The 72,089-nt window shown below is 37.0% G+C and overlaps 2 protein-coding genes across 2 annotated transcripts; one reads left to right on the top strand and one right to left on the bottom strand.

Moving 5' to 3' along the window:
• Positions 1 to 26,763: 26,763 nt before the first annotated feature.
• Positions 26,764 to 28,545, bottom strand: LOC117326690 (polypeptide N-acetylgalactosaminyltransferase 4-like). The gene has a single exon (XM_033883412.1). The coding sequence runs from the start codon at positions 28,543 to 28,545 to the stop codon at positions 26,764 to 26,766; it is 1,782 nt and encodes a 593-aa protein (XP_033739303.1).
• Positions 28,546 to 33,993: 5,448 nt separating this feature from the next.
• Positions 33,994 to 60,900, top strand: LOC117326774 (proteasomal ATPase-associated factor 1-like). Its single transcript, XM_033883493.1, has 11 exons — positions 33,994 to 34,050; positions 34,138 to 34,178; positions 36,868 to 36,971; positions 37,310 to 37,411; positions 38,186 to 38,281; positions 38,647 to 38,797; positions 43,240 to 43,437; positions 44,238 to 44,329; positions 53,457 to 53,572; positions 56,125 to 56,207; positions 59,151 to 60,900. Exons 1-11 carry the CDS (start codon positions 33,995 to 33,997, stop codon positions 59,321 to 59,323), a joined length of 1,212 nt encoding a protein of 403 aa, XP_033739384.1. The 5' UTR covers position 33,994; the 3' UTR covers positions 59,324 to 60,900.
• The last annotated feature ends 11,189 nt before the right edge of the window (positions 60,901 to 72,089 follow it).

Below are 72,089 nucleotides of genomic sequence, written 5' to 3'. Positions count from 1 at the left end.
TGGTCACACTTGGTCACACTTAAACACACTTGGTCACACATGGTCACACTTGATCACACTTGGTCACACTTAATCACACTTGGTCACATGGTCACACTTGGTCACACTTGGTCATACTTGGTCAGACTTGGTCACAATTGGTCAAACTTGGTCATACTTGGTCACACTTGGTCACACTTGGTCATACTTGGTCATACGTAGAACTTGAATCCTATGGTATAAATACGAAGGGTTCTAATAATATGCCATTGATTCCGAAGGGGACAACACTAAAGTCCATAAAATGACGTGGGCATTAAAGGGATTTGAGTTTCTAGACTTCTTAGCGATACTGAAATCCGTTACTTAATAAATACATGCACGTGCATATCACGTTATGATAGTTTTCTTGGTCGGAAAACGTCAATTCTGGTACATTATATTTTACTTGATGTATATTATTGATGTATTCATTTTATAAAGGCTAAACCTATTGAGAATATCGTACCCAGCTACGCCACCTTGAAACTTTAATGAACAGTCACGGCCTGGTCCACAATCGGTACATAGCTCGGACGTTAATGCCCGAGTCGACCCGGGCGGTCCTCATCAGCTTCCATACACGCGGTCACCGACAGGTAGACAGTGCACATTACAGGTGATATTTTTACAGGTAGACAGGTGAGCGACACTCACATACCACACAGCATTGTTTGTGTATAGCACTCGGCAATACCCCTTTAATATCAGGCGCACATCTCAAAGACATACTTGGTGTGTATCACAGAGTCGTAAGAGATATCAGTAAGTGAACTCTGCAAATCTATAGCTGACGAACTTTATATGCCTCGTGAAGATTTAGATATTTTACCAGATAAAGATAGAGTATTTTTTTTGTAAATTTCGCACTACTACATGTAGTACTAATCATAAATGTATTGTTGAAACTGGCAGATGGCACCAGATTGAGTATAAGGAAAGAAAATGTCCACATTGTAATGGTCAACAAATTGGTGATGAATTTCATTATTTACTTGAAAGTACAGCGTTGTCTGCTCACAGAATTTTATATATAGACAAATACTATTGGTCAAGACCAAATATTATTAAATTTAACAAATTAATGAATATAACTAATGTTAAAAAACTAATGAAAATGTGTATTTTTATCAGATTATTTAATAACATGATTTGTCATCCTTGATAATTAAGAATGAAAATATTTTGTTGTGAAACTGTGTCATGTATCAAATACGATCACAACTTTAATTGTATATATTATATCGTAAATATGTTTTTCTCTATACATCATGTCAATATGTGAAAAGAGAATTAAATGAATTTGAATTTGAAGGGTACGTAAAAACTGATTTGAGACATCTATATAGTAACATGGGGATATCATTATAGGATTTTTATTATGACTTTATAGGGTGGTACCTAGGTTTACCAGAGTCGTTTCCCTTGATTGGAGCCGAAATGTAACACAGAACACGATAGTGACCAAACTTTTAAAACATAGCATTTTTTTCTCAAATTAAGGAGACTGTTTGAGGTCACATACAGCAAGCATGCTACCCCATACATTTGATGGTTAATGATTGATGTTAGTAATTAACATCGCGTAGTATAAATGATACATTATGCTCTAATTAGAGAAAAAAAAATATATCACAATTATATATAGTAATACAATCAAGGGGGTTCAAGGGGGGTTGCAATTTTGCTTAACAATAATTTTGAAATTAAGATTAAAAAAGAAAGAAAGGATCAGTCCTGAAATTTTTTAGCTCTTGACATTGTATTGGATGGCTCTGAAATGACATTAATTACACTGTATGGGCCAAACACCGACACGCCTTCTTTTTATGATATTATAACAAATACTTTAGAAGATTTTGGTAATAATAAGTACATTATATGTGGGGATTTTAATTTGGTCATTAACCCAGATCTAGACTACGATCATAACTATAAAAATGTTAATAACCCAAAGGCAAGAGATAAAGTGTTAGAAATAATTGAAAATTGTTCGCTTATTGATATTTATAGGGAGCTTCACCCAGTTTCCAGACGCTACACTTGGAGAAAGAAAACCCCTTTAATACAGGCTAGACTAGATTTCTATCTGATATCTGATAATCTGTTACCAAGTGTAGTTAATGCAACAATCGAATCAGGATATAGATCTGATCATTCTTTCCCTGTGCTTAATTTAAAGATTAATGATTTCAAACGAGGAAAGGGGCTCTGGAAATTCAATTCTTTACTACTAAATGATGAAGAAGTTAATTAAAAAAGTCATTCTAGATATAAAATGTCAGTATTGTTTACCAATCTACAATAGGGATAATATTAGTAATATTCCAGATACAGATATTGAATTTGTCATTAATGATCAGCTTTTTCTTGAAACTGTGCTCATGGAAATTAGGGGTAAAACTATTTCTTCTTCATCATTAAAAAGAAACAACTAAATATGAATGAGAATTATCTTATGAAGACCATTCAAAATTTGGAAGAACAAGAACAGGTAGACATTGAAAAATTAGAGGGTAAGAAAAAGGAATTAGAAAACATTAGAGTTAATAAAATTAAAGGCAGTGTTATTCGATCAAGGGCAAGATGGCTTGTAGAAGACGAAATATATATATATATACAAACTATTTTTTAGTCTAGAGAATAGGAATTTTACATCTAAGATTATACCTAGGATTGAAAAAGACAATGACGTTACATTAACAGATCAGGGTGCTATTCTCAAGGAGGTTCACTCTTATTACGAAAAAGGAGGAATGAGAACATTAAAGGTATCGAACTTCCTAATCAAACCGAAACAAAAATAAACATGTTTGCTGATGATACTCAGCTCTTCGTTAGGGACGAACCATCTGTAGTGGAAATATTCCACGTATTAGATACCTTTCAACTAGCATCAGGCTCTAAAATCAATTTAGACAAAACTACAGGCATATATTTAGGTAGATGGAAAGATAAAAATCCAATTTATACAAACATTGCATGGTCAAGAACTTCTGCTAAAACACTTGGGGTACATCATGGTTACATTATCGATGACAAAGCAATTTGGGAGGAGAAAATTAAAAAAATCAAAGCATGTGTGCAGGTATGGAAAAGCAGAAACTTAACACTATACGGTAAGAGTCTGGTAATAAAATCCTTAATCATATCGCTTATAGATTACGAAATAGAAGCTCACGGTATTCCAGAGAGATATGCTAAAGAAATAGATGCATTAATATGGGGCTTTGTATGGAATGAAAAGAGAGATTTAGTCAATCGTAGGGTCATATCTAACCAATATAAAGATGGCGGAATGGAAATTATTGATATTACCGATTACATTTATAGTAGACATATAAAAACATTATATAAAATAATAAAATGTGAAAATAGCACATGGAATGCCATTGGTAAATATTGGATTGGGTACAAGGATACAACATACGGAATACAGAATTTTTTATGCAAACTCTCTGACGTTCGAGTTATGGACTTATAAAAAATTCCAAGTTTTTACAGAACACTTATAGAAGTGTGGGCAAAATTTCAAAAATCTAGCATCTCTGATTTTAGTAGAAATAAAATTTTAGAACAGCCTATATTTGGAAATCATTTCATTCAGTATAAAAGGAAGGCTATATTTTTCAATTCCTTTCTAAAGAGTAACATTTTTGCAATCAAAGATTTATGGGACGAGCGTAGAAATAATTTTAAAGGCGATCTTGAAATTTTTAATATGTTAACAGATAAAAGAAACTGTATATCAGAATTGGCAAAATTCAAAATTGCTTTCCCTATAGAATGGTTAAATATATTGAAAAGAAATGATACTAGAGTGATAGAATGTGTATATCCTATAATAGACACTAATCTAGATATAATTGGAAAAGATGGGAAGCCAATAGCATGTAAAAACCTTAAACCAAAAATGATTACAAGTAAAATAAAAGCCGACGAAATTCCAAGATGTAAAGATAAATGGGAATTTGAATTTGAAAAACAATTTAATTGGGAGTTATTATGGCAAAATATCACAAATACTATTATTACGATGCAAATGAAAGAGTTTCAATGGAAATGTGTCCACAATGTACTTTACACTGAATCAAAAATTAGCATGTTTAGTCCTTCAAATGGCAAATGCCATTTCTGTAAAACACATATCGAAGATATTGTACACCTTTTTTATGAATGTAACACTGTAAAAAATATTCTGAACATGTGTTCATCACAAATATTAAAACATATCCCAGAATTTAGAGAAGAAATGTTAACGGTAGAAATTGTAATTTTGGGATACGAAGAGAATAATAATCTGTCTATACTCCTTAATACTGCTTTAATTGCATACAAATGGACTATTTGGAAATGTCGAAACGATATAAAATACAATAGAAATATATTGACTGACGCTTCCATCTTTGAAAAGGTAAAAGCATTATTAGTAAGTAATTTAGAAATGTACATTAAATCGAAGAAAAAGAAAATAGTGACGATAAACTATGTTCAGAATGTTTTAAATGCTTTATTATAGAAACAACAATTGAACTATAGAATGAATGAATGAATGAATGAATGAATGAATGCAAGTAATACAAAAAATAAATGTATAAATTATCATTAAAAAATTAAAGTAATTAAAAAAATAAGATAAAGAAAAAAGTGCTATGATGATAACCCTGGAGGCTCTTGGTGCTACGCACCTATAATAAATAACATTATGGTAAATTACAAAATGCATGTGAACAATATATGTGAATGCAATTGAGTATGTAGCATGTGCTTTTGTGTATTTGTTTGTATGTGTATTGTACGTGTGGTTATTTTTGGAAGCGGGTAAAATATGTAAAGTGCATATTGTGTGAATATGTTTTATATGCGTGCGCGTCCTCTGTGTGTGGCTGAGATTGTTGGTTCGGGTTAGTATGTAAAGTGCATATTGTGTGAATATATTTTGTATGCGTGCACGTTCTCTGTGTGTGACTGAGATTGTTGATTGAGCAGGTGTGGACTGTATAGGTGAATGTGTTGTGCGAGTGCATGATACCGTGTGTATGTGCGTAATCCTATGTGGGCGTATGTGAGTGCGTGTATAATTTGGCATAAGGTGCAGGATGATGCGCATAGTATATATTGGAGTATGGAGTGTGCAATAGTTAGAAATGAGAATGTAAGGGAAAAAATCCAGCAAAATTGAAATGATGAGCCCAACAGTCTGAGCACAAAAAAAAAAAAAAAAAAAAATTTGGAAGAACAAGAACAGGTAGACATTGAAAAATTAGAGGGTAAGAAAAAGGAATTAGAAAACATTAGAGTTAATAAAATTAAAGGTAGTGTTATTCGATCAAGGGCAAGATGGCTTGTAGAAGACGAAATATATATATATACAAAATATTTTTTTAGTCTAGAGAATAGGAATTTTACATCTAAGATTATACCTAGGATTGAAAAAGACAATGACGTTACATTAACAGATCAGGGTGCTATTCTCAAGGAGGTTCACTCTTATTATGAAAAATTATATGATGATAACTATGATACAGAGGATATTGACTTAACATATTATTTAGATATGTATGATGTTCCAAAATTAGATAACAATGAGGCTAGAAGTTTGGAAGGGATGATTTCTGTAGACGAGGCAGCTAAAACTTTGAAAAATATGAAAAATAATAAAAGTCCTGGCACAGATGGTTTCACAGCTGAATTTTTTAAAATGTTTTTGGAAACAGTTAGGGGGTCTATAAATTTTGGATATATCAAGGGGATGTTGTCTGTAACCCAAAAACAAGGTGTAATAACATGTATTCCTAAGGGAGATAAGCCCAGACAATTTTTAAAAAATTGGCGACCCATTACCCTTCTAAATATAGTTTATAAAATAGCCTCAGGATGTATAGCAAGTAGGATTAAAAATGTTTTAGATAAATTAATATGTGAAGATCAGACAGGATTTCTTACTGGTCGCTATATTGGGGAGAATACAAGACTTGTTTATGATATTATGCAGTATGCTGAAGAAAAACATATTCCGGGTATGTTACTCATGTTAGATTTCGAAAAAGCCTTTGATGCTGTGTCGTGGAAATTTGTAAATAAAGTTCTGAAATATTTCAATTTTGGGCCAGGTATACACAAGTGGGTTAAATTGTTTAATAGTAATATTACTGCAACTGTGAACCAGGGGGGAAATTTGTCACCTTTTCTTCATATCAAAAGAGGCTGTCGTCAAGGGGACCCGATTTCCCTATATATTTTTATTTTATGCGTTGAAATTCTAGGAATCAGGTTAAGAAATAACAAAAAGATACCTTCCTACCCGAGTTAGATTTACAATGGGGAAGAACAAAATTCACATTGCTTGGAATTGAATTTGATGTGAACCTGCATGTAATTCCCAAACTAAATTTTGATCAAAAATTAATTAAACTTAAAGCACTGATAAAGACATGGAGTAGAAGAATACTTACACCCATAGGGAGAATAGCCTTAATTAAGTCTCTTTGTTATCTCAATTCAACCATCTATTTATTTCTCTACCTAATCCAAATGAACAATTTCTTCAAGAGCTCAACTCAATCCTTTTTAACTTTTAATGGAATAGTAAGGTAGATAAAGTAAAGAGAGATATTATAACACAAGATTATCATGAAGGGGGTCTAAAAATGGTAAATGTAAAACTATTTATTGATTCATTGAAACTTAGCTGGGTAAGGCGGTTGCTTAAAAAAACATGCAAATGGCAAATTATTTTTGAATCACACACTGATATACAAACATTATCAACATGTGGTAGCGAGTTTATTGATGAATGCCGAACAAAATGTAAGAATACATTCTGGAAAGATGTTTTAAAAGCATGGAAACAATTTATTGATGCTGAGGGGGTGAAAGAAAAAAGAAAAAGGCTGACAGGTACATTGACAATACCTCTTTGGTATAATAAAAGTATAACTATTGGAGGGAAGACAGTCTTTTACAAGTCCTGGCATAACAGAGGTGTAACAATAATTAATGATTTGGTAAAAGATCCTGGTACAAGTTCCTTCTATACATTTCAAGAATTTAAAGAGATATATCAGCTCAATACAAACTTTCTTCAATTTCAAGGTGTAATCTCAGCTGTCAAAGTACTTTTAACGAGGCTGAATGTTGAGAATCACACGAAAATAGTATATCCAGTTATTCCCAATAATATATTATTGTTCATGAAAAGTGTCAAAGGGACAAAGGATCTTTATAATATTATGGTAAAAAATGCTCTTATATCAACTGGTAGAAGAATATGGAAAGAATCATTTGAAGATATTGAATTGAATTGGGTCAATATATATAATAATCCTTTCAAGGTTACGAAAAGCACAAAATTACAATGGTTCCAGTATAGGATAGTTCAAAATATTTTAACGACAAATTCTTTTTTATTCAAAGTGGGATTAGTAAATAATCCAATATGTAATTTATGTAATCGTGAAAGAGAAACTATCGTTCATATTTTATGGGAATGTAGAGAAACTCAGAGATTTTTGGAAAGTATAGAGACACTTTTGGATGCGCTGTATATCCCATTTCAATACAATAAACAAAGTTTTCTTTTTGGTGTGTTTTTAGATAATAGATATTCTCCTTTAAATAGAATAGACAATGAAATTTTGATCATAATTAAGTTTTTTATATACAAAACAAGATGCTTGCATAAAGTCTTAAGTCCTCATGCCTTAATCAATTCAATTAAAGAACATGACAAAAGTATATAGCCAATAGTAAAGGTGAAGGTGCCTGCGGCCTTCGTTATTAATTTAATTGCAAAATATCCTCGTCCTCGTTGTATATCCTGCAATAATACACGAATCATCGTTAATTATTTCTTAAGTATAGGAGTATGTATGTTTTTTTTTTTATGTATTTATCTCCTTGTTTAATTGATGATGATGATGATGATGATGATGATGATGATGATGATTAGTATGATGATGATGAGATTATGGTTATGATGATGAGATGATGATGATGATTAGCATGATGATAAGATTACAATGATGATGATGATGATGATGATGATGATATTATGACGATGATGATGATGATATCATGAGTTTTGGATGATTACTATGATGATGAGATTATGCTGCTGCTGCTGCTGCTGCTGCTGCTGATGATGATGATGATGATGATGATGATGATATTATGACGATGATGATGAGATGATGAGATTTGGATGATTACTATGATGATGATGAGATGATGATGATGATGATGATGATGATGATGATATTTTGATGTTGATTACTATGATGATGATGATTACTATGATGATGAATATGATGATTATGATGATGATGATTAGTATGATACGATTATGATTGTGATGACAGGCAAACCATACCAATTGGAATTAATGCGTGTTTGTGTGTTTGTGGACCTTATATATTTATGTATTAAAAATGTCTTAAAAAATAAAACAAATATATAAAAAAAAATTCAACAAACACGACAGGAAATTCAAATCTTTAATATTCGGATGATTTGATTTGAACATATTTTATTGTTATAAACAAATGGATCGGGCACAAGTTATTACAACTTAGAAAAGCCCTCTCCACAAATATATGTTACAGAAAGTGTGATAACGACACAAAATGGTTACAGTGATTTATATAGAAAGATAGCAAATAGTTGGAAGGAAAAGGGACAGATGTAGAGATATCAGGATGAGAAGATGAAAATTGATATTTTTAATAAATTTACTAAATTAAATGTTCATGAATAATGTACACAAATTATCAATTGTTAAGCCAGAGTAATAATAAATAATACGTGGCACTAGCTAGCTACACATTCAAAACATGTCACCTATCGATTGTTCGTAGTAAACACAATCCATGGAACATTCTCTTATGTCAAGTTTTTCCTTCCTAGGTTTCTTGTCCGTGTGCCACGCATTCGAATTTATACTGGTGAATTAACATATCATCATATGAACATATTACAATATAAACATTATCAAATTACAAATTCTAAGTGAGACAAAGGTTAAAATTAGAATAAACAGAGATATATCTGTTCACACGAATGTATGAATTAAGAAACGGTCACTAAATTGAATAAAATTTTGAACTGTTCGAAAAATAAATTCATTTTCAGCCGTCGTCAAGTCTACATTTCCCTACAACAATAAATGCAAGCGAATAGGCTGATGATGTAAGAGTTGATCAAACATTATACGTCTAATATTCGTGTAATTTGGACACTGAAAAAAAATAATGAAAAGAGTTTTCACAAGGGTAACCACAAGCACATGATGGAGATTCTACAATATTAACACGATACAGGTCATAATTTAACTGGCTGCAATTGTGTCTAAGTTTTGTTAATATGATGTTAAGGCGTCGAGTCCCGTAACTAAAGAAATCTGGGGTATTATTAAGATTATTTTCACGTGGTGTTATAGCACTTTTAAAACTTTTAACTGTTGTCTGATTTCTGGTATTCTCAGGAAGGTTATTCCACATTTGTGTGGTTGCTGGTATAAATGATGATCTAGTGTTGGTAAGATTATAATTTAGCATTGTGTAGTTATTATTGTTTCTTAGAGGACATGGAGTTCTGTCACCTACTAATCTTGGAAGTAATGTATACAAATATGAAGGAGTTTTCTTGTTATGTATTTTATAAAATAATGTTAATTTTCTCCGTTTTCGTCTTTTTTCTAATGTTTCCCATCCTGTTTCAGAATATAGAGAATGTTTACTAGCGTATACTGGTAAACCCGTTATCACCCTGGCAGCTTCTAATTGAAGTTTCTCTAGTGATTCGATGTTTGCTTTGGTTATTCCACTCCAAAGTTCACAAGCATATTCCATTAAAGGCAAGATAAAACATTTATAAATTTTGCCAAGAATGTTCCTATTTACCAAAAATTTTATTTGTCTTAGAGCATTTATTCTTTTTGAAGCACTTTTGCAAATAATTTCAACATGATCACTCCATTTCGCATCAGCACTAAATGTGATCCCAAGGTGCTTATGATTATCTGAAAATTTTAAAACATCATCACCTAACATAAGTTCTAAATTGTGATTTTTCAAAATATTTGAAATAAATAGTACGTCTGTCTTATTTGAATTGAAAGTAACTAACCATTTCTTACACCATTCATTTATACAATTTAGGTCGTGGTTCATGACTTGTTTAATTTCATTACATGAACTAGAGCCAAAAATCAAAGATGTATCGTCAGCAAAAAGCCTTGATACACTGATAAGATTTTCTGATATGTCATTTATAGAAATTAAAAATAAAAACGGGCCTAATACTGAACCCTGTGGTACGCCTGCTTTAAGAACCTGACTATTAGAAAACGATTCCCCTATAAACACTTTTTGTTGCCTGGAATGAAGGTAGTTAATTATCCATTTCAAAAACTGTCTTGTAACACCATAAGATTTTAACTTTTCGATCAAACCTTTATGCCAAACTCTATCAAATGCCTTGGAAATGTCACAAAATATAATCAAGCATGTTTCTTTTCCTCTAGATTTAAACAGATATTATGATAAATTTCAATAAGTTGGTGCACAGTCGAATGGTTTGACATAAAACCTGACTGTCTTGAATAGAACAATAAATTTTCCAAAAAATAATTGTGAATATGCTTAACGATGACTCGTTCAAAAACTGTCCCTACGGCTGAAAGAAGGAAGATAGGTCTGTAGTTCGAAGGTAAGTGTTTGTCTTCTTTTTTATACAAAGGCATAACTATTGCTTGTTTCCATAGGGACGGGTATATACATTTTGACAAAGACATATTAAATAATAGTTCAAGGGTTTGCATATTGTTTTTGCAGTATATCTTAACATATGGTGGCTAATGCCATCATTACCCGGAGCTTTACCTAATTTCAATACTTCCAAAACATCTTTGATTTCCGAGTTTTTAACTTGAATAGATGACAAAGAAGAATTCGTTCTAGAATCTAAAGATGGAACTATAGTATCACTGCCATCAAGATTTGTAATAGATGAGAAATAATTATTTAACACTTCAGCCTTTTTAAAGTCATCATATACAATGTTGCCATGAACTGGATCAATCAGTGAATGAATTTCAGTTGATTTGGCGCTAGTTTTTAATAACCTTCTTAACAATCTCCAATACGATTTTGGGTCCGATATTACAAAACTGTCAATAAGCCCTTCTACATTATTATAAAATGATTCACGTGCATATTTGTTCATATTATTGACTTTATTTCTAGCTCTTTTAAAAGAGTTAATATCTGTATCGCGCTTACTTTTTCTGCATTTTGTATGTAATCTGTCTCGTACTCGAATGCTTTTTCTCAGTTCAGACGTCATCCATGGCTTATCATTAGGCCTAATAGTAATAAACGTTTTTAGAATGCACGTGCTAACCATGGATTTAAATGTATTGGTAAACTTTTCACAAGCTTCATCAATATTTTCAGTCTCATTAAACATTTCATCCCAAGCAAAATTTTCAGTTTGCTTGTTAAGTTCATTAAAATCCGATTGTTTATAGCACCATATTTCACGTTTAAATGCTACATTGATTTTACACGGTATTTCTATATATACAAGACATGCTTCATGATCACTGATAGTTCTATCTATAGGTAAAACGGACGATTCAATAGTTTTAATTTGTTCTGAGAGAATTACTTGATCAAGAAGAGTTTCACTATTGACTGTTATCCGAGTCATTTATAACATTGTTCAAATTAAAATCATTCAAAATATCTGATAAAGGATGTTGCCTTGAACAGTGAGCATATCAACATTCAAATCGCCAAAATAATTATTTTTAACGATAAATCCAGAGCTTTACGAAATAACTCCCAAAAGGCAGTAATGGCATTTGGAGGTCTATACACTGTGCACACCAAGATACTACTATGCGGAAAATCTAGTTGTATCCATATTAACTCACTATTAGGAATTTCTAAGTCCAAGCGTCTATTAGCTTTTATTTGAGATGAAACATATACTAGGATTCCACTTCCAGCAAAATTTCTATCAGCCCTGAACGGTTCACTAAAACCTTGTAATTCTATATCACGAGTAAGTATGTTATTATCAAGGTGAGTTTCTGTCAGTGATATTATATTGTAATCACTTGCTATGTTTGCGATATAGTCTATTTTGTTTCTAAAACTTCTAATATTTAAGTGGCAGATTGAGAGCTCATTAGTTATTGGACCTGGATTTCGTTCAACATCCATACATATCAGCAACAACAAAATGATAAAAACTGTGTATAAGTTATTGCTTAGATAACTTTGAAATAGTCTTTGCATAATTAAAATACTTTTACATTTAGGAAGGTACATATAGATATTTTTCTTGCATCCTTTTAGAAGCGATGTTAATATTTGTCTAACAGTAATAAAAGTCTTTTTACAGACTAGACCGTATGCGTTTATATAAAAAAGTCCAATCGCGGCCCTATAGCTTTCTAGGCTGCTACCCATTGTCAAAAACACACACAATACAAGGCATAGGGACACGACCGGACGCGCACGTACGAGGTAGTCTTGCACGGGATGTGAACAAGTATATCTTGGATATAACAGTATAGATATATCAGATGATAGAAAAGTCGAAGAACGAACAAACAGAGGAAAGAGAGGAAGGAGAAACAAAATAATAAAGGCAATTAATGATAAATCATTTAAGTTGGTATTGTGAAAAATAATGCATATCTAGGAAAACCAAAACATTGAAAACGTCATATATACAATTTATATACAACGACAGGTACATAAAATAGTACGTGTATATATATAGTACTTAATAACATGTTGTATAGGTAATGTATCACACAGCACAGCTGTACTAATTGTTATAGATTGCTTCCATCTGGTGAAAATTACCTGTTTGTTTGACATTCAAACTTAAAATTATGACTTTTATTTACACTTGTACTGGTATATACGATATATCAAATACTTAGATGTACACAATGCACGTGCACGTACTGCCTTTAATTGTACTTTTATATGCCATACATCGACAACTATATATGTTTATAGACATATAAACATTACTTGTTTATTATAGCTAATATAGAACTCATACATGTAAATATAAAAGTGTAAACTTATTTGATCATTATTCAATTTACATACTGTATTAATTCCCATCAATAACATGTCCACACTATTTCTAAATTTGATACTAAGATATACCTACTTAAATCACCACGATAATATACATGTATATATATTTATTTTATTCCTTTTTTACATCAGCATGACATTTGTAATTTTTTTTTCAAGTTCAAGTTCATTTATTACTTTGAGCTATACCGCTCATCAGTTGTCATATATACAGTGCAATATAACATTTAACATATAAACAACAACACACACGCACCACTATCGTACCTACAGTACGCCTAGAAGTGTAGAGGGATATCTAGCACTGCATATAATAACTGTTTTGTGTTTAATAAACTCTCAAGACGTTAGCTTAATTTAATGCAATATCACGTCTTCTATTAGCAATTTTTATATATTTGGGCAAATTATATAGATCTTTTTGATTTTCTGTGCATAATAATTGGATAAATTTGTACATACTTGTGTTTCTGATATAGTACGATTTGATAAGTGACCTACGTAAATCGACAAAAAAAGGACATTTAATAATAAAGTGAAATTCATCCTCTATATCATTTCCATCACACAGTGAACATAATCTATTTCTGTTCACAATACCTTGGTATCTACCAGTTTCAATATTTGATTTGTGAGAAGATATTCTAATCCTTACTATCTCTTTAAGGTATTGATTGTCAATAGACTTTTTCAAATAATTTTGTAAACCGAACTCATCACACAGATATTTATATAAATTACATTTTGATGAAGTATTAAATTTATCTTCCTAATTCAGAGTATACCATGCAATTTGGGGTAGTTTTACGAACTCCGAGCAAATTTCTACAGAAACTTTAGTGTAACTTTTCAATACCACTGCCTTGTGATTACCCCATATTTCAGACCCATAGTTTAGAATACTTGCTACATATGTATCGAATTCTGACAAAATTGTTTCAAAATTAAAATAATGTTTCTGGCACACTTTAGAAATAGCAAATAATGCTTTACGACCCTGTTCTGCTACTCTTTGTTGTGTCTAACGGAAATTTCCATTATAATTCAATAAAACACCGAGATAGTTAAACTCATCTACTATATCTAATTTCACCCCATTATAAGTCTAATGTTCGTTGTCTCTCACAATTCCACCATTACGAAAAACAATTACTGTAGTCTTATCTGTATTCACAGTTAAATCCATCTTATTAGTATAATTTAAAAGGGAGTCTAACATCTTTTGGAGATCTTCTGGAGTTTCTGCTAACATTACCATGTCATCAGCATACATAAGTAAGAATAGATTTAGTAACCGAATTTCAATACATGGACAATTTTCTTCTATAAAGTGCATTTCACAATCATTTACATATAAGGAGAATAAAATTGGTGACAGAATTTCTCCCTGAAACAATCCGTTATCACATGTAAAATAGTTTGACAATTTTCCATTATGTTTTACAAACACTTAACATTTTCATATACTGACCTAATAATGGACAGCATTTTCCCATCAATTCCTTCTCTTAATAATTTATACCATATATTCTGACGATTTACGAAATCAAACGCCTTTCTGTAATCAACGAACCAGCAATAAAGTCTTTTCTTCAGTGTTCTACTTATTTAAGATTGTAATACAAAGATGGCGTCAACGGTAGACATATTTTTTTAAAAACCAAATTGGGCATCGGAAATTTTACAATATTGCTTGTCAAACTCAACAAGTCTTTGATTAAGAACAGAAGTAAAAATCTTACCAAGGCAACTGACAAGTGATATCCCTCGATAATTATTTACATCATTTACATCACCTTTTTTAAAAACTGGTACAATATTGCCCTTGCTCCACATAAAGTATTCGTTTAGAATATTGTCGCTTCCAGTTGATTTGTTCATGCTTAAATTTCTAACTACTGCAATGATTTCTTCTTCTTTAATTTCCTGATCTAATTCAGTAAAAGAAACAGGGTAATCGGGACTATGATTATCCGTTAACAAGTCTGAGACTTCCTCATTTACGCTAGGTACTCACGTAGCAAGCTGTGAAAAATGATTGAAAAAATCTTCTCCAGTTAAAGTAGTTTTCTTTAATTTCTTGCGTTTCCCAAAATGTTTATAAAATGACTTTGGGTTGTGCTTTCTTAGAAAATTCCTCCGATTTCCAGTATGCCCCTTATATTCTCTCTTAAGTCTAATCTCATAAATCTTATACACACGTTTCTTATTGACCAATAAATTACCATTTTCTACTGTTTTAGACAATTTGAAAGTTTTCAGTGCCTCTTTGTAATCTCCATAACGTATTTTACAAGTATTATTAAACCAGGGCTTATCTTCACACTGTTGTTTACAAGTATTATTAAACCAGGGCTTATCTTCACACTGTTGTTTACAAGTATTATTAAACCAGGGCTTATCTTCACACTGTTGCGGTTTTTCTTTACAAGGGGTATTTCTAATACCATTTTTTGAACAAAAAGGTTGGACAATCTCATTCAACTTGGCTGTAAAATGTTCAATACAGGCATCAATACATTCCTGACTAAAATCAACAGGATCACACAAAACATATAATTCATCACTGTGGTCAGCTATTGCTTTTTTTACCAAATCGACATTTTCTTCTTTCCATTTATAATTGACATAAGGTTCGGTATTTTCAACATCTTGATTATATGTTGTCTGAGACAGTTTTTCACGTTATTTTTAAAGCAAATGTAACTGGTGAATGGTCTGAAAATACGGAAAAAATTCCCGATTGGAAGTCGGTAATACTAGATAATGTCGTTTCTTCTACTAACAGATAGTCTAACAGGCTAGAACCTCTGTGATTATAAAATGTAACAGTACCATTAGCATCATTACTGTGTCTACCATTTACTATTCTTAAAGATGTGGTTTTACATAAGGTTATCAACTGTCGACCAAACTGGTTGACAGTCTTATCTTCATTACAACGTACATGAAAATTAGTATCTGGAACATATCTAACAGACTCAGGCATAGAGTTAATAATATGACCAGTTAGCCTGTCATTTCTTATAAAATCACATATATCACTAGTCCGGCTATTGAAATCTCCCATAGCTATAATACGATTATATTCGCTGTACTGACTAATTAAATCCAGACTTAAAAATAGATCAGTATCTTCAACATGATAATATGTGCTATTAGCCGGTGGAAAATAGCAAATGAAACTATACACGTCTTTGCCATCTACAAATAGACGTCCCGATATTTTCAGTAATACAATACTGTCTTTAATAAGAGTTATAAATTCACAAAAGTCCTTAAGCTTATTTCTTATAAAAACAACTATGCCTCCGCCTTTACTTCTATTTCTTGGAAACATTTTTTTGGAAATAACCGTCTAACATGAGCTCACTATCACTTTCAATCCAACATTCATACAGACATATAATATCATATTTACAAATTATATTTAGAAATTCTGCAATGTTCAATTTCTCATCTAGTTTCCTACAAACGTTCCAGGATATGAAAGATATACTCCCCACAGTGTCCTAGTAGGATGGATCACGTGGTTGTACAAACTGATTTTTCTCTGCACTCCTAGGGATGTGTTCCTCTCGTCCGCGCGTAGCATGCGGGGAGGGCACGTGTCCACCGGCGGACCTCACAGCTGATGATGGAGTATGTCCTTGTCCGTAAGGTAGTGCCCCACGTCCCCGACCAGCACTAGTAGGTGTAGATATCCGGCGTCGCTTCTTAGCATTACGGTCCTGTATAGGCGTACTAAACTCTGCAGTGCGGGGATTTGACGCGAGCACTGTACTGTACGAACGATTGTCCTTCATACGACCCTCGCCCGAATCAGCGTCCCCCCCGGAAACCTTGGTCTCTCCTGTTATCTGTGTATAGTTTCTCGTTAATGTAAAGCTGATCCCGGACAAGACTGACGTTACGTCCATATATTGTCCTATAATGCCTCATAATTGGGTAGAGTTTCTTGCGTCTTTCCTCCACGGCAGCCGGAAACTGTTCACTAATTCCGAAATGTTTACCTTTCAGCTTATAGCCACGACCCTTGACGGCTTGGCGGTCATTGTTGAACAGGAATCGTGCCACTATCGGTCCTGTTTTCCCTTCAACAAATTTCTTGAATCTGTGCACGTTCCCTTATTCCACATGCCAGTCTATGCCTAGTTCCTGAAATATGAATTCTCTCAGTTTGGCCTCAGTATCCACTCCTCGCTGTTCCTTTAAACCATAAAATATTAAATTGTTCTTCATGAATCTACACTGGAGATATTTAACTGTGTTTTTCATTTCCTCATAACCTCTACGAAGATCTAAACTTTCGTTTTGTAGCATATATTTACTCTGTGTGAGTTCTGCTACTGTCCCCTTAATCTTTGCTACTGCTTTCGTCGATTGTCCTTGTTGTGTCTTAACCGCGTCATAAAGATCACTTATTGTCTCTGCACTTTGCTCTATCCTGTCCGTTCTTCTCCTCACATCGCCAATCTCCTTCTCTATTTCGTTGACCCATTTTAGTATATATAGGTCTCTGGTTGACCTTGCTCCCTAGTGATTTAATAGAGGATTCAATTTGATCGATTTTCTTAACAACCGTGTCAATTTTGTCTATTTTTTTCATTTGGGTTTCTATAGCAGAGAGTCTCGTACCCATAGCACATTCCAAACGAGTGACCATTTCCGCTATTTCTGATAATGTCACACTTTCCATTGTAATGCGGGCACCAGCTAACGCGTCCGAGACGGGCTCCGTCATAATGCACTATATATATATATATCTATAGCCGAAGTCCGAGAGGAGGTGGGGCGTGACGAAACGTCGATCGTGCGCTGAGTTCACATGAGACAATGGACTCGCACATATATATACTATATAGTTTATATAGTCGATATACAATCACACATCAACAGTTCAACATAATTCAGAATCGACAAATTCCAATATGTACCTGGTGCATACATCTAAGCATGAGCGTGTAGTGTCACTTTCGGCCCTTCAAACGTCCAATCACACGCAGTATTTATGAACCATTACGGGACGTGAAAATTGTCAACAATCCAGGTAAGCGCCATCTTGTTCTATCGGTATACATATTTATTTTAATTCAAATTGGCAGATATACATGTAATTTTACCCTGGTACATACATGCACATACAGTAAAACACGGTTATAACGAATTCTAGGGGACCAACTGAATCAGTTCGTTATATAGATAGTTCGTATAACGTGTATTACGAATTTTATTGCTTTTTCCTAAAAACTTCGCTGTATGAAAATATGAAAACAAAATTACAAGCATGTACAAATTAAAAGCGATTCATTATTTTAAGTCAGTTATAATTTTCTGCCGAAACTTTTCGTGTGAGGCAAGTGTGTACAAAGTACTAATAACATCTGACATATCATTTTGGGACTCCAAAAAATGGCTTATCTCGTGTAAATAATCACTCGCCGTAGCACCACTGTTTACGGAATGTTCCTCCTCTGTCTCTATTTTCTCCTCGTCTTCACTTTCCAAAACGTTCATAACGTCTTTTACAACATCTGCATCAATACTGACGAAATCGGTCGCGGTGACCTTTACCCCGGAAGTCCCGTTTTCACTAGCTCTCAATCGATGATAAAGCCATTGCTAAACATACATGTACTGTGTACACACTAATAAGACATCTAAGAATGGATTAACAATTTGACATAAACATCGACAAAACAACTCACTTTATTCAGAGGTCATCGAAAACATAACTCACCGATTCAATAGCCGAACAAATATATACCCTGAAACGTGCCCTCGGGTGCCTATTGAAAACACCGTCGTGATCACCAGGGCATGACTCCGACTTTGGAGATGGGTTCGTACTATAGTGTTACAGTGGCGTAGGAAGTCGTCAAAAAGTGGGGGGGCAAAATTTTTTTTAACCTTAAATTTTACACACTAAACAAATCGTATGTCATCTCCGCAAAATTAGCCAATAATTATCATTTCAACATCCCATGATAGTTTTGATAATTTATGTAGTACAAAATAAGTTATTTACGCAAATCAGAATATATATATTAAATATAGCAAAACATGAATCACCAGGCCCGCCCAGGGCGGGGGGGGGTCCAGTAATTTAGTAATAATGCGAGCGCCGTAGGCGCGAGACGATTTTTTTTTTTGCGGGGTCCGAGGGGCCGCCCAGCGGGTCCAGGGCAGCGCCCTGATATGGGGTCAAGGGGGTCTAAGCCCTCCGCGGAAAATGAATATAGTACATTTCCAATAATTCGGGATCAGGCGCGGATCCAGGAGTTTTCGAAAGGGGGGTCCAGTAATTAAGTGATCATGCGAGCGCCGTAGGCGCGAGTCGATTTTTTTTCTTTTTTGCGAGAGGTCTGGGGGCCGCCCAGCGGGTCCCAGGGTGGCGAAGCCCCCCTGTAGATCTGCAATCGAAAGGGGGGCCAGTAATTTAGTGATAAACCGAGCGCCGTAGGCGCGAGCCGATTTTTTTTTTTTTGTATTTCCTCGTTGTGTTTCTGTCTTTTTTCTCATTATGAACTCAATTAACTTCACAAATTATCATCAACTTATTGAATCTATGTGATGAAGTTGAGCAAAATTTCTTATAAAGATATAAATATTGACTTACCAGGCTGTTGCACAGGTCTGAGGATTGATATACTAGTATAAAAGTCGGAATGTTCCGGATGTACAAGATAAAGTTTTTATCGTTGCCTTCAAGAAAACATTATCGGTTCGGAAATATACAGATATTTATCGAAATGAATATATAAATTCGCGTTTTATCCCCTTTTTTTAGATTTTGGATGTCAAAAAGTGGGGGGGGGGGGCAAAAAGATATGTTTGCCCCCCCACTGAAAAAAGTGGGGGGGCAATTGCCCCCCCATGCCCCCCCGCTTCCTACGCCACTGTGTTAAAATAACATGGAATTTCAGTCGACGGGACCGCTAAATTGGTTCGTTATAGACAATATTTCGCTATGTGAAATTCGCAATATAATTACAGAATTACATAGAAGTAAGAGGGAGAATAGCTGGGGAATCGGGATCAGTTCGCAATATCCATAAAATCGCTATAAGCGTGTTCGTACTAAACGTGTTTTACTGTACTCATTTTTACACTTGGTCTGTTACATTTTACTTTGCTACAATATATGCATTGTATAATATGCAGTATTAAATGTATTTAGTAATTAACCCCGGTTTTTGTTTCGTGGTTATTTACGCTGGAATATTTAAATACTTAAAGTATACTAGTTATATATATTTCAGCTTTATGCTACTAGATCATATACATTTGTACATATTATTATTCCTGTATAGAATAGTTCTTAATTTATCGTAAGAGAATACAGTTTAACGTTACTCGCTAATTTAGCTATTTAGATGGTGTTTTTTTGGTTTTGTTTTTTTTATCTTTCCGCCTACTGTTATGAAAATAATTTCAATATTTCAATACACTGTACATAAATTAACATTAATTAACAAAGCAAAAAAAAAATTTTTTTTTTTTAAAGTTGATTAACACTGCCTTCTAAACTTGTTACAAATATTAACATGTTATATATGGTACAACTAGGTCATTAGCTTGATACTAATTGTGCAATATCCCCATATGTTATTTTACTATGATCTTTTCTGTTTCGAAGGACACTCTGTAAAAAATACAGCCATCGTTTGTCCAAAATGAATGAATTTTTCTGTCCTTCTTTGCTTTTGCCAAACCGCGGATAATTTCCTGTCGGGTAGTTGACAGGTCCTCGGTGATAAATACGCGGAATGCGTCAGTTTGGATGTTTTTCAACTTGGTTCTTGCCTGGTAAATTTTATCTTTAATTTTCCAGTTACTTAAGCGGCATATAATTTGAGCCTTCCCAGCACGAATGTCACCTATTACATGTGATCTGTGTATGTCTTCAGTTGTAATCTTTACATCTAACTTTGCGCATACAAAAATGTAGTTCAACATTTTTTTCGTCCGTTAGCTGTTTCTCATTTTCTTTTAGAGGTACCCCATGAAATCTCAAAGGGCCTGTTTCCAAAATGGCCCCTTCTTTGATTAAAATTTCCTGTTGGTACATGTATATGTATATGTATATGTGTATGTATGTATGTATGTATGTATGTATGTATGTATGTATGTATGTATGTATGTATGTATGTATGTATGTATGTATGTGTATGTTGGTACGTCTACCATATTGGTTTAATTCTTCATTGGAACTTTCAACAATGTTAATTTTTTCTTCTAGTTTTTCAACTTTGTCAATGAGAACAGAGTTTTCTTGTTTGAGCACTGTGATTTGGTCTGTAAGCCGTTGTATCTTAGTCGTAAATGGGGACACAACCGCAGTAATCTGTTGACTTATAGCTGGCGCTAAAGCTGTTGCTAAACTTGGTACCAGTCCAGAAATAATAGCCCGCTAGGAATACCCGCATCTTATACCACTGCGCCACCTTGTCAGCCAGCTAGGAATACCCGCATCTTATACCACTGAGTCACGTAGTCAGCCAGCTAGGAATACCCGCATCTTATACCACTGAGCCATCTAGTCAGCCCGCTAGGAATACCCGCATCTGATACCACAGCGCCAACTAGTCAGCCAGCTAGGAATACCCGCATCTTATACCACTGAGCCACTTAGTCAGCCAGCTAGGAATACCCGCATCTTATACCACTGAGCCACCTAGTCAACCTGCTAGGAATACCCGCATCTGATACCACTGCGCCAACTAGTCAGCCCGCCAGGAATACCCGCATCTTATACCACTGAGCCAACTAGTCAGCCAGCTAGGAATACCCGCATCTTATACCACTGAGCCACCTAGTCAACCCGCTAGGAATACCCGCATCTTATACCACTTAGCCAACTAGTCAGCCCACTAGGAATACCCGCATCTTATACCACTGAGCCAACTAGTCAGCCAGCTAGGAATACCCGCGTGTTATACCACTGGGCCACCTAGTCAGCTAGCTAGGAATACCCGCATCTTATACCACTGAACCACCTAATCAGCCAGCTATGAATACCCGCATCTTATACCACTGAGCCACCTAGTCAGCTAGCTAGGAATACCCGCATCTTATACCACTGAGCCACCTAGTCAGCCCACTAGGAATACCCGCATCTTATACATATGTACCACTGAGCCACTAAGTCAGCCCGCTAGGAATACCAGCATCTTATACCACTGCGCCACCTAGGAGGCCCGCTAGGAATACCCGCATCTTATACCACTGAGCCACCTAGTCAGCCAGCTAGGAATACCCGCGTCTTATACCACTGGGCCACCTAGTCAACTAGCTAGGAATACCCGCATCATATACCACTGACCCACCTAGTCAGCTAGCTAGGAATACCCGCATCTGATACCACAGCGCCAACTAGTCAGCCAGCTAGGAATACCCGCATCTTATACCACTGAGCCACTTAGTCAGCTAGCTAGGAATACCCGCATCTTATACCACTGAGCCAACTTCTATAGACTTGATGTGGTTCATAAACGACAAAATCATACAGTCAAATGACGCCATACACGTATCGTATACATTTCATTATTTATCCTGCAATTGGATGGTATTGTCAGAATACACCCACCATAGACATGCTGTATACGGCATTGACGGAAAACAGCTGTATTTAAGAACCTTAGCACGTTCGTCAAGTCGACTGAACTACTTCCAAGTGAAACAACATTTAAAAGGCGAACATATTTGGATCATTGTTGATACCGTTTCACTTCAGTATGAATATTATTGATAATTGTTTCAGGATAAATAGAATACATGACCAGTGTCTTGAAATACACGTGTATATGCTGTATTTGACGAGGGTAAAGAAAGACTAAATACAGCTTATGTTTTAAGACACTGACCATGTATTCTATATATCATCAGGGCACGAACCGTGAAACTGTTTTCCTTCGTCATTTGTGTTACTATGTTGTATATATATTTATTAACACGATGTATCATATACGCCGTGCGGGTTTCAGTCTTTCCTGTTGTAGTTGTACTGTCATACCCCGGTATAAATGTCAGGGTATCGGGCCGATCATCGCTGCGCCATTGAAACTTTCGTGGATGTGGCTCAGTGGTATACGATGCGGGTATTCCTAGCGAGCTGACTAGGTGGTTCAGTGGTATAAGATGCGGGTATTCCTAGCGGGCTGACTACGTGGCTCAGTGGTATAAGATGCGGGTTTTCCTAGCGGGCTGACTAGTTGGCTCAGTGGTATAAGATGCGGGTATTCCTAGCGGGCTGACTAGGTGGCGTAGTGGTATAAGATGCGGGTATTCCTCGCTAGCTGACTACCCTAATCAATGTTATCTGCAGCTTGACATGACATCTATTTTAAGTTTGGTAAAAAGAAATAATTTACACAAAATAAACAACAGTATGGATGTTATATATGTCACAGAAGAAATTTTATTAAGAATGAAAAGTTTCCTTTTCGTAAAAACATCAGTACAAGGTAGGAAATCTTAATATTTGGATACACATACAGTACCGTGGGTAGGGATTTACCTCAGAGTCTGGCTGGTCAGAACGAGGGTGAGGAAAACACAGCTGGCACGCGCTTCATGACGCCACTCACAAATAGCGTAACGTCATCATTTTATGGAGCATAACAACGTCGCTTTGTAACGTCATCAGTTTGGACGCACATTTTCATGATGGCGATATGAAAAAGAATCATAGCACCTTACATTTTATTACTTTTTAAATTACAGTATGTGAGAAAAATAATCGAACATGTGGACTAGCTCAACCCCCGTGTAAGAGTTTGGCTGACCAACACATGTCAAGCCAAATACATACACGAGGTCCGATATATCACTGTTCACCGAACAGACTCGTGTCAGATTATGTAAATCTACAACAAATTGATTTCGCCGTGTCAGAGGTGGGAAATTATGTTAATATTGTTCCCAGGTATCATTCGTAACAAATACTTATACCACGTGACCCAGTGACGTCAAAGGTATTGCTAGACGTCATCAGGTTAAATGTACGTTGTGCCGTTTTCTCGGGACTTCAACGCCATTTGCTAAATCAGCAAAATGACCAAACGAGCATTTCAAATAGGCAAAATGCTAGAAAAGTGTTTGGGAATGGTCACAAATTCATTTTAAAGATGTTAAAACCCCCATTTTTTTTACGAGAAACCTTTCAATTACTCATTTACCACTAATTTTTTTTGTTTGTTTTTTGTTTGTTTTTGTTTTTATTTTTTTTTGTGTGTTGCCCGTGGGATCACGACAGTCTGCAATAAATAAACATCGATTTTGTAATATTTGCTTTACAGATGGATTCATCAAATCACCTTCGTGAAGAAGAAACAACAGAGAACCCAGGGTATATTATACCACATCTGTACGAAAACGTCTACATAGGAATCGTCGCTGGCACGGCACGTCAGGAAACATGATGGAATCCAACACCAATGTTGTCACTGCGAGAAATCCTTCACACTAAAGATTATCTCCAACAAATATCAAACGTAACCATGTAACAAATCATAAAGAAACATATAAACAAGGTAAGACAAAACTCCTCGTCGACCTTAAATTTAAATAAGGTGACAAAGGTGATTCATTTTGACCAATGTGATAACTTATTCAAGGATACATATAAACTTGTAAGACATGTGAACAAGTCACACATCGAATAATGAAAAAAAACATAGTGTGGCTTGTACAACTAACTTTTTTTTATTGGATTTGGTTTGTTTGTTTGTTTGTTTTGTTTAACGTCCTATTAACAGCCAGGGTCATTTAAGGACGTGCCAGGTTTTGAAGGTGGAGGAAAGCCGGAGTACCCGGAGAAAAACCACCGGCCTACGGTCAGTACCTGGCAATTGCCCCACGTAGGTTTCGAACTCGCAACCCAGAGGTGGAGGGCTAGTGATAAAGTGTCGGGACACCTTAACCGCTCGGCCACCGAAAGCGTACCTATTTAAACATATAAAATGTAAACATATCAATCCGGATAAATACCAATGTTATTGTATTATAATCAACTATGCATGTCCCGGCAAAGGATGAAGATATTATAAATATTGCCTATCTAAAAAGTTCAGATCAAATATCAAATATCACGACGAATGTTTTTGTTTTTTGTTTTTTTCTCTCTCTAGCATTTAAAACATATTTTCTTTTGTTGATTTAGTCTCGATGAATACGAATACATCCGAATTGATATGTTTACATTTCATATTATTATTAAGTTATCACATTGTGAACATGAATAATATTTGTCGCCATGTTTGAATTTAACGTCGACGAGAAGTTGAAAGGTTTCCCTGACATATTTCTTTCGGGTGTTTCATGTTTACGCTTGATATGTTGTAGGAGGTAAACTTCTATTTGCTACGAATGATAACTTATGTTATAAACAACATCAACATGATTTCTCATCTTTTTACATCCGTGCTGCTGAGGAGTCGTGCCTTCCTACGACACGTACATGAAGCCGTGTCCTCTTACGACACATTGCCGTGCCCTCCTACGACACATAGCCGTGCCCTGTTACGACACATAACCGTACCCTCCTACGACACATATCCGTGCCTTTTGACGACACATAGCCGTGCTCTCATACGGCACATAGCCGTGCCCTCATACGACACATAGCCATGCCCTACAACGACACATAGTCGTGCCCTCTTACGATACATAGCCGTGCCCTCCTGCGACACATAGTCGTGCCCTCTTAAGACACACATAGCCGTGCCCTCCTACGACACATAGCCATGCCCTACAACGACACATAGTCGTACCCTCTTACGATACATAGCCGTGCCCTCCTGCGACACATAGTCGTGCCCTCTTAAGACACACATAGCCGTGCCCTCCTACGACACATAGCTGTGTCCACGAAAGTGGCGGTGTACAAGGTAGATTTCCTTTACCTGGAATTACATTAAAGAATGAATGCCTACTACTTGACCTTTATTATGGGAAACACATAGAACGTATTAGGAATCTTACATGTGTACACAATGTATGGACACATACCAATGAAGTATATATCATGTGTATAATGTTCACATGTATTTAAAAGAATGAACAATATTCCAAGGTTGTATATAATCAAAAACATAATACTGACATCTCGAATTGTTATTCCATCCACTCACCAAGGGTTATCGTTCCTTACACTCGCCCACAGCTGTTGTTCCATACACTCACTCGGTGATGATCCTATCACTCACTCAGAGTTATCGTTCCTTACACTCACTCGGTGATGATCCTATCACTCACTCAGAGTTATCGTTCCTTACACTAACAAGAGTTATCGTTCCTTACACTAACCAGAGTTATCGTTCCTTACACTAACCAGAGTTATCGTTCCTTACACTAACCAGAGTTATCGTTCCTTACACTCACTCGGTGATGATCCTATCACTCACTCAGAGTTATCGTTCCTTACACTAAACAGAGTTATCGTTCCTTACACTTATCAGAGTTGTCGTTCCTTACACTAACCCAGAGTCATCCTTACTTACAGTTCGTTAAATATCGGCTTTCGATAAACATATATTATAGACATGTAACAACAGTATATATAAGTATACTAAAGTCAATGATATTGATCAATGGTTTTTTTTAAACATTTTGTGTTTTTCTAACCTTTGAATATTTTATTAGCAAACTCCCACTCCGATGTCTTAGTAGTATCTATACACGGCATTAATTTGATGACCTGTAGTTTTTCGGAGTTAATGACCTTGGTCACCTGTGTTGCACATTTTGAAATTGAACCGTCGATGTACATAAGTAGCTTTTCTTTCAAACTCCACTTACCAATCCCGTTTGTACATGGACCAACGACTAACAAGTCTTGTCTAACCTTGATACATTTGCCATCAATCATTAAACGGCCATTTTCAAGGAGAGCAAAGTTTCTGGCTTTGTAGTAAAGATAACAGTAGGCAGAAACCAGTAAAGGGTAGGATTGTAGTTTGACAGAGTCAGACGGACCGACACAGTCTGACGCACTATTACGTAAGGTTCCAAAATATAGAGTCCCTTCTGGTGGAACTTCGAGTTCGGGGAAAACATTTTGGAGAAACCAACCGAAGCCTTTACATTTAAACTTCTTTTTTACTGGATCCATAATATCGAATTTATCTGTCGCCTCTGGGGGTTTGGCAAATCCAGCATTAAAATAATAGAAATATTTCCTGTAGTCCCCGAGCCACATCTCCGCCGTTCGTCTGTTGTTGTAGACAAGATCAGAATATTCCATTTTGAATGGATGACCCGCTTTGAAAATGTGAGCAACGTGAGAGCATGGCGAGATTTTCATACTTCCGCCACAAAGCCAAACCCTGATGGAGAGTTCTACGTCCTCCCCGCCCCAGGTGCGCATGCCCGTATCAAGCCCTCCAATGTCAAGAAAATATTTCCGGTTAACTGCAAATGCGCAACCCACAATGGCAGGGGTGTCGAATGCTTTCGTCGGCTGTGCTCTTACCGCTGTCATTTGTTGTGGGGTTAATGGGACAAATGTATAAGCCATACTCCATTTAAAATGGCCTCTTATGTTGTTATCAAAGTACTTACTGTATTCGAATGTCTGTGCATCTATGATGTCAATAGAGGGTTGCACGATTGCAGTTCCGTTTTGACTTATTTCGTACAATAAGGGTTCAAGCCACCCAGCATTGACTTCCGTATGTGAATCCAGGAAAACTACCACGTCCGCTTTGGCCAACTTTGTACCCATTACTCTTGTTTTCATAGTCCCAAGTCTCTCTTTTGTTCTATGGAGATGCATAAAAACGAACTGTTCCACGTACTTTTGCAATGGGGCTCCTAAATAATCCAAATCGCTTTTGTCATCAATGATGATAATTTCTTGAAGAAGCAATCGAGGTGAATGCTTCAGAATGCTGTTTATAAGTCTCTCGAATGTTGACCATGGTTCGTTAAAGACAGGTATCACGATGGACGCCACCGGAAGTGACATGATATTGTATTTGACAGAGTTGCACTCACCAGGACGTGTATCTAATACCTGACGGTTCACAGATGTTTCGTGAGTTTTGGTGACGTTGATACAGAAACGGTATGGATCTATATCTTTGTATAGAGAAATATTAAAATCCCTGATAATATCGGAGAAATTGTAAATCTTGATCTTTTTGGGTTCATATTCCTCCAAACTCTTGTCTTGCGCCTTTTCATCAATGTCTACTGTTTTCTTTAAATCACTGTCGCTGTCCTGTCTCTGAGAAGAAAACTGCCTTGGCAATGTTTTGACCATTATACTTCCGCCGTAGTTCTCCCATGGTAGGATCAATTTGGTCATCCAGAACAAGAGCGGAACCATTCCAATGACGAAGGTCACAGCGAAAATTATCCGCATTTTCCATCGGAAAGACCTGGTGTAGACTCCCGACATGGCTGTTAACTTTCGGTGGTAGTATTCCTATATAACTGAAACACGTAAGTCTTAAAAGTATGGACGCCCATAAGGGGAAACCGTGACAGAGGAAACGAAGTCTGAATCAATTAATATGTTCTGTTGGATTTAAATTAATTAGGAATTAAAGCTACACTACCAAGCATTAATTACTATTACACAACCGTAAGAGAAAAAAAATCGAGGCCAGAACCTATGAACTCTAGACAGACGCCTTCAACAAGGTGATTCTACGCTGATAGTATATTATTATGGCTACAAATACATGTAGATAGAAAAGGACAAAAAAAAAAAAACAAAAAAAAAACAACAACAACAACAAAAAAACGCACACACTGGGGTTCGAACCCTTTGCTTTACAACTCTCGATTAACACTGGTTATCGTTTCAGACCAGGATTCGAACCCTGAGTTCAGAACTCTCGACAAACATTCTGCCTCTTCACCAGACGACACGTGTTACTCCCGACTGTTACGTTGTTGTTAATTGAGTTCGGCTTGACTAATTCCATCACCACTACATACCTGTAATGGACGGTACAATAATTCCATCACCACTACATACTTGTAATGGACGGTACAATAATTCCATCACCACTACATACCTGTAATGGACGGTACAATAATTCCATCACCACTACATACCTGTAATGGACGGTACAATAATTCCATCACCACTACATATCTGTAATGGACGGTACAATAATTCCATCACCACTACATACCTGTAATGGACGGTACAATAATTCCATCACCACTACATACCTGTAATGGACGGTACAATAATTCCATCACCACTACATACTTGTAATGGACGGTACAATAATTCCATCACCACTACATACTTGTAATGGACGGTACAATAATTCCATCACCACTACATACTTGTAATGGACGGACGGTACAATAATTCCATCACCACTACATACTTGTAATGGACGGACGGTACAATAATTCCATCACCACTACATACTTGTAATGAATGGACGGTACACATAAGAGAAAATATGTTGCTGAGAATCCGAAACAACTTCTTTCATTAAACATTGTCAAAATGCACGGATATTTGTTAGCCAAAAATCGTGTCAGAATTATTATTGCAGATGCAGACACCCCTCCCTCTCCCATCACTTTTCATTGAGGACCCCTCCACCTCCCATCACTTTTCTTTTAGAACCTCTTCCATGTTTCCGGCGAGGACCCCCCTCCCCCCTCCCACCCTTTTCTGTGAGGACCCCTCTCCCTCCGTTCTCTTTCCCGTGACCCCCCCCCCCTTCCCACACACACACCCTTCCCCTCTAATCTTGTTCTGTGAGGACCCCTCTACCTCCGTTCTCTTTCCCGTGACCCCCCCTTCCCCCACACACACCCTTCCCCTCTAATCTTGTTCTGTGAGGACCCCTCTCCCTCCGTTCTCTTTCCCGTGACCCCCCCTTCCCACACACACACCCTTCCCCTCTAATCTTGTTCTGTGAGGACCCCTCTACCTCCGTTCTCTTTCCCGTGACCCCCCCCCCCCTTCCCACACACACCCTTCCCCTCTAATCTTGTTCTGTGAGGACCCCTCTACCTCCGTTCTCTTTCCCGTGACCCCCCCTTCCCCCACACACACCCTTCCCCTCTAATCTTGTTCTGTGAGGACCCCTCTACCTCCGTTCTCTTTCCCGTGACCCCCCCTTCCCACACACACACCCTTCCCCTCTAATCTTGTTCTGTGAGGACCCCTCTACCTCCGTTCTCTTTCCCGTGACCCCCCCTTCCCCCACACACACCCTTCCCCTCTAATCTTGTTCTGTGAGGACCCCTCTACCTCCGTTCTCTTTCCCGTGACCCCCCCCTTCCCACACACACACCCTTCCCCTCTAATCTTGTTCTGTGAGGACCCCTCTACCTCCGTTCTCTTTCCCGTGACCCCCCCCTTCCCACACACACACCCTTCCCCTCTAATCTTGTTCTGTGAGGACCCCTCTCCCTCCGTTCTCTTTCCCGTGACCCCCCCCCCCCCTTCCCACACACACACCCTTCCCCTCTAATCTTGTTCTGTGAGGACCCCTCTACCTCCGTTCTCTTTCCCGTGACCCCCCCCCCCCTTCCCATACACACACCCTTCCCCTCTAATCTTGTTCTGTGAAGACCCCTCTACCTCCGTTCTCTTTCCCGTGACCCCCCCCCCCCCTTCCCACACACACCCCCTTCCCCTCTAATCTTGTTCTGTGAGGACCCCCTCTCCCTCCGTTCTCTTTCCCGTGACCCCCCCCCCCTTCCCACACACACACCCTTCCCCTCTAATCTTGTTCTGTGAGGACCCCTCTCCCTCCGTTCTCTTTCCCGTGACCCCCCCTTCCCACACACACACCCTTCCCCTCTAATCTTGTTCTGTGAGGACCCCTCTCCCTCCGTTCTCTTTCCCGTGACCCCCCCTTCCCACACACACACCCTTCCCCTCTAATCTTGTTCTGTGAGGACCCCTCTACCTCCGTTCTCTTTCCCGTGACCCCCCCCCCCCTTCCCACACACACACCCTTCCCCTCTAATCTTGTTCTGTGAGGACCCCCTCTCCCTCCGTTCTCTTTCCCGTGACCCCCCCCCCCCCTTCCCACACACACACCCTTCCCCTCTAATCTTGTTCTGTGAGGACCCCTCTACCTCCGTTCTCTTTCCCGTGACCCCCCCCCCCCACACACACACACCCTTCCCCTCTAATCTTGTTCTGTGAGGACCCCTCTACCTCCGTTCTCTTTCCCGTGACCCCCCCCCCCACACACACACCCTTCCCCTCTAATCTTGTTCTGTGAGGACCCCTCTCCCTCCCATGTAATTTAGGGACAAACAAGGAATATTGATCTATAGGGATACACGTGTGTTAACTATATTTTACCGATCTTGGTGATTTAAGTGAAGCATGTGCCGATGGAATATCGTGTAATTTCTTGCATTTTGGCGAAAATATCCGCACATTTCTATTACACATATAATAATATACCTCCCCAATGAATAATATCCGCACATTTCTATTACACTTGTAAATTTTAGTCGCCATTTTTCTTGTCCGTGATGCACTGCGTGCTTCCATACATTTATAAAGCATCGTCCGCACCTGTAATCAATCAACACTGTCGACCACAGACACCTCAGGTAAGTTAAATTTCGCTGGGCTTGTCAACTCTACCCCGATCTTGTAATATATGTGTACCCTGGTAAAGTGACTGCCTGTCAACGCCAGTAAATTTATTTTGAAAGTCAGTTAGTAAATGTCGAATAGTTAAACAGGCCAGAATATTAATGACAAAGAATATCGGCACTGATTAAAATAAGCGAATGATTTTCCAAGATTTAAGATCCGAAGGCTTTGTAATGTTACGTGAAATACAATTCTGAATTCAGCATCTGTTAATTACCACAGTAATGTAAGTAAGACTTATTAGTATACCACTGGGGAATACACGATTGACTGATTCGCCTATACACTGTAAAAGTAAGTAAAAATAAAAATGTTTTTGTTTTTGTTTTTCTTTCTTTCTGTAGTTGGTAGCTTCAGAGGTGTTGAACTATTGAGTGCAGTGAGAACTAACATTTCAAAAAAAAAAAAAATCAAAAAAATCAAGTTGCAACATTATGGATTCCTTTAGACTTGAACTGTAGGTCTGAGCTTGGGCAGTTGGTGACGGTTTCTCGATAAATATCACAGTACAGTCTATTATACTGTACACGTTGTCCTTGAAATGCAGTTTTAAAACTCATTGGCAGGTATTTTCTAATTTGTTGAGTGGATGGCCATTTCAGTAAAGGAGTAAACACAACATACATATAGTTAATCCATGTAGTAAAGACTTGTGAAACTCGACTCTTTGATATGCAAATCATGTCTGCCAAACAGAAAGTGAACAAAGCTAGCCTTAGTTAAATGTCAACAGACATTGTTGGTATCTGGTGAGCGTTGTTTGTGGACCACTCTTCTTTTCACTTGCATCCTCCTGGTATGGCTTCCCATTACTGCTGCTACATGTATAGGTCCTCACCAGTTTCGAGGGGTCGCGGTGGCCGAGTGGTTAAGGTGTCCCGACACTTTATCACTAGCCCTCCACCTCTTGGTTGCGAGTTCGAAACCGGGGCAATTGCCAGGTACTGACCGTAGGCCGGTGGTTTTTCCCCGGGTACTCCGGCTTTCCTCCATCCTCCAAACCTGGCACGTCCTTAAATGATCCTGGCTGTAATAGGACGTTAAACAAAAACAAACCAAACCAAGTCCTCACTAGTATTTTAGAGTTGGAGATGCTTTGTCCAAAATACCTAAAGCATAATTAATTATAAGAATTTAACGTTAATGTACGAGTATTTTTTAGTACATCTCTTGTACATTTTATATAACATAGAAACACAAATGACGAAGGAAGACAACGTTTCCACTCGTGTCCTGAACGGGCCTCGAACTCATGATCTACGGCACCCAAATCGCCTAGCCAGAAATACCCGCAGCCTATACCGCTGCGCCACATCGGCGTTCTAGTACATTTTATATACAATTAGCAGATATTGAAAAATATCTGATATTTAAACCATTATCGTTGTAACTTAGTAGGCATTATTAATATTATAAAAACAGCCATATGATAACTGCAAGGTGATCACCAGCAGGGCTGTATCCATAAATAATAATACAAAAATGACATAGGGTTAAGTCATCAAACTCCAAATCAGAGATTTTATAAATCTAGAGTAAAGCTTTAAACATTCCAAATAGTCCATCAAGCATAGATTGTGTTGGTACGCCTGTGTAATTCTGGACATTCTCATCATTTTCTGTCACTTTTTTCCAGAAACCGGTCCCGTAGCTATTCTGTCTTACATACAAGAAATATCCAGGAAATACAGATATGTCTGTACTCCATGATCTGCGTACTGTGGGGGGTCTGTTACAGATAAGTTACTGTGTGTGGTAATCTGGTACAAATTGTGGATTGTGAATTAAAAACGTAAAAGTTATTGAACAAAAATGTTGAGTTGTTTCTTTTAATTTTGTTAACATTGGTGTCTTTACGTAGATTTACTGGAACTGTATCATCGTAGGAATCACGGCTGACGTAGTTAACAACGTCGCAACGTTAACACACTCTGAATTTTATTTTCTTCGTACTTTGTCATAAACGATTTGTTTGATGTAAATACGCAGTCAATATGAGTTGCAATCATTAAATAATTCCCTCTCAAACAATCTCGAGTATACTAGAGAAAGATATGAAAACCAGATTATTGCGAAGTTTTGGAATAGGGCCTATTTCAATTATGATTTTTCTTTGAATGAAAATTAATTATGGTCTGGGGGGCACTCTTTTTTGCGAATTATATGATAAGGGAGGTAACCTGTGTTTAACCGCGATAAAAAGTTTAGATTATTTCCGACGGCTGGACCGTATTTTAGAATCGCCAATATGGCCGCCTCCATGGGACGGCTTATCTTACAATCTGACTGGGATCACGTTTTGCGGTATGTTTAGCTCCCAATTACCATTTGGATGAACATTGCCATCTATTCTAAACAAGTATGCACCTGTTTTCTTCTTTTCTTTTTCAGAAAAGCGAACGAATCAACGTGGATAACGTTTAAAACAGAGAGTAAGTAGATAACTATACTCCCAGCCATGGTGTCGGGGCCTCAGACCACAATTAATTTCACTCTTTATTCTACCAAAAGAAAATTGAAATTAAAATATTTCAGAATTTTGCAAAAAACATCTGGTTTTCACATCACGTTGTAGATCTATTCAAGCTGAACCTACAGTGAGCTGGAAAGTACCTCTTGACCGGCATTTAAGAAATATATTTATATTTAATTGTAACCACCCCACTATATTGTTGGGAAATCCAGAAAATCACAAAATATTACTATTCAAGCCTTATAACTCCATGTGTCCTGCCACACAAACAAACATGGAAATGGTGTCAAAACAAAATTTGATCACTAGATTGAATATTTCACTATAAATCTATGCTAAAATTATGCCCATATCTGTAACAGTTAAGTCGGGAAAAGATATTTAGCAACAGTCCTGAAATTTCAATATGTACTACATTCGTGTACAACGACACAGAAGTATAATTGTGGTCTGATGCTGGGGAAAGAGGAAACTTGGGTTAATGCTGAACTAGATCTATCACCCATAATATATGTGGGAGTGTGCCCAGCCTATTCAACTGATCTTCTTTTCAATTATTGCGGCACGATGGACTCATTTATAGCTTAAACATGGAAGGCTGGCAGTTTTCTATTTATTTTAAGATATATTATATACTGTCTTAGTATGATATATATAAATTCTGTAATTTATCTAGCAACGAAACGAAAAAATAGCTGAATATGTATACAATTTATCTTAACTTAAAATGAAGTTATTCAATAAGTTATTTTAATGTAAACTTTATTTTATTCATTCATTGGTAACACATGAAAAGTAGACACAATCAGAAAAAAATACAGCATGAAATGGATTCAGAAACAAGTTTTTTAAAAACTTATATTAATCCGTCTCCGTAAGTTATTTTAAGTTATTCAATAAGTTTATTTCTATTTAGCAGTTAAATCCTAAAAAAAAGACAATTAAACCACATCATTTCATTAAGAACTGCATAGAGGCTTTATTAAATAGTGTTTATAAAATAGCAGTTGGGGTATATGTAGGCCTAATACATGTAGCTAACAGAATAAAATCTGTCCTAGATAAAATTATTAGTTTATTATGGAAGAAAATGATATTCGTGGTATGCCTTTAGAATTTGAAAAAGCATTTGATTAGGTTTTTTTTTGGCTTTGGAAAAGATTCATCTAGTTAGGTAAAATTGTTTCATACTAATTTATGGGCATGTAAATGAAGGGGGGAGGGGGATCTCTCTAAATATTAAAAGGAGCTGTGACAAGGTGATCCAATATATTTATTTTATGTGCAGATATTCTTACTATGAGATTTAGATATAACAAAAAATAAATGGTATTGAAGTATGAATGTAGATGATGCACATGTTTTACTTTATCCGTATATACGCAGATGATACTTATTTAACAATAGATGGTACTGACCAGTCTTTGTGAGAATCAATAAGTGAACTACATTATTTTTAGAACCTAAATATTTGTAAATGTATGTCATACATTTACAAATATTTAGGGTCTAAAAATCAATATTGATAAAATAGAAATTGTTTGGATTGGGAGTAACAACCATAGTCAAGATAAATGTTACCTAGTTAAATCTACAATGGAGAAAGAGAAATTTTGTTTATTATATAGGATTTTATTTTAGTGTCAATCTACATTGGTCAAGATGAACTTTGATAAAAAATATTGAAATTAAAAAGTCTTATTAACACTTGGAGCAGGACAAGTCAAACTCCAATTAGGAAAGTTCATCAGATAAAATTCTTAAAGATTTCACAGTGTAATGCATTTATATTTAGCTCATTACCAGGTAATAAATTCTATAATGTTTTAATTTTCATGACACAGTAAGGTTAATAAAGTTAAAAGGGAGATTATTATTCAAGAATATGCTTATAGTGGTTTAAAAATGCTGAATATTTATGATTAACATTGTTGATGCTTTGAATTTAAGTTGGATTAAGATATTGTATCAGTTTCCAAGCAAATGGAAAATTCTTCTGGGGAAATTATTGAACTAAGTAGATTGTTGAATATTTGTGGTAACTATATAAAATTATGTCAGGAAAATTGTAAAAATCTCTTCTGGAAAGATGTTCTACGGGCTTGGTATAGACTCGATAGCTCAGCTTATATGAAAGCACTTAAAGGGAAGTAACTCTTGTAAACACCTGTATGTCACATTAACAGTTTACTATTGGTAGCAAACCAGTATTCTACCCACAATGGTTTGCAAAAGGCATTTATTTAATAGACTTTCAGGGCATCCAGTAGACCCTTGAGAGTATGTTTTTGACTCCCCAAAATCAGATTTGACTCTTGAGTTTGAAGGGAGCATGTCTATTTGACATAATGTTTTGACCCTTCATATTTCTGAGAAATGGAGATTTGACTTCTGAAATTGCTAAAAGTCAAGGGTCAACTGGATGCCCAAACTTTATTAAGTATTCCGATACAAACATGTTATTTTTTTATATGACAAATTAAATTCACAAATATAACATAGATACTGATGTTTTGAAATATAATGGAATAGTTTCAGCAATTAGGAAATGTTTACAAAATTATGATTTTGAGAAGTACAGACTGACCTGTCCTGTCTTGTATACGCACTGTACACAGACTAGAACATAAATGTTGACCATCTCACAGTTCCTCCGAGTACTCAAGGTAAACTGACTTCCCAGGGAGCTTCGTCAGAAGGCATTCCGTACGTCACCGCGTCTGATGGATTTGCTGTCCAGGAAGTTACAAAGGTAATTAAGGTCTAATATTTTTTATCAATTTATTTTTCATCTAAATTGCTTTGCCAGAACAACAAAGGTCTTATATTTTTTTATCAGTTTATTTTTCATTTAATTTGCTTTTGCTAGAACAACAATTATGACTTTAATTCTAATACATGTTCAGATTTCTCACAAACATTTGTAGTAAAAACTGGAAAGTGTTTTCATCACATGTAAAGTGGACATGTCTGCACAGAAAACTTTAGCTTCATTTTTTTGTTTCTAAACCATGTAATGGTAGTATCACAGATGTACATTGTAAGACAACCACCATCATGTCATCCATTAATTTGTCACTTTATTAACAGAAATCAATATCAGTGACGTATAAAAAAGATGCTATTGACCTCACCAGGACATTTTTGGCACCCCAACTCACTTTTTCAACTATACACACACCTGGAAAAACAGTGAGTACAATCCTAGACTACATCCGTATTTAGATGTATGCTGTATTTACAATAAGATGTAATTGTTTTCTTTTTTCCTTTTTAGAAATAGTATAAAATAATGTAGATGACTTCAAAAAGATATAGATTTGTTTTCAAAGTTGATTGATAATATTACAAAAATGTTTTTTTCTTCATAGCCATTACTATTGGAACCATTAAGCAATTACTGCAATAATCGGATCACAAAATATGAGAACCCTATATTAAATGAGAACCTTCTATTATATATATAATTATATATTATATTATATGAGTACCCAATATTATATGAGAACCCTATATTATATGAGTACCTTATATTATATGAGAACCCTATATTATATGAGAACCTTTATGAGAACCCAATATTATATGAGAACCTTTATGAGAACCCAATATTATATGAGAACCCTTTATGAGAACCCAATATTATATGAGAACCCAATATTATGTGAGAACTTTCTATTATATATATAATTATATATTATATTATATGAGAACCCAATATTATATGAGTGCCCAGTATTATATGAGAACCCAATATTATATGAGAACCCTATATTATATGAGAACCTTATATTATATGAGAACCCTATATTATATAATAACATAATATGAGAACCCTATATTATATGAGAACCCAATATTATATGAGAACCATATATGAGAACCATATATTATATGAGAACTCTGTTATATGAGATATGAGAAAATTCTTGTGTTCATCCCAATTTGATGTATTTTGAATGTTAGATATCTTGTATAGACACTACACCTGGAGGACTTGGGGTGTCAGCTGACAGTCTGGGGAGGTTAAGGATCTGGCAGACAAGTAATGGAGATATCCGGGTAATCATCTTATCTACCTGTACTGAGATTGTTAAACTAAGGAAAAAAAATGACAACAAGAAGTGTTTTCAGGCATTCTCTACCTCAGAAATAACTGCCAAATTTTAACTTCTTGTTCGATTTCATGAAACTGTATAAATGAATTTGAAAAATTCAGCTAAATTTTTAGCAACTGTTAAAATCATAACATACATGTATTTGCAATTAAAAAGGTATGTCATAATATGGTTAAAATATATTTTAAAAAAATGACGAAATAACTTTCCGACCTACTGTACAAGGCCAATTTTTCAATCTGTATCATTGAAATTTCAAGTTTTTTTACTAAAATGTTTCTACATAAGACTTCATCCTTGTTTTTACAGAGAGAGCTAGAGGGTCACCTTGGAGATGTGTACACGTGTCGATTCTTTCCCTCAGGATTGGTGGTACTATCGGGGGGTGCTGACATGCAGCTCAAGGTCTGGTCAGCCGAGACTGGCAAGTGTGGGGCAACACTGATTGGACACAGAGCAGGTTAGTTGATGTTCAAACCACAAGCATCTACATCTGGTTAGTATTTATAGAAACAAATGTTGTTGTTTTTTTTAATTTTTTAATTTTTGAAGATTTTTCAACAGTACATAATACATTTACAATTTAATTTATCCATACATCATACATACAATCCTTCCATTATTCATAATTAGTTAAAATTTAACAATATATTGAAGATGATTTTAAAAAATTGTATGTACTGTATTTATGAAAGAAAGAACAAGGGATAGAAGAAATTAAAGAAAAGAAAAAAGAAAGTCATTGTGGAGAAAGAATTGTTGAATAAGAGGGAGAAGGGTACATGAGGATTTGACAATGGGCTTGATGTATTAAATATGAAATAAGTGAATCTGATCATCATATTGCCAGGGACTTTGATAAGATAAGTCAACTATAGAAATACCAAAGGGCAATAACTCTTACTGAAAAGCACCACTAATTCATAATAATTTTATTACATTTTTACCAGTTAGGCCCTACATTGTACTTCTACTACAGTTTGTATATCAACAGAGTGTAGCACTTGATGATCTGACGATGGATCCACTGTATAGAATGGAAGTAGCCTATCTTAGAGCTGTTATAAAACAGGTGGTCTGATTGGTTGACGGTTATAATTAGTATTGTTTACAGAGCTGTTGACAAATCAGATTGCCCATTATAAAACCGCCCTAAAATAGTCTACTTCCACAGTAAATACATTTGTTGGCTACCTCCACCGCTTTTGGTTCATTTTCCCATCTTTAAACCACTGGCAAAAGAATAACACGTGTTGATATTTAAGGATTCTAAACAAAGGTCTGTTACTGAATTTTGTGTACATTTCATAATTTAGTCAGATTTGTTATAGTAGGAGTAGGGACTTATATTTTTTCTATAAATGCTAACCTGATGCAGAGGACTGAATTCAAACTAGAGGAAGAAACATAATTTCTGTACTAGTCCTGAAAATAATCTTAGAATCATTCTATTGTAAAAAATGCTGTCTTTTTAGCCAACCATCATCATGATCAGATGGTGGGCTCTTTAAATTGCCCTGCGTCCGTGTTCCGTCCCCTGTTTTACCTGTCTTTTTATGTTTTTGTTTTACCTGTACTGTGACATGTTTGTTTAACCTGTATGGGACATGTTTGTTTTACCTGTCCTGTGACATGTTTGTTTTACCTGTCCTGTGATATATTTGTTTTACCTGTCCTGTTATATGTTTGTTTTACCTGTCCTGTTATATGTTTGTTTTACCTGTCCTGTTATATGTGTTTTACCTGTCCTGTTATATGTGTGTTTTACCTGTCCTGTGATATGTTTGTTTTACCTGTCCTGTGATATGTTTGTTTTACCTGTCCGGTGACATGTTTGTTTTACCTGTCCTGTGACATGTTTGTTTTACCTGTCCTGTGACATGTTTGTTTTACCTGTCCTGTTATATGTGTGTTTTACCTGTCCTGTTATATGTTTGTTTTACCTGTCCTGTTATATGTGTGTTTTACCTGTCCTGTGACATGTTTGTTTTACCTGTCCTGTGATATGTGTGTTTTACCTGTCCTGTGATATGTGTGTTTTACCTGTCCTGTGACATGTTTGTTTTACCTGTCCTGTGATATGTGTGTTTTACCTGTCCTGTGATATGTTTGTTTTACCTGTCCTGTGACATGTTTGTTTTACTTGTCCTGTGACATGTTTGTTTTACCTGTCCTGTGACATGTTTGCTTTACCTGTCCTGTGACATGTTTGTTTTACCTGTCCTGTTATATGTTTGTTTTACCTGTCATGTGACATGTTTGTTTTACCTGTCCTGTGACATGTTTGTTTTACCTGTCCTGTGATATGTTTGTTTTACCTGTCCTGTTATATGTGTGTTTTACCTGTCCTGTGACATGTTTGCTTTATCTGTCCTGTGACATGTTTGTTTTACCTGTCCTGTTATATGTTTGCTTTACCTGTCCTGTGACATGTTTGTTTTACCTGTCCTGTTATATGTGTGTTTTACCTGTCCTGTGACATGTTTGTTTTACCTGTCCTGTGACATGTTTGTTTTACCTGTCCTGTTATGTTTGTTTTACCTGTCCTATGACATGTTTGTTTTACCTGTCCTGTGATATGTTTGTTTTACCTGTCCTGTGATATGTTTGTTTTACCTGTCCTGTTATATGTGTGTTTTACCTGTCCTGTTATATGTTTGTTTTACCTGTCCTGTTATATGTGTGTTTTACCTGTCCTGTGATATGTTTGTTTTACCTGTCCTGTGATGTGTGTGTTTTACCTGTCCTGTTATATGTGTGTTTTACCTGTCCTGTGATATGTTTGTTTTACCTGTCCTGTGACATGTGTGTTTTACCTGTCCTGTGATATGTTTGTTTTACCTGTCCTGTTATATGTGTGTTTTACCTGTCCTGTGATATGTTTGTTTTACCTGTCCTGTTATATGTTTGTTTTACCTGTCCTGTGACATGTTTGTTTTACCTGTCCTGTTATATGTGTGTTTTACCTGTCCTGTTATATGTGTGTTTTACCTGTCCTGTTATATGTGTGTTTTACCTGTCCTGTGATATGTTTGTTTTACCTGTCCTGTGATATGTGTGTTTTACCTGTCCTGTTATATGTGTGTTTTACCTGTCCTGTGACATGTTTGTTTTACCTGTCCTGTGATATGTTTGTTTTACCTGTCCTGTTATATGTGTGTTTTACCTGTCCTGTTATATGTGTGTTTTACCTGTCCTGTGATATGTTTGTTTTACCTGTCCTGTTATATGTTTGTTTTACCTGTCCTGTGATATGTTTGTTTTACCTGTCCTGTGACATGTTTGTTTTACCTGTCCTGTTATATGTTTGTTTTACCTGTCCTGTGACATGTTTGTTTTACCTGTCCTGTGACATGTTTGTTTTACCTGTCCTGTGACATGTTTGTTTTACCAGTCCTGTGACATGTTTGTTTTACCTGTCCTGTGACATGTTTGTTTTACCTGTCCTGTTATATGTTTGTTTTACCTGTCCTGTGACATGTTTGTTTTACCTGTCCTTTTATATGTTTGTTTTACCTGTCCTGTGACATGTTTGTTTTACCTGTCCTGTGACATGTTTGTTTTACCTGTCCTGTGACATGTTTGCTTTACCTGTCCTGTGACATGTTTGTTTTACCTGTCCTGTGACATTTTTGTTTTACCTGTCCTGTGACATGTTTGTTTTACCTGTCATGTGACATGTTTGCTTTACCTGTCCTGTGACATGTTTGCTTTACCTGTCATGTGACATGTTTGTTTTACCTGTCCTGTGACATGTTTGTTTTACCTGTCCTGTGACATGTTTGCTTTACCTGTCCTGTGATATGTTTGTTTTACCTGTCCTGTGACAAGTTTGTTTTACCTGGCCTGTGATATGTTTGTTTTACCTGTCCTGTTATATGTGTGTTTTACCTGTCCTGTGACATGTTTGCTTTACCTGTCCTGTGATATGTTTGTTTTACCTGTCCTGTTATATGTTTGCTTTACCTGTCCTGTGATATGTTTGTTTTACCTGTCCTGTGACATGTTTGTTTTACCTGTCCTGTGATATGTTTGTTTTACCTGTCCTGTTATATGTGTGTTTTACCTGTCCTGTGATATGTTTGTTTTACCTGTCCTGTGATATGTTTGTTTTACCTGTCCTGTGACATGTTTGTTTTACCTGTCCTGTGATATGTTTGTTTTACCTGTCCTGTTATATGTGTGTTTTACCTGTCCTGTGACATGTTTGCTTTACCTGTCCTGTGATATGTTTGTTTTACCTGTCCTGTTATATGTTTGTTTTACCTGTCCTGTTATATGTGTGTTTTACCTGTCCTGTGACATGTTTGCTTTACCTGTCCTGTGACATGTTTGTTTTACCTGTCCTGTTATATGTTTGCTTTACCTGTCCTGTGACATGTTTGTTTTACCTGTCCTGTGACATGTTTGTTTTACCTGTCCTGTTATATGTGTGTTTTACCTGTCCTGTGATATGTTTGTTTTACCTGTCCTGTTATATGTTTGTTTTACCTGTCCTGTGATATGTTTGTTTTACCTGTCCTGTTATATGTTTGTTTTACCTGTCCTGTGATATGTTTGTTTTACCTGTCCTGTGACATGTTTGTTTTACCTGTCCTGTGATATGTTTGTTTTACCTGTCCTGTGACATGTTTGTTTTACCAGTCCTGTGATATGTTTGTTTTACCTGTCCTGTGACATGTTTGTTTTACCTGTCCTGTGACATGTTTGTTTTACCTGTCCTGTGATATGTTTGTTTTACCTGTCCTGTGACATGTTTGTTTTACCTGTCCTGTGATATGTTTGTTTTACCTGTCCTGTGACATGTTTGTTTTACCTGTCCGGTGACATGTTTGTTTTACCTGTCCTGTGACATGTTTGTTTTACCTGTCTTTAGTGCAGACACTTGCTGTTATTTATTAGGTATCCTAGACACTGCTATTGTTGAACGTGGACGGAATGTTGTCTCCTGTGGACGAGATGGTACAGCGCGTCTCTGGAATGTAGGGCAGCAGACATGTCTGGGTATTTTCTCCGAGTGTGGTGGGGAAGTGAACAGTTGTAGTATCGGAATTCCTGCTGAATCCTGTGGGAACCTAGGACAACCAGAATCTCCACCAAGTAAGTGTCCAGTCAGATGGTTCTAAACAGTCACATACCCCACACGGATCAGTTCAGTGGTATAAGTATAACATTTCTGATCCTGTAGTTAAAGAAAGTACAAAAAGATTATTTGTAGACACTTTTGTGGATTACTGCTTCATATAAATAATACAAAATTAGCTCAAGCAATGTTTCATTATTGATTCAACTGGCACTAAAAGTAACAACTTTTGATGTTGATATGCTCAAAATGTAACTAAACAGGGACAAGTACAGTTACATATCTAAAGTGAGTTGTGACCAGGGACAGTTACATATGTAAAGTGAGTTGTGACCAGGGACAGTTACATATGTAAAGTGAGTTGTGACCAGGGACAGTTACATATATGTAAAGTGAGTTGTGACCAGGGACAGTTACATATGTAAAGTGAGTTGTGACCAGGGACAGTTACATATCTAAAGTGAGTTGTGACCAGGGACAGTTACATATGTAAAGTGAGTTGTGACCAGGGACAGTTACATATGTAAAGTGAGTTGTGACCAGGGACAGTTACATATGTAAAGTGAGTTGTGACCGGGGACAGTTACATATCTAAAGTGAGTTGTGACCGGGGACAGTTACATATGTAAAGTGAGTTGTGACCAGGGACAGTTACATATGTAAAGTGAGTTGTGACCAGGGACAGTTACATATGTAAAGTGAGTTGTGACCAGGGACAGTTACATATGTAAAGTGAGTTGTGACCAGGGACAGTTACATATCTAAAGTGTAAAATGTAAAGTGGGATGTAGTCTAATATAGGAATATATTGTCACAGGTGACAGAGAAATTTTCACGGAAGGCAAGTTATTGTTGCTGGGCTGTGAAAACAGGACTTTACAAGGCTATGGTCTGCAGAGTCGCAAAAAGGTAGGTTAAATAATAACATGTTGTTACCACAACCCCAACACAGAAGTGTCAGCCTGTCTGTCTGTCTGTCAATAAAGAAGTGTCAGTTTGTCTGTCTGTCTGTCTGGCAATAGAGAAGTGTCAGCTTGTCTGTCTGTCTGTCTGTCAATAGAGAAGTAACAGTTTGTCTGTTTGTCTCCGTCAACAGAAGTGTCAGCCTGTATGTCTGTCTGTCTGTCAATAGAGAAGTGTCAGTTTGTCTGTCTGTCTGTCTTGCAATAGAGAAGTGTCAGCTTGTCTGTTAGTCTGTCTGTCTGTCAATAGAGGTTGTCAGTTTGTCTGTCTGTCAGTCATTAGAGGGGTGTCAGTTTGTCTGTCTCCATCAACAGAAGTGTCAGTTTGTCTGTCTATCTCCGTCAACAGAAGTGTCAGCCTGTCTGTCTGTCAATAAAGAAGGGTCAGTTTGTCTGTCTGTCTGTCTGTCAATAGAGGTTGTCAGTTTGTCTGTCTGTCAGTCATTAGAGAGGTGTTAGTTTGTCTGTCTGTCTGTCAATAGAGAAGTATCAGTTGGTTTGTCTATCTGTCAATAGAGGCTGTCAGTTTGTCTGCCTCTGTCAATAGAGGTTGTCAGTTTGTCTGTCTGTCAGTCATTAGAGGGGTGTCAGTTTGTCTGTCTGTCTGTCTGTCAATAGATAAGTGTCAGCTTGTCTGTCTTTTTGTCAATAGAGAAGTATCAGTTGGTTTGTCTGTCTGTCAATAGAAGAGTGTCAATTTGACAGTCAATAATGGTTGTCAGTTTGTCTGTCTGTCAGTCATTAGAGGGGTGTCAGTTTGTCTGTCTGTCTGTCAATAGAGAAGTGTCAGCTTGTCTGTCTGTCTGTCAATATAGATGGGTCAGTTTGTCTGTCTGTCTGTCAAAAGAAAGTGTCAGCTTGTCTGTCTGTCTGTCAATATAGGTTGTCAGTTTGTCTGTCTGTCTGTCAATATAAAAGTTTCTGTTTGTCTGTCTGTCTGTCTGTCAATAGAGAAGTGTCATTTTGTCTGTCTGTCAATAGAAAAGTGTCAGTTTGTCTGTCTGTCTGTCTGTCTGTCAATAGAGGTTGTCAGTTTGTCTGTCTGTCAGTCATTAGAGGTGTGTCAGTTTGTCTGTCTGTCTGTCTATAGAGAAGTGTATGTTTGTCTGTCTGTCTGTCAATAGACAAGTGTCAGTTTGTCTCTCTGTCTGTCTGTCAATATAGGTTGTCTGTTTGTCTGTCTTTGTCAATAGAGAAGTGTCAGTTTGTCTGCCTCTGTCAATAGAGGTTGTCAGTTTGTCTGTCTGTCAGTCATCAGAGAAGTGTCAGTTTGTCTGTCTGTCTGTCTGTCAATAGAGAAGTGTCAGTTTGTTCGTCTGTCTGTCTGTCAATAGAGGGATGTGAGTTCGTCTGTCTGTCAGTCAATAGAGGTTGTCAGTTTGTCTGTCTGTCAATAGGAGTGTCAGTTTGTCTGTCTGTGTGTCTGTCAATAGAGGTTGTCAGTTTGTCTGTCTGTCTGTCAATAGAAAAGTGTCAGTTTGTCTGTGTCTGTCAATAGAAGGAAGTCATTTTGCTTGTCTGTCTTTGTCAATAGGAAAGTGTCAGATTGTCTGTCTGTCTGGCAATAGAGGGTTGTCAGTTTGTCTGTCTGGCAATAGAGGGTTGTCAGTTTGTCTGTCTGGCAATAGAGGGTTGTCAGTTTGTCTGTCTGGCAATAGAGGGTTGTCAGTTTGTCTGTCTGGCAATAGAGGGGTGTCAGTTTGTCTGTCTGGCAATAGAGGGTTGTCAGTTTGTCTGTCTGGCAATAGAGGGTTGTCAGTTTGTCTGTCTGGCAATAGAGGGTTGTCAGTTTGTCTGTCTGGCCATAGAGGGGTGTCAGTTTGTCTGTCTGTCTATGTCAACAGAGAAGTGTCAGATATTAATACAGTCATTGAAAGTTGTCAAAGCTCATATAAACAACACAAAATCATTAGATCCATCATTATTTTATTAAAAAACCAGCTGTGGTTCAATCAGGCTAATTGTTGGAATGCAAGAAGGAAAATGGGTCTGGACACCCATCCTGTTGACAAACTGACAAACTGACACCCCTCTTATTTGGGGATAAATATGGTAAACTTTTAATTAGAGGAGGGAGATTAATTTGGCATCAATACAGTAAACTTTTAACTAAAGGAGGGAGCTTAATTGGGGATACTGTAAAAGTGGATATTTTCGCACATAGAAATTTTCGCTAAATCAGCTTCAAAACTGTTTGCGATATGGATATTTTTGCGCTGTCAGTCATGATGAAAATATATTTTTGGGCTTCGCTGTCATTGAGCAAAGCAATCCATTGAAAGCTTGTGACGATCAGCCCAGTAAAAATACCAAAACTTTGATCAACAGACACATTTGGTTAATGGGTTGTATGTGTGATCATTGCATTACGTCTGTGACAGAAAAACACACTAAAATATGCGAAACATTTTAGCGTTTATTCAGTTTACATTGAAAAATACACCACACACGAGACAGCCGATTGCAACTCTAGGCCCCAAAAATGTATAAATATTAAGCCAATTACTCTAGAGGAGGGAGCTTATTAGGGCTCCTCGTGAATGTCTGTGTGCCCTATAGATAATCACTGTCTGTCAGTCCATCCATCCGTCTGTCTGTGTGTCCTATAGATAATCACTGTCTGTCAGTCCATCCATCCGTCTGTCTGTGTGTCCTATAGATAATCACTGTCTGTCAGTCCATCCATCCGTCTGTCTGTGTTTCCTATAGATAATCACTGTCTGTCAGTCCATCCATCCGTCTGTCTGTGTGTCCATCAGCACTTTTATTTCCGTGCAATACTTGAGTTTCCTTGAGGTGATAAAACTCAAACTTCACAGTACTTCCTTATTAGAAGTAATTGCTTGGAATTGTTTTTCAGCTTCAAAATTCAAAGGGCAAGGTCACTGTAACTAAATATAAATAAACAAATCACCTTCCATGCAAAATCTAGGGCTTGCTTTAGCCAATCTAACTCAACCTTCCATACTTAAAGTGTTTGGTTTGAATTGATTTACAGTTTGAAAGGTCAAAGGTCATGGTCAATGTTACTATGAATAGAAAATAAGTTTCCTTTCAATAACATGAGTTTCCTTTTGACAAATCCAACTCAAACTTTATACAGTGCTTTCTTATTGAAAGTGCTTGCTTGGGATTGATTTCTATGTCAAAGGTCGAAGGTCAAGATCACTGTAGGTAAATATAGAAAAATCAGTTTTCATGCAGTAACTTTTGCCAATCAAATTAATACTTCATATAATGCTTTTTAGCCCACCATCATCAGATGGTGGGCTATTCAAATCGCCCTGCGTCCGTGGTCCGTCCGTCCGTCCGTCCGTCCCTCCGTCTGTCCGTCCGTCCCTCCGTCCGTCCGTAAACAATTCTTGTTATCGCTAATCCTCAGAAAGCACTGAAGGGATCTTTCTCAAATTTCATATGTGGGTTCCCCTTGGTGCCTAGTTATGCATATTGCATTTTGAGACCAATCGTAAAACAACATGGCCGACAGGCAGCCATCTTGGATTTTGACAATTGAAGTTTGTTATCGCTATTTCTGAGAAAGTGCTGAAGGGATCTTTCTCAAATTTCATATGTAGGCTCCCCTTGGTGCCTAGTTATGCATATTGCATTTTGAGACCAATCGGAAAACAACATGGCCGACAGGCAGCCATCTTGGATTTTGATAATTTAAGTTTGTTATCGCTATTTCTGAGAAAGTACTGAAGGGATCTTTCTCAAATTTCATATGTAGGTTTCCCTTGGTGCCTAGTTATGCATATTGCATTTTGAGACCTATCGGAAAACAACATGGCCGGCAGGCAGCCATCTTGGATTTTGACAATTGAAGTATGTTATCGCTATTTCTGAGAAAGTACTGAAGGGATCTTTCTCAAATTTCATATGAAGATTCCCCTTGGTGCGTAGTTACGCATATTGCATTTTGAGACCAATTGGAAAACAACATGGCCGACAGGTAGCCATCTTAGATTTTGACAATTGAAGTTTGTTATCGCTATTTCTGAGAAAGTACTGAAGGGATCTTTCTCAAATTTCATATGTAGGTTTCCCTTGGTGCCTAGTTATGCATATTGCATTTTGAGACCTATCAGAAAACAACATGGCCGACAGGCAGCCATCTTGGATTTTGACAATTGAAGTTTGTTATCGCTATTTCTGAGAAAGTACTGAAGGGATCTTTCTCAAATTTCATATATAGGTTCCCCTTGGTGCCTAGTTATGCATATTACATTTTGAGACCTATCAGAAAACAACATGGCCGACAGGCAGCCATCTTAGATTTTGACAATTGAAGTTTGTTATCGCTATTTCTCAGAAAGTACTGAAGGGATCTTTCTCAAACATTTTTAGCCCACCATCATCAGATGGTGGGCTATTCAAATCGCCCTGCGTCCGTGGTCCGTGGTCCGTCCGTCCGTCCCTCCGTCCGTCCGTAAACAATTCTTGTTATCGCTATTTCTCAGAAAGTACTGAAGGGATCTTTCTCAGATTTCATATGTAGGTTCCCCTTGGTGCCTAGTTATGCATATCGCATTTTGAGACCTAACGGAAAACAACATGGCCGACAGGCAGCCATCTTGGATTTTGACAATTGAAGTTTGTTATCGCTATTTCTCAGAAAGTACTGAAGGGATCTTTCTCAAATTTCATATGTAGGTTCCCCTTGCTGCCTAGTTATGCATATTGCATTTTGAGACCAATCGGAAAACAAGATGGCCGACAGGCAGCCATCTTGGATTTTGACAATTGAAAATTGTTATCGCTATTTCTGAGAAAGTACTGAAGGGATCTTCCTCAAATTTCATATGTAGGTTCCCCTTGCTGCCTAGTTATGCATATTGCATTTTGAGACAAATCGGAAAACAACATGGCCGACAGGCAGCCATCTTGGATTTTGACAATTGAAGTTTGTTATCGCTATTTCTCAGAAAGCACTGAAGGGATCTTTCTCAAATATCATATGTAGGTTCCCCTTGCTGCCTTGTTATGCATATTGCAACTTTGAGACCAATCGGAAAACAACATGGCCGACAGGCAGCCATCTTGGATTTTGACAATTGAAGTTTGTTATCGCTATTTCTGAGAAAGTACTGAAGGGATCTTTCTCAAATTTCATATGTAGGTTCCCCTTGGTGCCTAGTTATGCTTAAAGCATTTTGAGACCTATCGGAAAACAACATGGCCGACAGGCAGCCATCTTGGATTTTGATAATTGAAGTTTGTTATCGCTATTTCTCAGAATGTACTTAAGAGATCTTCCTCAAATTTCATATGTAGGTACCCCTTGGTCCCTAGTTATGCATAACGCATTTTGAGACCAATCGCAAAACAACATGGCCGACAGGCAGCCATCTTGGATTTTGACAATTGAAGTTTGTTATTGCTAATTCTCAGAAGGTACTGAAGGGATCTTTCTCAAATTTCATATGTAGGTTCCCCTTGGTGCCTAGTTATGCATAAAGCATTTTGAGACCAATCGGAAAACAACATGGCCGACAGGCAGCCATCTTGGATTTTGACAATTGAAGTTTGTTATCGCTATTTCTCAGAATGTACTGACGAGATCTTTCTCAAATTTCATATGTAGGTTCCCCTTGGTGCCTAGTTATGCATTAAGCATTTTGAGACCTATCGGAAAACAACATGGCCGACAGGCAGCCATCTTGGATTTTGACAATTGAAGTTTGTTATCGCTATTTCTCAGAATGTACTGAAGAGATCTTTCTTAAATTTCATATATAGGTTCCCCTTGGTGCCTAGTTATGCATAAAGCATTTTGAGACCAATCAGAAAACAACATGGCCGACAGGCAGCCATCTTGGATTTTGACAATTGAAGTTTGTTATCGCTATTTCTCAGAAAGTAATGAAGGGATCTTTCTCAAATTTCATATGTAGGTTCCCCTCGGTGCCTAGTTATGCATATTGCAATTTGAGACTAATCGGAAAACAACATGGCCGATAGGCAGCCATCTTAGATTTTGACAATTGAAACTTGTTATCGCTATTTCTAAGAAAGTGCTGAAGGGATCTTTCTCAAATTTCATATGTAGGTTCCCCTTGGTCCCTGGTGTTGCATTTTGGGACCAATCCGAAAGCAACATGGCGGACAGACAGCCATTATCGCTAAATATTAATTTTTAGCCCACCATCATCAGATGGTGGGCTATTCAAATCGCCCTGCGTCCGTGATCCGTCCGTCCGTCCGTCCGTCCGTCCGTAAACAATTCTTGTTATCGCTAATCCTCAGAAAGTGCTGAAGGGATCTTTCTCAAATTTCATATGTAGGTCCCCCTTGGTGCCTAGTTATGCATATTGCATTTTGACACCAATCGGAAAACAACATGGCCGACAGGCAGCCATCTTGGATTTTGACAATTGAAGTTTGTTATCGCTATTTCTGAGAAAGTACTGAAGGGATCTTTCTCAAATTTCATATCTAGGTTCCCCTCGGTGCCCAGTTATGCATATTGCATTTGGAGACCAATCGGAAAACAACATGGCCGACAGGCAGCCATCTTGGATTTTGACAATTGAAGTTTGTTATCGCTATTTCTCAGAAACTAATGAAGGGATCTTTCTCAAATTTCATATGTAGGTTCCACTTGGTGCCTAGTTATGCATATTGCATTTTGAGACCAATCGGAAAACAACATGGCCGACTGGCAGCCATCTTGGAATTTGACAATTGAAGTTTGTTATCGCTATTTCTCAGAAAGTAATGAAGGGATCTTTCTCAAATTTCATATGTAGCTTCCCCTCAGGGCCTAGTTTTGCATATTGGGACCAATCCGAAAACAACATGGCCGACAGACAGCCATTATCGCTAAATCTTAAATTTTATATATAGGTTCCCCTTGTGTGAAAAGGACTAGAGGGCTGTTTCTGAATTTACACTGATTAGTAAGACTTAGAGGAAGGGAAAAGTAGAGAAAAGATCAATCTGACATGGAACCTATAAAGATCAATCAATGGTGGGCGCCAAGATCCCTCTGGGATCTCTTGTTTTATATAGGTACCCCTTGTTTGAAAAGTACTAGAGGGCTGTTTCTGAATTTACACAGATTAGTAAGACTTAGAAGGGAAAAGTAGAGAAAAGATCAATCTGACATGGAACCTATAAAGATCATTCAATGGTGGGCGCCAAGATCCCTCTGGGATCTCTTGTTTATTTAGTGCTTGCTTGTAATTGCTCTTCAGCTTTGAAGATTTGAAGTCAAGGTCACACTTACTTTAAATAGAAATCAAGTGTTCAATTATAGTACTAGCTCCATATTCACCTCTAAAGAATGTATTAGGTATTATGTTTTGTGTTGGTTTTTATGGTAGAGTACACGTAAGATTTGCCAATAATCTGTCAGTCTGACCAGCCAACCAGACGTAAAAATTCCAACTGACATTTTTTTCATGTTTATTTTTCATTGAAACTTAAAATCGTGTTACACTGTGATGTGCAGATGTGTAATAGGGGTTTAAAAACTTAAGGCCAAGGTTACTAAAAATACAGCCCAAAATATACTGTCAAAAATGTTACTAAAAATACAGCCCAAAATATACTGTCAAAAAGGTTACTAAAGATACAACCCAAGATATACTGTCAAGAAGGTTACTAAAAATACAGCCCAAAATATACTGTCAAAAAGGTTACTAAAAATACAGCCCAAAATATACTGTCAAAAAGGTTACTAAAGATACAACCCAAGATATACTGTCAAAAAGGTTACTAAAAATACAGCCCAAAATATACTGTCAAAGAGGTTACTAAAGATACAACCCAAAATATACTGTCAAAAAGGTTACTAAAACTACAACCCAAAATATACTGTCAAAAAGGTTACTAAAAATACAGCCCAAAATATACTGTCAAAAAGGTTACTAAAAATACAACCCAAAATATACTGTCAAAAAGGTTACTAAAGATACAACCCAAAATATACTGTGAAAAGGTTACTAAAAATACAACCCAAAATATACTGTCAAGAAGGTTACTAAAGATACAACCCAAAATATACTGTCAAAAAGGTTACTACAAAATGTAAAAATACAACCCAATATATACTGTCAAAGAGGTTACTAAAAATCCAACCCAATATATACTGTCAAAAAGGTTACTAAAAATACAACCCAAAATATACTGTCAAAAAGGTTACTAAAAATACAACCCAAAATATACTGTCAAAAAGGTTACTAAAGATACAACCCAAAATATACTGTCAAAAAGGTTACTAAAGATACAACCCAAAATATACTGTCAAAAAGGTTACTAAAAATGCAACCCAAAATATACTGTCAAAAAGGTTACTAAAGATACAACCCAAAATATACTGTCAAAAAGGTTACTAAAAATGCAACCCAAAATATACTGTCAAAGAGGTTAATAAAAACACCCCCCAAAATATACTGTCAAAAAGGTTACTAAAAATACAACCCAAAATATACTGTCAAAAAGGTTACTAAAGATACAACCCAAAATATACTGTCAAAAAGGTTACTAAAGATACAACCCAAAATATACTGTCAAAAAGGTTACTAAAAATACAACCCAAAATATACTGTCAAAAAGTATCATCTGAGGCCTTGTACATAAGTTCAAACTTTCTGAAAGGACTGAATGGCTTGGGTACCTACATGTATGTACTCCCTATAGTAAGAAAAGCCATCTCAGAAAATCAAAATAATTCAGCAGTTCAATACAGAAGGCGTTCAAGTTATTGAAACTTGATATTTATTAAAAGTATTATATAAAGAAAAAATATAACCATTTTTAATTGACAAAAACCACGAAAATTGGTACATGTACTTTGCCCCATTTCTGTGGTACTGAAGTTTATCATGGGTGCATTAATAGCTAAACAAGTTTATAGTGTATATTTGCAGCATATACATTTAAGTCGTAATTCTATGTCAATGTATGACTTGGGTTCAGGTATAGATACAGACATATTGTAGAGCCCTTACTGACATGACAGTGATCTAGTTTGAGCTAATACACTAAATAGACATAATCATGTCATATATATAGTTATTTAATTCAGAAATATGATACTACAAGAGTTTTAATAAGATGTAGTGTTTTAGGTTTTTAGCCTGCCGACACATGATGCTGTCAACTGTTGTTGTCACCTGTCAGATGTGAGTGGTGTATGTGGGACACAGGACGGACATGTGACTGTGGTGGACTACAGAAATGTCAGGTATTGTACCGTGTTTGTAACTGTACAGATATAGTCTTGTGTACAACATAGAACTATCAGGGCTTCTTACAACATCTGACACCACAGACACAGATAGATCTCACACCACAGACACAGATAGATCTCACACCACAGACACAGATAGATCTCACACCACAGACACAGATAGATCTCACACCACAGACACAGATAGATCTCACACCACAGACACAGATAGATCTCACACCACAGACACAGATATATCTCACACCACAGACACAGATATATCTCACACCACAGACACAGATAGATCTCACACCACAGACACAGATATATCTCACACCACAGACACAGATAGATCTCACACCACTGACACAGATATATCCCACACCACAGACACAGATAGATCTCACACCACAGACACAGATATATCTCACACCACAGACACACAGATAGATCTCACACCACAGACACAGCTAGATCTCACACCACATATACAGATAGATCTCACACCACAGACACAGATAGATCTCACAGCACAGACACAGATAGATCTCACAGCACAGACACAGATATATCTCACACCACAGACACAGATATATCTCACACCACAGACACAGATAGATCTCACAGCACAGACACAGATAGATCTCACACCACAGACACAGATATATCTCACACCACAGACACAGATATATCTCACACCACAGACACTGATAGATCTCACACCACAGACACAGATAGATCTCACACCACAGACACAGATAGATCTCACACCACAGACACACAGATAGATCTCACACCACAGACACAGCTAGATCTCACACCACATATACAGATAGATCTCACAGCACAGACACAGATAGATCTCACACCACAGACACAGATAGATCTCACACCACAGACACAGATATATCTCACACCACAGACACAGATAGATCTCACACCACAGACACAGATATATCTCACACCACAGACACAGATATATCTCACACCACAGACACAGATAGATCTCACACCACAGACACAGATATATCCCACACCACAGACACAGATATATCCCACACCACAGACACAGATAGATCTCACACCACAGACACAGATAGATCTCACACCACAGACACAGATATATCTCACACCACAGACACAGATATATCTCACACCACAGACACAGATAGATCTCACACCACAGACACAGATAGATCTCACACCACAGACACAGATAGATCTCACACCACAGACACAGATAGATCTCACACCACAGACACAGATATATCTCACACCACAGACACAGATATATCTCACACCACAGACACAGATATATCTCACACCACAGACACTGATAGATCTCACACCACAGACACAGATATATCTCACACCACAGACACTGATAGATCTCACACCACAGACACAGATAGATCTCACACCACAGACACACAGACACCTCAGACAAATATATGATATATTTATACCCCGCAACGAAGTTAGGGGGGGTATACTGGAATCAGGTTGTCTGTCCGTCCGTCCGTCCGTCAGTCAGCCCGTCCGTCCGTCCGTCCGTCCGTCTGTAGACGCATTTTGTCCGGACAACTCCTCCTAAACCGATGGGCCAATTCCGATGAAACTTCACACAAATATTATGATCTTGTGTAGATGTGCATGCCACTTTATTTTTCTCAATATTATGGTTGCTATGGCAACTGGTCACTATAAACAGGTTTTCTGATAAGAACCATAACTTTAAGTTTGTCCGGACAACTTCTCCTAAACTAAATGGCCAATTTCAATGAAACTTCACAGAAATATAGAGGACCATGTGTAGATGTGCATGCCACTTTATTTTCTTTCAAATTTATGGTTTCTATGGCAACTGGTCACTATAAACAGGTTTTCTGATAAGAACCATAACTTTAAGCAGAGACATATATACTCTGCTTAAGTTTGTCCGGACAACTCCTCCAAAACCGATGGGCCGATTACAATGAAACTTCACACAAATATAGAGGACCATGTGTAGATGTGCATGCCACTTTATTTTTCACAAAATTATGGTTGCTATGGCAACTGGTCACTATAAACAGGTTTTACGATAAGAACCATAACTTTAAGTTTGTCCGGACAACTTCTCCTAAACTAAATGGCCAATTTCTATGAAACTTCGCACAAATATAGAGGACCATGTGTAGATGTGCATGCCACTTTATTTTTCACAAAATTATGGTTGCTATGGCAACTGGTCACTATTAACAGGTTTTACGATAAGAACCATAACTTTAAGTTTGTTCGGACAACTCCTCCTAAACCGAAGGGCCGATTACAATGAAACTTCACACAAATATAGAGGACCATGTGTAGATGTGCATGCCATTTTCTTTCTTTTTTTCAAAATTATGGTTGCTATGGCAACTGGTCACTATATTTCTGGGTTATCTTAGTTAGCCTCTAATTAACAGTTCCAATTCACCATTAGTTAGCCTCTAATTAACAGTTCCATTTCACCATTGACTCGTGCAGATTGCGGGGGTATTAGTCAGCCATCCTGGCGACAGTTCTAGTTTGTTGTTGTTTTCCAGAGTACCATTAAAGGAATGGAAGGATACAAGAGGACCGATCCTTTCCCTATGTCCATTGTCTCAGGGTTTCATCTTCACAACAGGTATTTTATCATTCCTCTCGTCATTAGATCTCATATACAGGCAATGTCATAATATTTATTTTAATGTAATACAAAATGACTGGATGGGGCCCAAAAGGGGAAAGAGAAGAAATGAAATCCTTTAAACCGCTACTTGTCACAAAGTGCAGAATGGATTTGAACCAAACTTGGTAAGAAATATTCTTACGGGAAAAGGAACAGATTTTGCCTAAAATGGTGACTCTACCCCCCCCTGGGGCTTTTATTATGGTTGGGTCCAGTAGGGGAAATAGAGGTTAATCCTTCAAATTGCTTCTTGTCACAAGGTACTGAATGGGTTCGAACCAATGATGGTCATTTCATCATTACTTGGAGGGTAACAAATTTTGCGTGAATGGTTAGTCTAACCCTCTGGGGCTGGAGGGGCCGAGGGCATTAAGGAAAATTGAGGTAAACCCTTTAAATCCCTACTAGTCCTGGACGCCTGAATGGATTTTAATGAAATTTGGTCTGGAGCAATGCAAGGCAACAGAGATCTAGCGTTGTATAAACAGGGTGTGTGACTCCCTTTGGGCTGGAGAGGCAGAGCCTAAAGGGGAAATTGTGGCAAATCCTATAAATCCCTTCTTGTCCTGAATGCATGAATGGATTTTGATAAAATTTGGAATGGAGCAATATATGGTAAAGGCGGTCTCATGTTGTATAAACAGGGGTGTGGCTGCCCTGGAGGCTGGAGGGGAGGGACCCCATAGAAGTAAATCATTTAAATCACTACTAGTCCTGAACAACTGAACAAATTTTGATAAAATTTGGTCAGAAGCATTACTTGGTAAAGGAGATTTAATGTAAACGAAAGATGTGGCACTCTGGGGACAGGAGAAAGGCGCTAGGTGGTCTAATAGGGGAATTACAGCAAAAAAAACCCAACTTAAATAACTTGTGTTTTTGTTAACGTCATATTCATAATAGGAAGGTGTGTGGATTTTAGTCTTATTCATAGTGGAAAGGTTTGTAGATGATTGTGTTTACGATTTAGATACTGATAATACAGATGGATGATTGTGTTTACGATTTAGACACTGATAATACAGATGGAGGGTTTGTAGATGGTTGTGTTTACGATTTAGATACTGATAATACAGATGGAGGGTTTGTAGATGATTGTGTTTACGATTTAGATACTGATAATACAGATGGATGATTGTGTTTACGATTTAGATACTGATAATACAGATGGATGATTGTGTTTACGATTTAGATACTGATAATACAGATGGATGATTGTGTTTACGATTTAGATACTGATAATACAGATGGATGATTGTGTTTACGATTTAGATACTGATAATACAGATGGAGGGTTTGTAGATGGTTGTGTTTACGATTTAGATACTGATAATACAGATGGAGGGTTTGTAGATGATTGTGTTTACGATTTAGACACTGATAATACAGATGGAGGGTTTGTAGATGGTTGTGTTTACGATTTAGATACTGATAATACAGATGGAAAGGTTTGTAGATGATTGTGTTTACGATTTAGATACTGATAATACAGATGGAAAGGTTTGTAGATGATTGTGTTTACGATTTAGATACTGATAATACAGATGGAAAGGTTTGTATATGATTGTGTTTACGATTTAGACACTGATAATACAGATGGAAAGGTTTGTAGATGATTGTGTTTACGATTTAGATACTGATAATACAGATGGATGATTGTGTTTACGATTTAGATACTGATAATACAGATGGAAAGGTTTGTAGATGATTGTGTTTACGATTTAGACACTGATAATACAGATGGATGATTGTGTTTACCATTTAGATACTGATAATACCGATGGAAAGGTTTGTAGATGATTGTGTTTACGATTTAGACACTGATAATACAGATGGAAAGGTTTGTAGATGATTGTGTTTACGATTTAGATACTGATAATACAGATGGATGATTGTGTTTACGATTTAGATACTGATAATACAGATGGAAAGGTTTGTAGATGATTGTGTTTACGATTTAGACACTGATAATACAGATGGATGATTGTGTTTACCATTTAGATACTGATAATACCGATGGAAAGGTTTGTAGATGATTGTGTTTACGATTTAGACACTGATAATACAGATGGAAAGGTTTGTAGATGATTGTGTTTACGATTTAGATACTGATAATACAGATGGATGATTGTGTTTACGATTTAGATACTGATAATACAGATGGAAAGGTTTGTAGATGATTGTGTTTACGATTTAGACACTGATAATACAGATGGAAAGGTTTGTAGATGGTTGTGTTTACGATTTAGACACTGATAATACAGATGGATGATTGTGTTTACGATTTAGACACTGATAATACAGATGGATGATTGTGTTTACGATTTAGATACTGATAATACAGATGGAAAGGTTTGTAGATGATTGTGTTTACGATTTAGACACTGATAATACAGATGGAAAGGTTTGTAGATGATTGTGTTTACGATTTAGATACTGATAATACAGATGGAAAGGTTTGTAGATGGTTGTGTTTACGATTTAGACACTGATAATACAGATGGATGATTGTGTTTACGATTTAGACACTGATAATACAGATGGATGATTGTGTTTACGATTTAGATACTGATAATACAGATGGAAAGGTTTGTAGATGATTGTGTTTACGATTTAGACACTGATAATACAGATGGATGATTGTGTTTACGATTTAGATACTGATAATACAGATGGATGATTGTGTTTACGATTTAGATACTGATAATACAGATGGAAAGGTTTGTAGATGATTGTGTTTACGATTTAGATACTGATAATACAGATGGAGGGTTTGTAGATGATTGTGTTTACGATTTAGATACTGATAATACAGATGGAGGGTTTGATAAAAAGTTCAATTTGACTATGCTGAAATGCTTTAGTTATTTATGTTCATCATCAACATTTTCATTTCAGGAGATGGCTCGTGTTGTTATGTGAACTCAGAGGGAGAGACAGCCATCGAGTTGACAGGCTCCGACTGTGATCCGCTGTATGGAGTGTCGTCTGATGGTAGCCATATGTATACATGTTGTAGAGATGGACTCATTCGTAAATACAATCTCTCTCATGCCGCTCTGACTTCATGACATTGGAAAAACTTCACTGTGAAGGACTCATTTATAAATACAATCTTTCTCATGCTGGTCTGACTTCATGACATTGGAAAAACCTCACTGTGATGGACTCATTTATAAATACAATCTCTCTCATGCTGGTCTGACTGCATGACATTGTAATACAATAGTTGCATGGGGGGGTCTTTACAACTATGTCCTTACTAATGATTTGCTGCTATACAAAATTATTCAAATATATATATTCTATCTTTATTACCGTTTATGATTCGTAAATTTGATATGAACACCTCAAATGCTGTAAGTGGTGTACAAAAGTGTATGAAACCCAGATGTGGTACATGTAAGATTCTTATTGTGTGTAAAAACTATACTTTTGTAAATGACTCAAAAATAGAAATAAGATCTAATATTACATGTAATTCTAAAAATGTTATTTACACTTTAATATGCAAATCATGTGGTGAATTTTATGTTGGCCAAACTGAGTATTAGAATTAAGATTGCATATGAATGTACATTGACAGCAAATTAAAGATGATGACTTGAGATTTTTAACCAGTGTTCTCGGAATGATGTTATGTTTTACCTGTTTACAAGTTAAATAGTGATGATGTAGTTACAAGAGAGTTATACCCCGTTATATCAAAGCAACATACAAATAAAAAAGAGTTCGATCAGTCCTGAAGAAGCCTGAGAGGGCAGAAAGGCCTTGCGGCAAAGTCATGTTTTTTTGTTATTTAACTTGTACCTGTGCTCACATGTGATTATTATTTTTATCAGTTTTTTCACCAATTTTGAAGATCAATTTAAGATACATGACAATTGTACAGTTGAGTGTAAGCTAACCTTTACACCTTACAGTGCACTAGTAGTGCACTACATTTAAACTTCAGGTAAACTAGTAGTGCACTACATTTAAACTACAGGTAAACTAGTAGTGCACTACATTTAAACTTCAGGTAAACTAGTAGTGCAACTACAGGTAATTATAAACTACTAGTGCCTACATTATATAAACTAGTAGTGCACTACATTTAAACTACAGGTAAACTAGTAGTGCACTACATTTAAACTACAGGTAAACTAGTAGTGCACTACATTTAAACTACAGGTAAACTAGTAGTGCACTACATTTAAACTACAGGTAATTATATAAACTGGTAGTGCACTACATTTACACTACAGGTAAACTAGTAGTGTACTACACCCTAAGAGGCGATGAACAGCAAAATCCCCATACAGGTAATGGGCAGTACCCAAGGCTACCTGTGATTTTTACCTGTAATGTATCTATAAGGCTATCTAGCAGTTATATTCAAAGAGTTATCAAAAAGGTTTTGGAAGTTTAGTTTGATGTTATATTTCAACCTTTCTATTCTTGTTAATTATACACTGTAACTTAGTTAAGACAGATTTACTTTATAAATCCTTTAACTAAGTTAAATTGTTAAAACCAAGTTTAATTTATCTTTTGGTACTTTATATTTTGTATTGATTAATCAGTTATATACTTCACATGTTCAATTCCAGTAATTTTGTAATCATCACATGAAAGTATATACATGTAATAAAACATTTGAAAACAATTATCTATATAGTGGAACATTTTCAATTTGATACATTTAATTTATATTGTAGTTTAATTTCAGATGAAATTATTATAAGCAGCATATTCATAATTTCATTTTTGATGTGATATTATGCTTATTAAAACCTAATTCAGTCCATAATATATGTTGTACATTCTATGTGTATACATCCAATGCTTAAAGTCGGAAACATGAACACATAAAGAAATTAATCAAACATTGATTTAACATGTAAAGAAAGAGATTATTTGAATGTACTGGTAATTAAGTGATCATAACAGTTCTACATTTCAAAATTTTAAGTTTAGAAAAGATTTATGTTACTTGTGATACACCTTCCATCTTCCTTTACTGAAATATTTGAAATTTCTGTACATTTACATGGACACAATTATTCTCCAGATTTCAGAGATAATTTTTTTTTTTATATAAAGTATAGCAACTAAATTTATATAGCAGGGGCTTTTGTCCTACACTCAATTCCAGGTACATGTATCAGTTACAGGTAACACAGAATGAGATAATGGCCTGAGGGAACAATTAATGTCATTTTTGTTATGAAATACATATACTGGCAAACTTGGGGAGGGGAAGGGCAGTTTTAAACTTATATAACACACATACATGTTCAGGTATCTGGAGCTGTACTTGTCATACAACACTTGAATTATACAACACTTGTATTTGTAATTTCATAATTTTCTTCTATAAAGTTACCTGCTAATCAATATATCATATACACATGTGCATCATGTGGACCTTAAGCCAAAGGTTTTTTTTACAGTTCACGCTAACATGTTTTTTGCAATATTTATATGTATAAGGACATGTGATTGGTACATGTATGATGACTTCCTTCTCATTGACTTATACTACACAGTGTCAACAACACGCCTCTCATTGACTTATACTACACAGGGTCAACAACACGCCTCTCATTGACTTATACTACACAGGGTCAACAACACACCTCATTGACTTATACTACACAGGGTCAACAACACGCCTCTCATTGACTTATACTACACAGGGTCAACAACACGCCTCTCATTGACTTATACTACACAGGGTCAACAACACACCTCTCATTGACTTATACTACACAGGGTCAACAACACGTCTCTCATTGACTTATACTACACAGGGTCAACAACACGTCTCTCATTGACTTATACTACACAGGGTCAACAACACACCTCATTGACTTATACTACACAGGGTCAACAACACACCTCTCATTGACTTATACTACACAGGGTCAACAACACGCCTCTCATTGACTTATACTACACAGGGTCAACAACACACCTCATTGACTTATACTACACAGGGTCAACAACACACCTCTCATTGACTTATACTACACAGGGTCAACAACACGCCTCTCATTGACTTATACTACACCGGGTCAACAACACGCCCCTCATTGACTTATACTACACAGGGTCAACGACACGCCTCTCATTGACTTATACTACACAGTGTCAACAATCTCATTGACTTATACTACACAGGGTCAACAACACACCTCTCAATGACTTATACTACACTGGGTCAACAACACGCCTCTCATTGACTTATACTACACTGGGTCACCAACACGCCTCTCATTGACTTATACTACACAGGGTCAACAACACGCCCCTCGGTTATTGACTTATACTACACAGGGTCAAAAATTTCATTGACTTATACTACACAGGGTCAACAACACGCCTCTCATTGACTTATACTACACAGGGTCAACAACACCCCTCTCTTTGACTTATACTACACTGGGTCAACAACACGCCTCTCCTTGACTTATACTACACAGGGTCAACAACACACCTCTCATTGACTTATACTACACTGGGTCAACAACACGCCTCTCATTGATTTATACTACACTGGGTCAACAACACGCCTCTCATTGACTTATACTACACTGGGTCAACAACACGCCCCTCATTGACTTATACTACACAGGGTCAACAACACACCTCTCATTGACTTATACTACACAGGGTCACCAACACGCCTCTCATTGACTTATACTACACTGGGTCAACAACACGCCTCTCATTGACTTATACTACACCGGGTCAACAACACACCTCTCATTTACTTATACTACACAGGGTCAACAACACGCCTCTCTTTGACTTATACTACACTGGGTCAACAACACGCCTCTCCTTGACTTATACTACACTGGGTCAACAACACGCCTCTCATTGACTTATACTACACAGGGTCAACAACACGCCTCTCACTGACTTATACTACACTGGGTCAACAACACAGCTCTCATTGACTTATACTACACAGGGTCAACAACACACCTCTCATTGACTTATACTACACAGGGTCAACAACACGTCTCTCATTGACTTATACTACACTGGGTCAACAACACGTCTCTCATTGACTTATACTACACGGGGTCAACAACACGTCTCTCATTGACTTATACTACACTGAGTCAACAACATGCCCCTCATTGACTTATACTACACAGGGTCAACACCCGCCTCTCATTGACTTATACTACACAGGGTAAATAATTTCATTGGCTTATACTACACAAGGTCAACAACACACCTCTCATTGACTTATACTACACAGGGTAAACAATTTCATTGGCTTATAATACACAAGGTCAACAACACACCTCTCATTGACTTATGCTACACAGGGTAAATAATTTCATTGACTTATACTACACAGGGTCAACAGCATGTCTGTCATTGACTTATACTACACAGGGTAAATAATTTCATTGGCTTATACTACACAAGGTCAACAACACACCTCTCATTGACTTATACTACACAGGGTAAATAATTTCATTGGCTTATACTACACAAGGTCAACAACACACCTCTCATTGACTTATACTACACAGGGTAAATAATTTCATTGGCTTATACTACACAAGGTCAACAACACACCTCTCATTGACTTATACTACACAGGGTAAATAATTTCATTGACTTATACTACACAGGGTCAACATCTTGCCTCTCATTGACTACACAGGGTCACCAACACGCCTCTCATTGACTTATACTACACTGGGTCAACAACACGCCTCTCACTGACTTATACTACACAGGGTCAACAACACGCCTCTTATTGACTTATACTACACCGGGTCAACAACATGCCTCTCATTGACTTATACTACACAGGGTCAACAACATGCCTCTCATTGACTTATACTACACAGGGTCAACAACACGCCCCTCATTGACTTATTATACACCGGGTTAACAACACGCCTCTCATTGACTTATACTACACAGGGTCAACAACACGCCTCTCATTGACTTATACTACACAGGGTCAACAACACACCCCTCAGTGACTTATACTACACAGGGTCAACAACACGCCTCTCATTGACTTATACTACACAGGGTCAACAACACACCCCTCAGTGACTTATACTACACAGGGTCAACAACACGCCTCTCATTGACTTATTATACACCGGGCAACAACATGCCCCTCAGTGACTTATACTACACAGGGTCAACAACACGTCTTTCATTGACTTATACTACACAGGGTCAACAACACGCCTCTCATTGACTTATACTACACAGGGTCAACAACACACCTCATTGTCTTATACTACACAGGGTCAACAACACGCCTCTCATTGACTTATACTACAACAGGTCAACAACACGCATCTCATTGACTTATACTACACAGGGTCAACAACACGCCTCTCACTGACTTATTCTACACTGGGTCAACAACACACCTTTCCTTGACATATACTACACTATCTTATGCTACACCAACGAGAGATGTTACTAGTAACAGCATAATAATATCAAAGGCAATGGTCTTACCTAGATTGTATGAAGTGACATTGTCTGGCCTAGATTGCAGTACGTGACAAGGTCGGACTTAGATTTTGTGACCTGACATGGTCTGACCTAGATTATAGGATGTGTCACGGTCTGACCCCGATTGTAGGACTTTACTAGGTCTGACCTAAATTTTATTAGGTGACATTGTGTGACCTAGATTGTATGAAGTGACATGGTCTTTGGAGACTGTTCGACTGTTCTTGAATGGTTCTTCACATATACCAAGTTCCCAACTTCGTACTCCCTCTCCTTAGTGCGTAAGTCATATAATTTTTGGAAGTCTTCAGTTTTCCTTGTTTCCTTCCTGTTCAGTAAGATATACACCCTCTATCAACCTATCATTGTGTGTGTGTTTGTCTGTCTGTCTGTCTGTCTGTCCGTCCGTCCGTCCGGCCGGGCGGTTGGGTGTACTTCTGTACGCCGATAAGAGGAGCGGTATGTTTTCGTCCAAATGTGCCTGTACATGTTTTAGAAAATACCTAATCATCTGAAGCAGTGAGCGATTGAATTGATCAACCTGGTCTTTCAAAGAGGAGTGGTAAGTGGTTGTTCTGGTATGTGCTACCTTAAGAAGCCTGCATACTTCCTTGATCAGGGAGCTTTGGAAATTCCTTCACTAGTCAGTGTGGATCTGCAGAGGTGCACCATAGCTAGGAATGAACTCCTTTACTAACCTCTTTGCCGTCGTCTCGCTGTTTCCTGATTGGATACGCCTCAATCCATTTAGTATACTGGTCTATAATGACGAGTATACATGATATCCAATTATATTCCGTCCTTAGGCGCTTCGCTAAAATACTTCTAAAGGGATGCCCTCATTTCTTGGTTGTTCTTTTTCTCTGCTGCACACACATAGCATTACCGAACAAATATTGTCACACCTGTGGACATGTTATGCCAAAGAAACTCTTAACTCGTTCAGGGATTCTCTTTTTCCCTTTGTGACCGAATGAAATTGCCCCATACCACGCCTGATTTTTTTCTCAGCTGGAAGGGAACCAGGAGTCGCAGTGACTCCTGCCAAGCATCCTCCCACTGGTAGTAGAGGACATCTTGTACAAGTTGAAGTTGTTGGAGCGTAAGCATATATGTTCGCAAGGGCAGGACTACTTGCTTGAGCCTCCTGCACGGGAACCGTCTCCCCTTTGCAGATTATGAGGTACAGGGTTTTAAGATCCTCATCTTGCATCTGCTAATTGTGAATCTTTTTAGGACTTTTCGTCTGCAACCAGTTACACCGAGGCGCGTCATTTTTGACCATGTCATTCCGCGATACCTGGATACAATCTTCGACAACAGCTTCCTTTATCGACCTAATAGCTATAGGCACAACATCACCAACATCCTCCTCCTCAAACCTCTCCCAGACTGCCTCCAAGTTTTTACTGAAAATGAATCCCACACAAGGAAGAGTTTCGATTGCTGTGCCAGCAAAGTAGCAAGGACAGGGCCCGTTATCAGGAATCCGCGTTGACATGCATCTTTCCAGGACGAGGCTCAATGTCAAAAGAGTATTGACTGATCTCCTCAAGCCATCTTCCTAGCTCTCCCTGTGGCGATTTGAATCGGAAGAGCAAAGACAAGCTGCTATGATCGGTGTGCAACGAGAACTCGTGGCCAAGAAGATAGTGCTTGAAATGTGCACAGAAGGCCACAACTGTGTCCAGAACATCCTTCCGTGTTAGGTCGTCTAGTGGCAGAAGAGAGGGAAAGATTCTTCAAGCGACCAATTACAATTTTGTTGCATTCTGGTGGAATCACTACATTAGAATTAACTCGCTCCACACTCCTAGCGATACAAGTCTCAGTCATATGGAAGAAGCCTGAAATCACTTTCCCATTTACCTCAATATTTGAGTCCTACTGTATGGATGACAGCATGTACCGGTTGGAGCAGGTAAATACCAACAAACATGCTATCCGTTATAGGGGTAATCACCACTGGTAACTTCCTTAGTCCCCTACCTAATTGGAGAATCGCAATGACTCCTCCTATTCCAGCCATCTGTGTTCCATCTTCTACTGTCAATAACCGGAACTCCGTTTTTGGCTTCTCATACTCACGTTCAACCTCCTTCGCCCATCTTTCAGAGATGACTTGCGTCAGCTCCCGTGTCAGTGGCAGCTTTAGTAGGTTCCCAAATGACAATTACCGTAGTAACAATGCTTTTCCCTGTTCTACTAGGGCAATCTTTAAATCACTCGCGGAGAGTGTGGTTTGCCGGGTGTTGTAGGAGATCTGGACATTCCAGAGCTACAGTCTCTCTGGAAGTGCCCCTTACCACCTCACCGGTAACATTATCTACTTTCCCTCGTCGCTGATTAGCTTTCCTTCATGGAGTGATCAAATCTTGATCTGCACTCGAGCGAGCTGCGTTTAATCAGGTCCTCTGGTTGTTTCATTCGTGCATCCAGTCCATCTAGGCTGGCAGTGGGTGGTTAAACACGCTGTGTAATCAACACCTCCCCGTCATCTGTACCAGGACTGCTGGCCCCATCTGACCATGAAACTCCTCGGGCTTTGTCTCCTATCTCTTTCTATCGACCCTTGGTCGCCTTGATGTTGTGCTCCTGCGAAGTTACCGTTTCTCCAGTCTGGTTAAGAGTTTTGGGGTTCTTGTTTAAAACGTCATATGCTATCCTTGAGGTCTTGTATCCTTTAAGAATTGCCTCTGCAGCTAGCTGGTCTTGTAAACCTAGATAAATCCCTGATAGGCCAGAGTAAATAGACGTTTAATTCACTCCCCAAAGTCGTCATTATTCGGACTGTGTTGACGAACTTTTTTGATATCGGTGTTGTTATTCCCCTTCATTAAATAACGCGTTACTATCTACTGATAATAATATAGTGTTTTCTTTTAGAAAGTTCAAAAATACATTGTACCATCTATGACTAAGTGAACTCTTGAAAAGGAGACTATTGACAGCCATATGCTAAAAGTGGACAAACTTTAACACTAGCCATACATCGATATCCACGGCCATCTTAACTCCGACCTGCTGTGTTGGGAAAGCATTCCTAACATTAAACATTGGACTCGGAAATAATATACAGTATGCTGCGGTGTCTAAAGTTATGAATGATTTTATCTGAAAAGAAATAATCAGGAAAACTTTCAAAACCGTCCGATAAAATATACAATGTGTTTAATGGACGGTAAGGTGATCGTAGAGACACGTAATAACTGTTGGAAAGTCAGTGAAAGGAAAAAACGTTTTTGAAAGGTTAAAGTATCTGCGCCTGCCTACAATCGGTAGTTCCCCAGCTATGTAACCGACATTAATACGTTCTCTATAGATATGCTTTATCTACGACGACAAAAGAATATTATCATCGTTATCCAGGGTGGTGAACAAGGCATTAAACTCACGTCTTCAATCCAATGGGTTTTGGCAAGAATATGGAATACTAACAAATCCAATTTGTGTATTGAGAATCGATCGACTGGACATCGACCGTCGTAGCCACGGAAGTTAAGGTTTAGCTACTACATGTAGCTACTAGATACTACATGTAGCTACTAGATACTACATGTAGCTACTAGATACTACATGTAGCTACTAGATACTACATGTAGCTACTAGATACTACATGTAGCTACTAGATACTACATGTAGCTACTAGATACTACATGTAGCTACTAGAAGCCAGCAGATTAGACAACACGTATGATTTATAAACTTATAGACATCTCTGTCTGAACATAAACAAGGGGAGATAAGTAATAGTTTATACAGAATAAGACATCTCTGTCTGAACATAAACACGGGGAGATAAGTAATAGTTTATACAGAATAAGACATCTCTGTCTGAACATAAACACGGGGAGATAAGTAATAGTTTATACAGAATAAGACATATCTGTCTGAACATAAACACGGGGAGATAAGTAATAGTTTATACAGAATAAGACATATTTGTCTGAACATAAAGACGGTGAGATAAGTAATAGTTTATACAGAATAAGACATCTCTGTCTGAACATAAATACGGGGAGATAAGTAATAGTTTATACAGAATAAGACATCTTTGTCTGAACATAAACAAGGGAGATAAGTAATAGTTTATACAGAATAAGACATCTCTGTCTGAACATAAATACTGGGAGATAAGTAATAGTTTATACAGAATAAGACATCTCTGTCTGAACATAAATACGGGAGATAAGTAATAGTTTATACAGAATAAGACATATTTGTCTGAACATAAAGACGGTGAGATAAGTAATAGTTTATACAGAATAAGACATCTCTGTCTGAACATAAATACGGGGAGATAAGTAATAGTTTATACAGAATAAGACATCTTTGTCTGAACATAAACAAGGGAGATAAGTAATAGTTTATACAGAATAAGACATCTCTGTCTGAACATAAATACTGGGAGATAAGTAATAGTTTATACAGAATAAGACATCTCTGTCTGAACATAAATACGGGAGATGTGTAATAGTTTATACAGAATAAGACATCTCTGTCTGAACATAAATATGGTGGATGATATTGTTAATAAATCCGAATTAATGATATCATTACTTTAATCCGAATTAATGATATCGTTACTTATATCCGAATTAATGATATCGTTACTTTAATCCGAATTAATGATATCATTACTTTAATCCGAATTAATGATATCGTTACTTTAATCCGAATTAATGATATCGTTACTTTAATCCGAATTAATGATATCATTACTTTAATCCGAATTAATGATATCGTTACTTTAATCCGAATTAATGATATCGTTACTTTAATCCGAATTAATGATATCGTTACTTTAATCCAAATTAATGATATCGTTACTTTAATCCAAATTAATGATATCGTTACTTTAATCCAAATTAATGATATCGTTGCTTTAATCCGAATTAATGATATCATTACTTTAATCCGAATTTATGCTATCGTTAATTTAATCCGAATTAATGATATCGGTACTTTAAAGATAATACACCTCCGACAGAGTGTAATAAATTATTATTACTTTGACAGTAAATGACATTTTGTCCATATATATATGTGCCTATTTAAGACATCGTCTGGAGTAGAGGGGAATTTACGCGTCCATTCTGATTATCAAAAGCCACGACCGATATTGGAATTATGTTCTTCTGTTTAATTATATATGGATTTTAATTGAACGCATGCATATTAATTAGCAAATAAATCTTATAAAAACATCAAAATATCGTTGTTGTTTTTAACTATTTATGGCACGCGTGCCCTTTGTGTGTAGACTATGGTATGTTTTAAACAGATTAGACGATAAAAATTACATATCGACGCTGATATCTTTTAAAATCATGATAAAAATCATGTTATAAATAGATCTATTTATATATAATGAATTCTGGCGTAGCCTCACATTGCCTCACACAGCGTACGCGGTGGAAGCAATGACCCATGGATTAGTTTGATTATAATCAAAAATTAATGAACGATAGTAGGATTAACTGGCCACACATACGAGTGGTGTTTCGGTCACCGATTCCGTCTGGCTAGCCATGTCAATCTGGTGTATCATGCTACAGACACAGGCTTTTGTTAGAAAATTATATTCAACAAAAAAAAAAATTGAATCAATGCACCAACTATAAATGTTCGCAAAAACATGCAGGCTGTAACTCATTTATGTTGAAACGGAAATGGAGCCAATCATAAAATTTGACCAAGTTTTAAAACACGTCCAAATTAAAAAAACAAAACAAAAGATAAACGGCATAGTTTTAATGCAGTAACGCCACCTGTCGCGTCATATCCGGGGCCAAAGGAATATTATACGGCTTTGCCGAAAAAAGGTGTTATTTCATTGTTAATGATTGAAAAATCTCTTCCAGCATGCACTGCGGGTCATAGCATGTGTAGTGAACTCTGGAATATATTGTGATATAAATGTTGCCTTGTCTAAACCCTGTGCCCCGTGATAAGGTTATAGCCGATGTTAAGTGTACAATGTTTGTTATCTAATTAAAGTGTCCGGTTACGGCCGTAGTAAATATTACCTGTACCAGATAGATATACTGGACATATTATAAAGTGTCATAAACTATCAAGTTGACAAAATGAATATGGATATCTACTCAATTCTGGCTGAATGTAAGTAGAAAGTGTGTTCTCACAAATATCAGTATGAACTTATCGTGATTAGATCAACAATATACTCGACGTCTCAATTCGTCTGTAAATATCACCTAATTATGAGGGCTGATTGATAACTTGTGAGCCTCGTATAGAATTAGGTACTCAAGGATATTCTTTTTATGTCCTACTATTCTCTGACCATTGGTGGATTCAGAAGAGGGGGTCCCCCTTTCGAAAGAATACAAAAGTCGATTGATAACAGACGAATTATCTCCAATTAAGTCATCTACATGTATATTGGTTTAAAAAAAAAAGTTGTCGTTTTATTACGTAGGTACGCTGATAAACGAGGGTTTCTTTTCTTCGAGTTGCGAGTTACAAAATGCGAGTTGCCAGTTACAAAATGCGAGTTGCGAGTTACAAAATGTGAGTTGCGAGTTACAAAATGCGAGTTGCGAGTTACAAAATGCGAGTTGCGAAATGAACCTCCTGATAAACACACCCCTATATATGTGAGCGCTTTTCACAAAACAGAAGTTTATCACTAACAAAGGATTGGCAGCAAGTCATTTGATCGGACTTTTGAGACCATTTAGCTGGTGAGTCTGTCGCTGAGGCTTAAACCATCTCTGATCAAATTTATTGATAACAGCTAGGTATTCCATTAAATTGATAACAGCTAGGTATTCCATTAAATTGATAACAGCTAGGTATTCAATTAAATTGATAACAGCTAGGTATTCCATTAAATTGATAACAGCTAGGTATTCCATTAAATTGATAACAGCTAGGTATTCAATTAAATTGATAACAGCTAGGTATTCCATTAAATTGATAACAGCTAGGTATTCAATTAAATTGATAACAGCTAGGTATTCCATTAAATTGATAACAGCTAGGTATTCAATTAAATTGATAACAGCTAGGTATTCCATTAAATTGATAACAGCTAGGTATTCAATTAAATTGATAACAGCTAGGTATTCCATTAAATTGATAACAGCTAGGTATTCCATTAAATTGATAACAGCTAGGTATTCAATTAAATTGATAACAGCTAGGTATTCCATTAAATTGATAACAGCTAGGTATTCCATTAAATTGATAACAGCTAGGTATTCCATTAAATTGATAGCAGCTTGGTATTCCATTAAATTGATAACAGCTAGGTATTCCATTAAATTGATAACAGCTAGGTATTCCATTACATTGATAACAGCTAGGTATTCCATTAAA

This window comes from Pecten maximus, chromosome 5, assembly GCF_902652985.1.
Source record: "Pecten maximus chromosome 5, xPecMax1.1, whole genome shotgun sequence".
Lineage (NCBI taxonomy): Eukaryota > Metazoa > Mollusca > Bivalvia > Pectinida > Pectinidae > Pecten > Pecten maximus.
The sequence above is the reverse complement of the archived record's forward strand: the minus strand, read 5'-3'. Positions and strand labels throughout refer to the sequence as shown.

Bases quoted from the DNA above. Each gene is read 5' to 3' on its own strand.
- LOC117326774 (XM_033883493.1), top strand. From the start codon at position 33,995: ATGGCCGCCTCCATGGGACGGCTTATCTTACAATCTGACTGGGATCAC. The intron at 34,179-36,867 runs GTAAGTAGATAA...ACCATCTCACAG, and splicing joins GATAACGTTTAAAACAGAGA to TTCCTCCGAGTACTCAAGGT. The intron at 38,282-38,646 runs GTAATCATCTTA...TTGTTTTTACAG, and splicing joins CAAGTAATGGAGATATCCGG to AGAGAGCTAGAGGGTCACCT.
- LOC117326690 (XM_033883412.1), bottom strand. From the start codon at position 28,545: ATGTCGGGAGTCTACACCAGGTCTTTCCGATGGAAAATGCGGATAATT.